Source organism: Crassostrea angulata, chromosome 6 (assembly GCF_025612915.1).
Source record: "Crassostrea angulata isolate pt1a10 chromosome 6, ASM2561291v2, whole genome shotgun sequence".
Lineage (NCBI taxonomy): Eukaryota > Metazoa > Mollusca > Bivalvia > Ostreida > Ostreidae > Magallana > Magallana angulata.
The window spans coordinates 43,240,822-43,308,089 of NC_069116.1; the positions used below are offsets into that span (position 1 = coordinate 43,240,822).

General features: G+C 36.1%; 2 protein-coding genes across 3 annotated transcripts; one reads left to right on the top strand and one right to left on the bottom strand.

Moving 5' to 3' along the window:
- Nucleotides 1-2,759: 2,759 nt before the first annotated feature.
- Nucleotides 2,760-5,059, top strand: LOC128190835 (5-hydroxytryptamine receptor 1B-like). The gene has a single exon (XM_052863047.1). The coding sequence runs from the start codon at nucleotides 3,656-3,658 to the stop codon at nucleotides 4,928-4,930; it is 1,275 nt and encodes a 424-aa protein (XP_052719007.1). The 5' UTR covers nucleotides 2,760-3,655; the 3' UTR covers nucleotides 4,931-5,059.
- An 11,844-nt stretch (nucleotides 5,060-16,903) lies between these two features.
- Nucleotides 16,904-56,536, bottom strand: LOC128190834 (uncharacterized). Of its 2 annotated transcripts, none has more exons than XM_052863046.1 (73): nucleotides 56,461-56,536; nucleotides 54,588-55,151; nucleotides 54,442-54,480; nucleotides 53,754-54,317; nucleotides 53,525-53,671; nucleotides 53,061-53,189; nucleotides 52,885-52,911; nucleotides 52,634-52,751; nucleotides 52,282-52,424; nucleotides 51,704-51,818; nucleotides 51,343-51,482; nucleotides 51,009-51,137; nucleotides 50,727-50,756; nucleotides 50,137-50,490; nucleotides 49,748-49,862; nucleotides 49,063-49,337; nucleotides 48,512-48,626; nucleotides 47,899-48,044; nucleotides 47,321-47,435; nucleotides 46,740-46,903; nucleotides 46,246-46,360; nucleotides 45,778-45,947; nucleotides 45,369-45,483; nucleotides 44,881-45,095; nucleotides 44,538-44,652; nucleotides 44,087-44,310; nucleotides 43,593-43,707; nucleotides 41,479-43,481; nucleotides 41,095-41,212; nucleotides 40,781-40,926; nucleotides 40,140-40,254; nucleotides 39,423-39,646; nucleotides 38,962-39,076; nucleotides 38,598-38,839; nucleotides 38,359-38,473; nucleotides 37,900-38,159; nucleotides 37,305-37,416; nucleotides 36,580-36,719; nucleotides 36,248-36,362; nucleotides 35,753-36,000; nucleotides 35,521-35,635; nucleotides 35,176-35,399; nucleotides 34,840-34,954; nucleotides 34,495-34,715; nucleotides 34,099-34,213; nucleotides 33,660-33,814; nucleotides 33,058-33,172; nucleotides 32,197-32,396; nucleotides 31,834-31,948; nucleotides 31,424-31,596; nucleotides 31,062-31,176; nucleotides 30,451-30,713; nucleotides 30,211-30,322; nucleotides 29,863-30,080; nucleotides 29,375-29,489; nucleotides 28,835-29,067; nucleotides 28,447-28,561; nucleotides 28,096-28,277; nucleotides 27,799-27,916; nucleotides 27,289-27,533; nucleotides 24,441-24,561; nucleotides 23,939-24,068; nucleotides 23,455-23,626; nucleotides 22,996-23,128; nucleotides 22,537-22,775; nucleotides 22,091-22,202; nucleotides 21,428-21,675; nucleotides 20,863-21,015; nucleotides 20,317-20,490; nucleotides 19,866-19,986; nucleotides 17,794-17,882; nucleotides 17,323-17,437; nucleotides 16,904-17,093 (listed from the first exon to the last, which is right to left on the bottom strand). In XM_052863046.1, exons 1-73 carry the CDS (start codon nucleotides 56,516-56,518, stop codon nucleotides 16,976-16,978), a joined length of 13,698 nt encoding a protein of 4,565 aa, XP_052719006.1. In that variant the 5' UTR covers nucleotides 56,519-56,536; the 3' UTR covers nucleotides 16,904-16,975. The 2 variants fall into 2 exon arrangements, with proteins under 2 accessions (XP_052719006.1, XP_052719005.1); XM_052863045.1 differs by lacking the exons at nucleotides 16,904-17,093; nucleotides 17,323-17,437; nucleotides 17,794-17,882 and adding exons at nucleotides 18,173-18,389; nucleotides 18,754-18,868; nucleotides 19,040-19,134.
- Between the last annotated feature and the right edge of the window lie 10,732 nt (nucleotides 56,537-67,268).

Genomic DNA, 67,268 nt, shown 5'->3' on the forward strand with positions numbered 1-67,268 from the left:
AAAAAATATAATTATTTAATTTATCTAAACTGTAGCAGAGGAAGGTCGTGAGTACCAATCAAACAGTCTTCTGTCACGTGTCAACTGTTACTATTCATAACCCATAAAATGGTTCAGTGATTAACGCTCTATAGTGGTAAAGTTTCCTTTTTTTTTTTTTATCTCACCCGATCAAATTTTATTTTTGAAATAGAAAGAATATATCATAATGATTATTCAATGCGCGATATCATGAGATTAAATTGCAGAAAAACAGACAATTTGAAGTAGAATTCTTAATCTTTGAGTCTGAGATCAGCGCGATAATTTATTGCACTAATCAATTCTTTAATTGACATCCACAGATGATATAGAGACCGTGTATATAGCGTACTAAATCCTTAAATGGTAAACGCTGTGAAAAAAAACTGCCTTTTATATCAACGCTTGTCCGACAACTGAACTTTTTATCAACCCACATGCCATTAATCAAATCGATACTTATACCCATGAGTTCTCCGACTCTTAAATTGTCTTGCGTGAGAGAAAAAGAGAACCCATTAGCTTTTGTGAACTATTGTCTCTCGGTGCATGAATTGACGAGACAATACATATATACACACAGTACAAAGCATGAAGGAATTCACTTCAATGGAGCTTCACATCCTCCTCAAACTGGGGGGGAGCGGGGGGTGAATTTTTGACCTTCAGAACCACTTTTCGGTCGAGACACACTGCCACACACTAATTATAGAATATACAGTTGACGCCAACTGAGAGGATCCTAGCGATGCAAACTGTATGACAAATACAGTAATACGTAGTATAAAGTGCATACATTGCAATAACCATGGAATGAAAATAAACCTGCCAATATTGAAGATCATTAAATTCACATCACACTTTAAATCAACGATTTTGGACGAGTATTCCACTCTTAGCGCACCTTATATTGACGTCAAAATGAAAATATTACGTAATTGAAATGTCTATAAAATTTAACCACTTATCTAACTATTTAATATATGTGTAACCGATAATATGTTGTTTTTTTTATAAATACGTAATACTGTTTTACCCTTGTGTGTCCGTCTGTCTGTCCGTCCGTCCGTCCACTATTTTTGTACCATGCGAACGTCACCTTCCTATTAAATGACGACTTTGTTTATTTTTAGCCTAAATTTTCAACAACAAAAATTTCGTCAAAGATTTCTCAGCAACTATTTATAGCAGATGCTTGAAACTTTGCTTATTTTGCATATTTAAATCAGAGCGGGGGTATCACTAGTAAGCATTGGCTCACAGATATCTTTTTTTTATTATTTTAACGCAGAAACTGCATATTTACAGTAAAACTCGCTTAGTACTCACACGGATCTCGAATATAGCAAAGTTTGTTTGAATTCCCGGAAAAAAATTCTTGTAAAATTTAACGACAATAACGAAATCGGATTTTTTTGGCGAACTGGTGAAAAAAATAACGAAAAACGCCTTTTACAAGACTCACTTTTAAGTTGTTTTTAAGTTGTTTTAAACGTTAGCAATACGAAATGGCATAATTGTTTGAATGAATTTATTTCCACCAAAATCTTTATGTACAATCCAAATAGGTTTCCAAAGAAGGTAAATTGTAAATTAACGTTTCTTCATCATTATTTGCATGAGTAATATAATCTAATCTACGAGTCTAAAAAAGAACAGACGATTTTTTTTTAAGAAATACAATATTATCTCAAGTTATAACATAGTGACTTAAAAACAATTTTAATCAAAGTAATGAGGTACTGTCGGGAGTTGATTTAATTGATTATTATCAATTTTAAAGTCAACGATATGTTATGCAAAATTTTTATAATATGAATTCTCGAACTTTTCCGACAAGAATTTCGAGAAAAACCTATATAAATCATGTTGTGTAATATTTAAAGATGGAATTAATTCCATCAAACTGTGTATCAGTAATCGAAATATTTCTTAAAATTGTACACGTCTGGATCCAAGCAATATTGAACTCTAGTCTCGTTCAACCAGACGCTCGGCTGTCTCCGTTAATCTCCGACTACCAAGAGAGACTCTCTGCTTATCGGAGATTTACGGAGACAGCCGAGCGTCTGGTTGAACTCTAGCGTAGGAATACAGGCAACTACAAAAAACAATTGAATTGTTCGTACTATATAAAATCTGACTATTTTCAAGGTATTTATAGATACATTTCTTTTGAAAAACAATGGTACAGCATACAGTAAACCGCATTTATCTATTATTTTCACGATCTACGTCTTGTCAACGGCGATGATTTGTGCTTAGGTCCAAACACTGTTTCACTTTCGGTTTGCCAGAGTAACTGCATAGGAAAATTGATTAAAATCAACTCCCAAAAAATACCATACACATATTCATCTTAAAATATTTTCTACGATTTTGTTTCTCTATTTAGCATCTTTTAAATGACAAATGACATCTATAGACATTAATTTATATAGCGAGCTGGCATCTCTCGCAGACAAGCAATAATATTCAATAAAAAATTCATTTTAAATAAATCGATCATTCAATATGAATTCCCGAAATCAGTTTTCCCCTCTAGCTTCCCACTAGCGATCATTGCAGAAAAAAATGTGTATTTTTCTGCAATGTCGTTACCTTCATAATCTGCATAAATTATGAACGAAACCTTTTTATTGTTTAAATAAACCCTACAAAAATAATACATTTCGTCTTTAGTACTTTCAAAATTTGCAATTTGACATGAAAACGAGATGAAAACTTTTTAACGGCCAAATGTTTTCCGTTACCACTTTTAAATGCTGTATAAACGAATCAAACTAAAGTCTTCATAATTGATATATGTTATTCCAATTTTTTAAGAGAGAGAGAGAGAGAGAGAGAGAGAGAGAGAGAGAGAGAGAGAGAGAGAGAGAGGCGTTTCCGCATATGGTCATTTTTACCAATCCTAGTTTAAACTCAGTATAATTACCAAACAGTGCATATAATGCTTTAATTATCCACATGTTCGTGTATGTTCTTATTTAACCTTCCACCGAAGAAAACGACTTAGAGTAAAGTGATCAAAGCGATCAGCGAGTGTTAATTGGGTGCAAGCAATCCCCTTGATATTTTATGTAAGAAAGTTGATCAAAATGTCTGCTGGCTGTGAGCAACTCCCAAGAAATGACGAGATATCCCTGCAACTGATACCATACCAGCTTCCGGGAGACAGGAAGAGAAATGATATCATTCATTGATATCCGCCCCCGCATATCCAAATCTCACCGGCTCACTCAAACCAGTCCGGACTGAGATCTAACATTTATTGCCTCTGAAGTCTGTCTAATCTTCTCGCCTTCTTCAGAATCGATTGGCTTAGTATTTTTGTCTCTGCTTTTAAACAACTTGGCCCGCCTTCCATGCCAATCGATAAAAAAAATTAATCCCACTCAGTCATGATTTCACTGTCATATCGTAGAAAAACGTTCGACGTTGCGACAGTGTGCATTCTCTCGAGACGGATGACGGAAGAATAGATGTGTTTGGGAACAAGAATGAATGGTTCTTTTACTCAACTTTTCTGTTAAAAGGCCGGAGATCGTAAATGACAAAACCATCATCCCGTCGTCTCAAAGAATATCATTCGTGAACCTAATTCTGAAACTGTGATCATTGCACAGCATACAACATGGAGAATAACGGAAATAATATGACGGCGGTATCACTTTCACTGTCCTCGGCATCTGTAGAGAAAATTATGTTCACTGGGAGTTCTTTGTTTCTCTTTATGACCGCCATTGTGAACTTCCTGGCCCATATTGTAATAGGTTCCATGCTTCTCAAGTCTCGTTCCTTTCGTCAGAGCCGTCATATATACATATTCAGCGTAGCTTTGGCCGACTTCCTCGGTGGAATGACGATACCTCTCTCCATATTAGAAACAATGAATTCCGGTTGGACTTTAGACCCTTATTTGTGCCCGGTTTTCTTGGTGACTAGACATTCGATGTTACTTGTTTCTCTTCTTAGCGTCTTGCTGTTTACCTTGGATAGGTGGTGGAGTATAACATTTCCACTGTCATACAGAGCGCGTCAAAGTCGGCACAAATCCATCATTGTCTTGATAATTGTGTGGATCTTTGCTGGAATTGTCCATGTACCTACAAGTTTTGTCTGGAACTCTCAGTATATGGACAATGGATACAAAATAAAGTTCTGTTTGTATCCCTACAATTTTGACCCCGTGTATGCAATGTCGTTAACAGTTATCGAATTCTCTTTGCCAATTTTCTTCCTCCTGGTTCTCAACGCTTCCATTTACGTCGTTTTGACCAGGCGCCGTAACGCCACTGAGCTTAGGAGGTCATTAAGTACAAATGAACGAGCGGTTCGTAGTCGAATAAACAATCAGTCTTCTTGTCTTCCAAATTGTAACTGTGCATCAAAAAGGTGTGATAACAAAGAACCTCGACCATTAAAACATGCCAAAAATCACAGTTCATCGGAGCTGCCAGCGCAAACAGCAACTGAAATTGTTCGGAATAGGAGCAGGTCCGTAGACGTTGGATCTACTGTCAGTTGTCAATACAGCTTTTCGCGAAAGGAGAGTGATAACTTAGTGAGAGATTTTCTGTTGCGCCAGGGTATGAGAGCCGTGTTTTCGGTTGGCATTCTTACGATGGTCGCCATCTTGTTCCGGTTGCCTTACGTCATTGCCTCATTGCTCGATGTGTTTTCTTTTCCGGTGCCTTCAGGTACATTGTTGTTTCTTCAAAACTTGACTGTGATAAACACAATGGTAAATCCTTTTTTATATAAACTGGGTAACAAGAGCATCAAGAAAACGCTTGAAATCTGCATAGCGTCAAAACTGGAAAAAACAGATAAACTTGGAATAAAATTAACAAGCATGTATAGTATTCTTGATCGAAATGGCAAAGTTTCTAATATTCTCAGAACATGAATGTAGATTTCCTAAAAAAAAAATCAAAGGAAACAATAATTTTTCTCTTGATCTCTGTTGGTATTAATTTGTTTTAGGCTACACAATGATGTCATTATGCATTTATATGGCTTATATTTGTAATTAAACTTTAACCAAGAAATGGGCTTGAATTTTTTTCAAGAATGTCAGTTGCATTACTGGCTAGACCAAATCTTTGATTACATTAATTATTTGTTTAGGTCTCCAGATATGTACGATGAAATGAAAATAGCGCTCGTTACGCAAATAAGTCGAAAGATTTGGAAAACTAATTAACTTAGAACTAATCCTTCATCTATTCCAACGAAACTCTAGGAAGACGTTCTGCTCCTAACGAACTTAGTGAATAATGAATCTGTGCATGCTGATCAAAATCTTACACAATCGGTACTTAGCTTAATGAAGGTTTTCTTGCTGAAACTACAGAATTTATATGGGTTAGCAGTGACGTGCAGTGAAATCATTAGAATGGTGTGACTGTTTTGTCTCGTGTAAATCCGAAAGCCGCTTTGCTGGCCAAAGAAAAGTCTGGGACAGAAAGGTTTCAGTCATGACGTCACCATCTGGATCTGCTTGTCATTCTAATCAGCCGCGAATACCGTACATTAACTGTTGTCAAGATATCGTCGATTTATCCTTAATTGGCACGGACACTCCGTTACAACCCAGACAAACAAGGGAGTCGACAATAGTGCCTATAATAAACTAAACGTATATATACAGCTTACATAATTATACGTTGTGTTTAAACACGTGTGCATATGAAATGCATTTTATATCTGTCGACCTTAAATATATATGTTGATAAAAACCCCTAAATTGGCAATTATTATGTGCTCAAACATTGTTTCCGCTGTAGTATACTCACTCGATAATGGAATCGGTCATTAAAAATCAAAATTATCTTTAAGAATTTGAATATAAATTCAATTGTTTATTCATCATGTATGACTGTCACTGATCATAATTAAAACTGGGTCATTAGAGAAATACTGACTTTAATTTTCTGCAATGCAGATTTGATTGGATGTACTGTTATTTCAGTTTTAAAAAAACTACCAAAACATTATGACCATGTATCTGTTTCAACAGGGAATCAATTTGACAGAATAATAATTCAGAAAGCGGGTTTGTTAAATATACTATAAATGGAATCTTTTTCACATCCAAGCTAGTGGAAACGGGTTATAAACGGTTTTAAAGATTTATATTGCAGCAGATTTTTTAAAAAGATGACACCAAACATAGATTAAAGCACGTCTTAGAGAATAAAATAAGACATACACTAATAAAGTTCATCTATCAGCTGTTTAATGATGAATTCATACTCCAAAAGACACGCTTCTGCTATTTCATTTTGGATCCATGTTATTTTAATTAATTAATGTGGGGTTTCTTTATATTCATCATGTTATATATCCAAGTTATTTAACTCAATTGTGTGTTCTCTTTTAACTATTCATGTTATACAGTATTTTTAAAAACTGTTTACAGATCTTTAACTCTGGCATTATATCACTGGCAACAGAAAATTGATGAATAGATGTAATTGCTATCTACAATGTATGTCATTTAATTGTATCAAGAAGTGAACTTTCGTGACATCCGTAACAGACAGGGCTTACGAAATCGTGTTATATCTACGACTTTTCTAAAATATAATAAAAAAGTCTCCTCTCTCTAGCTACAATTTAATGGAAGACTCAGTCAAAAGTTTCTCCGCTGAGAATAGTTTACAACTAATAACATTTTTTATGGCGAAAGAGATTAAAACTTTCGTAATGCTACACCGTTTTGTCTCTACCCTAAAGTGTATGTCTTTGAACATTAGCTTACTTTAGTCACGTTTATAAAGTCAGGTTTTGCGCTGAGATGCCCTTGGCACCGTCACACTTAATGCTTTTATATCTTTCATTCATATACCTACTGTGTTAGTATTCGAATATCTCACTCATATATGCTTGCAAACGTTTCCATCTTTTGTGAAGCTTTTCTTTTTTCTTTTTTTTATATTTTTGATTTCTTCATTTGCTATAAATGTATACCGCTTGACCAACTGTTCCAACGATTAAAGAAAGAAATGGATCTTCGTATTTGAAAAAAACATGAAATGCAACAGTCGCAAACGTTAATATACGTATAAGTCATCAAAGAGAGAACTTTACTGTTGATATCAACTTCTCTACATGAATTATTTAAACAAAAAGCTTAAACGTGATTTGATGTACTATCGATCAAGATGCCACACAGATTGAAGTGCCATTTCAAATTTGATCTTTGATACATCTCTATAGTAGGTCATTTCACGTATTTTTAACCGGTTCTCAGCAGTATTAAGGATGCACCCTGCTGCCATTTTATTCCAATATTAAGACAACCAAATTTTTTTAGGACGAAACATAAAAGAAAAAAAATTGAATGGATGTCAATGATTGTGATAATGTTTTATGCTTCCAGGTATATATGTCATGTTGAAAATTTTGAATTTACCGGGTGGCAGTAAATACAAAATTTACAACATGACAACTTGTAAATTTTGTATTTACTGCCACCCGGTAAATTCAAAATTTACAACATGACATATACGTAAAGTTTAAAAGGCCATGCAGTTTTGGAGGCAGTGGGTTAAAACTAGCGATAGAATTTTAATTTTCTCTGTTACTATCAAAGATTTCTCTCCAGTTTCAAACATAATTGATACACACTTATAAATATTGAATCACATTTTGTGCGTGATGCATAACAGCCCTTTTGCCTCCATTAACGGACAGCGTTCTTGGGAATCAATTGGATTAGCGCTGAGCTGGTAGGCCAGCAAGTGTTCCTTACAAACTAGACAGAATCACAAGTCAAATCCCCCGTCGGTGAATTTGTCGTAACAGATTTTATGCATTATGCAGAAAGGAGTCCACGAAAAGTCGATATATATGTGCGTGGCCTTAAATCCTGAGTGGTGTTTTAAAGTGCAGAATATTGTGTTTCCTGAATAATCTGGCTATCTAAATTGAGTGAATCTTCAAGCAATCTCGTATTTTAATGGAAAGTGTGAAAGCGCCAATATGAGTTCATATAATTATATAAGGAAGAGGGATGGTGATATAACGAAATTTTGTTTATGAGGAAGTCATACTAGTATTATATTATTACCTCATTCCTCATTAAGTAACATAATTTTACATAGATATAAAGAATTTTATTTTTAAAGAACTATATGCCTCAAACCAATTTCTTCTTTCTTGTTTCTATGCAACTTTCACTGTATAAAGGTTTTTGTCAAATATGACTCAGAGGATTACCAAAATAGGCCACCAGTTTACATGTATGTGCTGAAAATATAGAAAATAATTTTTCGACAGAACTATTTTCTTTTTTTATTTATTCAAAATTGACCTGTATAAATAAGTTGGTTGGGGGGGGGGGGGGGGCAGTCGTATTAAGTTCATACATTTTGAATTGAAACAAATACTCCTAATAAAAAAAACAGATACGATTTTTCAAATCAAAAGTGTAACTCATTCGAGACTGTATATATTCATTAATGTAGTTCGATGGAAATGAGTCTGTATGGGGTCGTTGCGTGTGCTTCCGATCGCATGGTTCGTCGTCTTGTCTGTCCGCCTCCTCTTCTTCCCACCCTTCCAATAAAAACTGGATTTATGACTATGTCTTATTCTTATAACGATGTTATGTCCTCTGCACGAAGAGTTATAATCTTTTTCCGTCTTATTTTTTTTTTAATATAAATAGGCATTGTGTGATTACATAAAAGGCCCATGGGCTATAAACTCTACCTGGGCAAAAATGTCTGTACCTACTGCTGAATACATGAAGTTCAAAACTTGTAAATAAAATAAGGTCTCTATCCTCTTGAGCATACTTTGTGTAACTTTTGTAAATTAATCCGCCTGACAAAAAATTGTTGTGACCATAGAAAATGAGGCATCAACATATTTCAATTATAACAATTTTAATTCAAATTAAAAGTAATATTAAGTATCAATTTAGAATTAAAAGGATATCATTGTTCAATACGTTATAATATATGTTATATCGCCGCGACATAAATTAACGTCTAGTTTAATATCACAAGAATAATTCAATGTATGAAATGACAATATTTATAACGGTTTCGTGTTAATTCGCGAAAGTTATGCGTTAAATCGCGAAAGTAACGCATTATATCGCGAAAGTTACGCGTTTATTTGCGAAACTTACACGTTATATCGCGAAAGTTTCGCGTTTATTTGCGAAACTTACGCGTTATATCGCGAATTTTTCGCGTTTATCGAAAACAATATTTTTTTAACCTTACAAAAATGAGCTCAATTGGCTTTCGCAAGATACGCTATCTGAAATTGATTTTGCGTTAAAAAAATCCCATTATTTTGTGTCAGTCAGCTGTCTGAAATGATAATGAACTACATGTACTTGTATACATACTACGCAGACCGACGACATACTTTAAAGCCGTTCAACTGATGGAACTTTCTGATCGTTTACAAATTTTTTAAAGTGTAATATAATCAGATATTGTAAGGATTAAAACATGTATTTATTTCTATTACACTGAAACTGATCTATAATAACATGCACGTTTTTGTTATAAATTACCTTGCTGACAATTTTTCATACACATGTATTCTTACTAGTACATGAATACGTGTTAAGTAATTTGGATACGATATTGTATTTTTAAAATTTACGTCATATTAAAAATCTCTTTTATCCTGCTTCATAAAACAGATGTAGAGTATTACTGCCTGGCAAATTCAGCCTAACATGTAGTACATGTATATGTCATTGTGATATCAAGATAGGGCAATTCCAAATGCCAATATGCGCGTTTAAAATGATTTCCAACGTGACTGTGTGCTGTTTAAAATCGCAAAAACGCGACGACATGTGTTGTTACAGCGCAACAGCGTGGTGCTTTTTGATAAAGCGCTGTTGAGCTTTTGCAAATGACTCTATCTGGACACCATAAGTTTATGTGGGGAAAACGTAAATTAAGCCTTAAAATCAATAAAAGTACATGTAATCGCCCCCTGCAATTTACGTCTACACCAGAATGCTTCATATATAAGTAGTTTGAGCTAAAATAGCCAGGCTGTTTAACTGAATAGAGTCACGGCTTCTGAAATTACACAAAAAATGTAATGTAAATAAAAGTAGCTTTGAACACAGGAGTGGATACTTATTAGACCGAACTGGCAAACTTGAGAATATATATTGCCCAGGTGAGCTATAAGGAACAAATGTCACAAAAGGGAGCGTTTTCCAGCTTGACTTACCTACTATATGTTTTAATTACAATATTTGCTACCAAGGGAAAAAGTGATTTCCTTTCTATCGCTGAAATTAACCCACATTTCTTTGGAAATACAATATATTGCATCCTTGACACGTCGCGCCAAAGGGAATAGGGCAACAGAAATTGATCTGGTTTACGAACAATATGGCAAAATCGTTTATTTCTTCGTCATATATCGGTTAAGGAGAACATTTCAATGCAGATCTCGATTTCATTCATCTTTCTTGTAATTGAAGAAAAAAAAAACAGTGTAAAAATGAAGTTATTGAAATAAATATTTATTCTCTATATTATATATATATATCTACATATACACACACGTTAATTTTTACAAGGCTTGCCGAGCCTGTTACAAGTAGCTAATTCTAGTGTTGTGCTGCCATCTTTCTTTCTTTGGTTTTTCAAACTAAAATGAAATTCCTGCTGAAGAGATATATAGGTTCCGTAGAAAAAACAAAGGGATGCAAAAACAAGATGGTACTTCTGTTAAAAAAAAAGTTTGGAAAAGATAAGAGAGAGAGAGAGAGAGAGAGAGAGAGAGAGAGAGAGAGAGAGAGAGAGAGAGAGAGAGAGAGAGAGAGAGAGAGGATTTATTCCAATACCATGGTCGACAACGGCACACTTACTTTCACTGAATTTCAAAGACAAAATTGTTTACGTATATCGATTTATGGCGATGTAAAAAAAAAAATCTGTCAATTGTGATAAATGGTAAGAGACAGGATTGCTTAGTCAGCATTGTAAAAAGCTCTTCTTTTGTAAGTACTAGTCTATTGATTCTACTCAGATAGGTCTTGCGGCGGTCGAAATGAAACCTATATGAATATCTCCATGCAGGAATGAGTTTGTGAAAAGATTCATTTATGATGAATAATAATCTTGTTTTTAAACTCATGGCTGTTTTAAAAATTGTTGACTTATTAGGTCTAGAGGAAGAGACAATGCTTGTTTATTTTCCGTGTCATAACACTTTAACAAGACATTGGACTTTCGGTACGACGTAACTATCTACATGTACTGTATTTCTTGCATCAAAAACGAGTAAAAAATGACGCTGCCTTTGAGTGAAATTTGTATAGTGCGTTGTCTTAGCTCAAAAGCTACACAAATCTTGTTGATTTCAAAGAGCTATGCCGTTTGACAAACTACAATGTACCGTAAGTTCAAGCTCTTTTGAAAATGGTTCTAATTAAGAGACAATGGAAAATGGGGATTGAAAACAACCGGGATTTGAATTTACGATGTGAGCCAACTGTTACATGTACCTATAGGCTAACTAATCAATACAAATTCGAATGTATTTACTGATAAATTTTTATTAGTGTAAGTATCACATGATCATTAATGGTGACTCCTTACACGTATATATATTTAGAGACGCGCCAAAAGTTGGGCCATTTGCTTGACTGAATAGTCGTAGGAGATTAAAAAATACAACAAGAAACATGAAAGTAAATGCTCTATTAAGAATAACGTACTAAGTCTTCCGCATCACGTGGTTTTACGATCAATATGGTGCTGGAATTAGTGTGCTTTTATGACTCACTTTATAATATTCCACTGTATAAAATTCTGTTGGAATATCGACGAATCCCTATTGTTTCGGGAATACACTATTAACGTAAATCTTCATAAAATCTTTTAAATCATCTGCTTAAAAAGCATAGTGAAACCAAGCTCTAAAGCCCCAGCCACCGAGCCATGCAAATCACAACTAATGCTGCTCACATAATAATATTTCTTATGTGTTAGGGGTCACCGCTTCAAGCTTTTGCTTAATGAAATCCGTTATTTTTCATTCGCATCTAAGAGAACTGGATGGTCGTAGCCATTTTTAGACTATGTTAACCTCCTGAAGTTGAAGAGCTTTGTATAGGAATATAGGAAAATTTTCAAATTCAAATTTAAAACTGATTTTTTCTTTACTAAATAATTATAGTTCCTGGTACAAAACTATATCATATTTAAAACTTTAATACAGATTTGATGGTTGATTTGTTAACCATCCAGCCTCCTTAAATTTAACCTAGACAAAAAAAGGAGTACGCTCCCATTCTATGCAATTATTGGTATTTTGCAAAAAGTTCTAAAGATTACATTACTTGCATGTTTATAATATTGATTTATGCACTCCTTTCTTCTAATCTTATTCAATCATTATTTAACTGATTCAAACACTCAAATACTTGAAATGTTGAGTACATCGTTGAGAAAAGATTTTCAAAAGAAATGTTTATAATTTTTTTTTTTTTAGTTTCTTATCCTAGCCTACCATGGGCATTTTACTAGCCTTATTCACCCATTCTCTTTTTATCCATCGCACTTTTTTTTACTTCCTTCTTTGAGAAGCTCAATATTGACATGTAATGAAAAACTTTAAAGGTTTCAAACTGATTGACTCTTTATGAATTTTCAGTCAAAGGCTTACAGCTAGCTTCTCTCGTAAGCGATCTTCACTAGTCCTTTGTTTACATGAAGGGGTTTCATGATATGTGGGATTCTTCGCCAATGTAATCCATCTGTTTGTGAGATCTTAAGGTGTTTTTTTCCAAATCGGCGCTAGAAATTAATGTATGGACAGCACCATCACTTCCAGCATGATGAAAGACGGATGGTCCAATATTTTACATAACGTGTCGGTCTTTTATTATTCAAATGTATATGCGGACAGGCCTCGGACCTTTAGTATTCAAATGAATATGTGGACAGGCCTCCGTCCTTTGTTATTCAAATGAATATGTGGACAGGCCTCCGTCCTTTGTTATTCAAATGAATATGTGGACAGGTCTCCGTCCTTTATTATTCAAATGAATATATGGACAGGTCTCCGTCCTTTATTATTCAAATGTATATGCGGACAGGCCTCGGACCTTTAGTATTCAAATGAATATGTGGACAGGCCTCCGTCCTTTGTTATTCAAATGAATATGTGGACAGGCCTCCGTCCTTTGTTATTCAAATGAATATGTGGACAGGCCTCCGTCCTTTATTATTCAAATGAATATATGGACAGGTCTCCGTCCTTTATTATTCAAATGAATATATGGACAGGTCTCCGTCCTTTATTATTCAAATGAATATATGGACAGGTTTATCTGTTTGTCTGTTTACTTGAGGTTGCATGGTTGGAAGATAGGCGAATAAGACTAGACAGCGCAAATGCTCATTGGTTCAATCGTAAAAATAGAATTTCAAATTATTTTTTTCCATAATTTTTTTTTTTTTAACTTTTAACATAGTCAAGAAAAACCCCCCAAAACTCTTATCGTTAAGTTTTGGTGGTATCGAACTCTCAACTTCAAAAGCCATGTTCTATAAGTTTACCTGAGATCTGATGCTCTAATAACCACTGAGCGATTGCAGGAACAACAATGCAACCATATTAAATGATATATGGGACACCTAAATACTGTGACGTACTTCGTAACAAAATAAAAAAAAACCCACTGAAGTTTATAAGTTTGTAAACATTTTCTTTCCAGAAATTGTTACCTAACAGCTTAGCACAATGGGAAAGAGCGCCCACAACAAATCTGTAAGTCATGGGTTCGAATCTCGTTGAGGCTTTTCTAATTTTTACCTTTCCAAAAACTTTAAAATGTATTTTTGGTTAAATATTATATATTGTAAAATTTGAAAATTCTAAATCGGTGAAAAATTTTGAATGTAAGTTAAATGATATGTGGGTCGTTGACAACGAGTTTACACACTTTCATCATTTTCCTAAAACTTTAAGTTGTTGGAATACAATGTAATATTTCTCATAAAGAGATTAATATGGTATAAAAATAACAATACCCACCCAGCCTTCGTAAGAAAAACACGTCATTTGGTCAAAACCTAATCGAGAGTCAAGTGTCCAGGTAGATTTTAATTAGTTTAAGAAGTAGTTTATTCATAAATATACACTGAAGTATAAAAATGAATCTGGACTGAACATCAGGCATAAAATAGCCCAATATATTAGTTCTCTCCATTAACAGTCCAGGTAGATGTCATTCGTAAGCCAACAAAATAAAAAATACCGTAACTTAACTTATGTCATCTTTGAAAAAGGGGAGTAAATCTTTGATGGGGCTAGCAAGTCTGGTAGATGACATTGACATACAAGTATATGATCCGCCGTTCACGCTTGGATGTCAAAACGAGACTTTATATACGGTATTTGAAAAAGTATGAACAAGACATCACTGGGATGGTGACCATCACAAAGGACCCCGCTTAAATAATGGAAATTAGGATGAAGAGTTTTAGGGAACTTTGCTTTAACATTAACCTCTGACTAATTAAGTTCAAGATCATTTAGCATCCTTTGTCCGACATGCCCTCAATTGGTGTAGTATAAAGCACATAAGACAAAGAAAATAGAATAAAGGGTAAAGACAACAGCTTTCGTTGAAGCTACATGACAATTAAAGTAGAAGCTTAATTTAAGGTCACTGAACATTCCTTACCTTCAAGCAGTCTTTTGGAAAAATCTAAGCAAACTTGAACCACGGAGAGAAAACTATAGCCCAAAACTTAAATTCAAAGATATCTACGTTGACCTTCACCTTTGACATAGAAATTTTAACTTGGTTTATTAAGGTCTATACAAACAACTGCTTGTTCTATAGCCCGGACAAAGATTTTACACAAAGGTCTGATTTATATTTGATCTTGACATTTGACCTATAAACTTTGTTCAATGTCACTGCGTTTTAATCAAAGGTATTTTGTTGGTGAAGTATGGTTAACATTGATTAACATTGGGACAAGGAAAGAAAGATAATATATGGTCTGGACAAGTATTTTACCCATAAGTCAGCTTTGTTTTAACCTAAGAGCCAGAAACTTGCTTAACGGTCACTGATCCAGTTTTCACCCAAAAACATTGGGTGGAGCGTGAGTCACATTGGGCCAAGGGGAGAGAGAATATGCTACGGACAAGGGATGTTGCACGGACGAACATTTGGATTGATCACAAAAGGGGCCGGTGGGCAGAGCTGGAGATCTAAATTACTTTGCGCAGAATATTATGGGATAATTATTGGATAATTCATACATATAACAAGGCAACCACTCATCCATACGCCATCATACTGACCAATCAACTGCTTGTCGTAAAATTTGGTCTATACGGAGCACATTGCATAGGCGTCGGAACCAGGGGGAGGGGGCTAGAGGGGGCTTAGCCCCCCCCCCCCCCCACTTTTTTCAAAGTTAGACCTAAACATAGCTAGCATCAGGGAGGGTTCGGCCCCCCCCCCCCCACTTTTTCTCGCAGGAAACAAAATTGTTCCTAAATTTACCTTAAAAAGATTGAAATATTCATAGTGATATTGAAAATTGGAGCAATAGGTATAATAGCCCCCCCCCCCCTCCCACGGATGAGGAATTTCATGATTTGGGAAATTTTATTTTGGCGGGTAAAATTGGAGGTATAATCATCGGTATAGTACCACCCCCACCCACAAGTTTTCTCATCCTTTCTTAGCATTTTTCTATCCTGACATGACATAAGAATTTTCAGTTTTCCATCATTCAAACACGTCTTCATGTTCATCCCAATCTTTTTTGACGATTAGTTGTCACTTGGTCGTTACATGTATACTCTCGCTCACAAATACTATCATTCATTTTGGTACAAGTATCACGCAACTAGCAGAAGAATGATCAGGGTTGTCAATGATAAAAGACCATAAAGTCTCTGCGAATTCATAAATGTAAATACACAAAAGTGCAGAGGGCTAGGCCATTTGTTGTTTAGTAATTGGTTTCTTCTATAGCTATGCGCAATGTATCACGTTAGAGCTCTCACAAAGCTTGGTTGATATTTGAATCGATACGTTACTTGAATGAATGGTTGTTGTGTTACACGAATGATGACCCTTTTTACAATTATTCCGAGATAATTTACGCCTAATCCTATTTTAATGCCAACAGGTCTTCGAATTATAGACCCCTGTTTGGCGTTCATTCAAGCTCGTTTAAGAATTCCTCTGTGGTAACCACATTCACCAACAGTAAGGATACTACTACCCCATCCCTTTTTTGGCAAGGACAAATTATCGGGAATGTTTGAATATTTGGTTATATTGATGAGAGGTTTATCTTTAAATTGTGACAAAAGTGTAAAGTGAGTGCATTAATTAGGATACGAATGGGATAGACAAGGAATTCACAAAAGACAAAATCCCTCCCCCCCCCCCCTAAAAAATAATTACCCCCCCCCCCGTAAAATAGAAATCAGAAAAGGCGAAGCGGGTATAAGATGTAGTATTAACAATAATTCCGGTGAGTATTTTTGGTAATAACATTTACTGTTAACCAACTACATGAATTATTCGCAACAACTTATTTTTCATGATCAAGCCTTATCCATACTCATGTTGTTATTTACAACCATAATTTCTTGCATGTGAATAAAAGTTGATTTTCAGTACCTGATTCTATCTAGCTTATGGACAAGTCTTTCAAAGGAGGAAAGAGAGGTAATTTATTTCCATTAAATACCAACGAGAATTAACCTGAACAAAGTGCTTGGTTACATCTTGTCTGGATACATGTATCCATTAACTAAACTGAATTTTTATATCAAGTATTAGGTACATTTATTATAAATATCCAACCTCTGAAATGATGAAACAAACACATAAAAGTACTGAGAGACAAATTTATTTGTAACAAAAATAAAGTTTTACATAAACAGGTAAAAAAAACTAAACTGGTGCCTAGACATCAGGATACCCTTGGATCTGTATGTAAGATGGGCAGATTGGTCTTCGGCAACATTTTCCTGCTGGAGGACTTTCCCAGTGGCAAACATCAGGAAGTTGCAGTTGTGGGCACCTGAAGTTTAAGACACAAGGTCATCATGGAGAGTAAATAAATGTTGTTACTTGAAAAAAAAATCATCTAATTCAAATATTTAACAGAATTTCTCATTCATTTATAATACATTGATATATATATGCATATAGAACAGCAAAGAACAATTTTAGGAGGATTTCTAATAAAAATGATGTTCATTTATAATTTTTTCAACAGTGCTACTCGTAAATCTTGACATGTTTCTTACATTTCACTGCATTGGTAGAATCCTCTAGCTGCGTCTGTGCATTTACAAGTTAGTTTGCAGTTTTCGCTCCAGGTCTGGTCTTGTCCATAAGCCACACCATTGTAATAACAAGCATCTGAAAGATGTTTTAAGGGTTTGTAAGGTGTTGGTATCTTTGTTAGTTTTGAAATATATGGAATTGAGTAAAGGTAGCTTTTGCCTAAAACCTATGTCCATATATCAGCCTTAAATTTACCATCCCACAAATTATAAAGCTTTTGAGCTTATAATCTTCTGATCTGTATCAAATCTTGATCAAGAAAAGCTGTATTAAAATAATTTTTGAAAATACTGCACATTCAAATCAGCTTTAATTTACTTTAAGGAAGCCTACATAAAATGATGACAACTTCTGATATAGGATGGAACTTAATATCATGGTACAAGCTAACAATTTTTAAAAAAAAATTGCTGCTGGTTTAAGTGACTTACTGGTCGCCACAACCTTGACAACAGGACAGCATTGGCCGGCAACCTGTACAACTTGCCATCCGCTGGGGAGATTTTCAAATTTAGGGCACCTGAAGGAAAAGAAGAAATTATTAATCTGAAATGTCACATATCCGTAATTACCATTTTATTACATTCCCAAGGCATTGGGACATTTTATTTAAGCAGTCAAGAAAAAATTGCATTTCAAGTTAAAACAAATCATCCAATGGTCTAATACATGAATATGATATAAAAAATGCTGTTTCGGTAATTGATGAAATCATTTGCAGGCATAATCACTTTTACACTCTTAATTAAAAAGAAATTGCACAAAAAATCAAAACTTCAAACACAAAGAATAAACAAAAGAAAACAGCAATATCAATAAAACACTTTATTGTCTAACAAATTTTACATGATTTAAAAAAAAAAAAAAAAGGTACGAAAAAAAAAGGTGCAACAATGGATGAATCTAATCCTGAGGATATCCAGAGATAACAATCGGAGGAGGACACTTGGGCTGTCGGCAACATTTGCCTGGTGCTGGGTCTTCCCAGTGACAATCGTAGCCAGGGGGGAATTCCATTGCAGGACATCTGTAACATTTTATGTATCATTGTTAATTTATATACCTTGTGTCCTCACATAGAGAAAAAGAAAGATCTTGGTTGCTTTCTCTTTTCTAAACCTTTTTATTAATCTTTGAAACACTTTAACTTGAACCCTAACAATACCATATATCCGCAGTTATGTACAATCACTTTTTTCTTTTTAATTTGCTTTTTTTATGCATGTTTTAAAAAATAATTATGCAAAGATTATACAGGCTATACGTTATTTTGTCCTTTTATTTTTCTTTGCCAAATGATTGTATTTTGTGGTCTGATCGAGTTGTAGAATAAAATACACTAATTTTAATACACAAAAAAATCTTCAGGTCCGATATAAAACCAAACTCGCCTTTCCCTGCACTGATAAAATCCTTGTTTGGCATCTGTACAAACACATGACAGTTTACAGCCATCGCTCCACGATTCATCTTGTCTGTAAGTGGAGCCTTTGTACTGGCACACATCTAAAGACCAAAACAAAGAAAGTATTATTTTCAATTTTTATGACAGACGCACTGAAATCTCAAAATATAATTCTGTTTATGTTTTTGGAAGGACTTATTTGAGCTTTTTCCCTGAAACTCTTAAAACATGGGAGAATTTTAATTTTTTTTCAATATGAGACTTCTCCTTACCATCAATATGCACATTAATGTCTAGAGTTGGGCAGCACTGTCCTGGCTTATCGACCAAAACCCAGCCCACTGGAAGGGAGTCATAGCGTGGACATCTACAACATTTGAATAAGCCTGCTGTCAAACATCTTTCATGTCTTAAACACCAGATAAAAAAAAAACAGAAAAAATCCAGGAAAAAGGAACACATTAACTGTTAACGCAAGAAAAAAAGCACATGTAAAGAGTACTTATCTGTGAAGCATACTCTTCCCCAACAAGCATTCCCTGATACAGCAGTCAAGCCGTAAGAAAGCATCGTCATTCAAAAGAGCCACAAAACAAACCGACACTTGTGCGAATTTTTCTTTTATGAATAGTGATGAAAAAAATGCAGAGTTTAGTCAAATGATTAATAAACAATTTAATGTTCAATGGTCTGTGCTGTAGCGTGAAGCAGCAGAAAGCAAAATGAGATTTTTATTCTTTTTAAAAAACGTAAATCATTTCAGGAATGATGGGATGTCAAAAATAAAACTCCATACCGCAAATTATATCATTCATATTAAACGTGAAATGTTTAAAAACCGGAATGACAGAAAGTGCGAATGTTAAATGTCCGAAGCAAAAATGTGATTATATTAATTCTTGATTTACGTGGACATCTAACATTCTTTTAACTTTGAGAATACGTCTCTTTGTATATATCTTTGGGCAGTGATTCACCATACACAGCAATCTAATCACTTGTCTGTTTTTCTTTCACATGGTATATATCAACTAAAGCATAAAAAAAGCCCCATTAGCCTTTCACTGGAATTTACACTGTAAAATGCAAGGTACTCACAATCGTAAGCATTTGGCGATTCCATCATTACAGGTACAGTTCTTAGCATCAGCACTGCAGCCATCTTGCCACCATTCTCCATGAGCATGAGTGACTCCATCCGAGTAGCGACAGGCCTTTGCTGTGAAAATCAAAACGACACAAAAAATGAATTTTTTTCTTAAACAGAGAGAGAGATAGAGAGAGAGAAAATATGAATGTGTAACAAATAAACATATGATATTTAATATTTATGATATTAAGCCACAGCTTAATTTGGCCCAACATTGAAAGAGTTACTTATTCTCTATACTGATAGGTTTATAGTATTAAAAATTCTAAAAAAAAAACTTCTTTATATCAGTAGCAAAGTTACAAAATATTAAGTCACTGTCTTCAGGCCTATTCTCTTAACAAAATCACCCTGATAGAACGTGAAGCTTTGAAAAAGATAAGTCTCGTTAAAACTTACGTGCAGCAGTAGTCATGGCTAAGCCACTTCCTCCGGCACACATGTTGCAGGTCTTCATACAGTTTCTCTGGGCCCACTGGGAGTAAGCAATAGAGGTACAGATCGAGATGTCCATCTGGGCACACACCTCTGGAGACTCGTCGTGACAGACAGATTGGGCGGTGGTGGAGCCACCTGAAGGACAGCGAATATTTTCAATGTTAACATTAGACTATGACACATTACTTTGTATCGATATATTGAAATCTCGTGTTTGACAAAGCAAGCAATTTAAGACAATCCAGCATTAATTTTGTTTATTTTTTGTTTTATATTGCCCCGAGTTTAACATATATTGTAACAAGCAATATGACTATTCAGCATTAAATTTTCTTATTTTTGTATTGCCCCCTTGTTTAACAATACAAGCAATGACAATTCCCATCAAAAACTCCTAATTTTTGTTTATAACCCCTTGTTCAACAAAACAAACAATAACAACCCAGGATTAAAGTTACTTTGCTTAAATCTGAAGCACAGGTTGAATAATTGATACCATGCACTTACAGTAGCTACAGAAAGCCTGGCAGTTTTTTCTTGCCCATGGTTCAAAGATGCCTGTGCAGGAGTCTTTGCCGTAATCTTGACAGTTGTCCAACATGTCGCGGCAGCCAATTGGTAGAGGCGTAGTGGTGGGTGGAGTGTGGGCACAGTCGTATTCTAACAAAGAGCAAAGTCATTTTCACTGTTATCCATTTAATCATAATGACATTTTTATGTCAATAAAAGTTTATAAAAACTGGTGTACTTGGTATATCCAGATAATGCTGGTATTTTAGCTTATAACTAAAAACAACAAATAAGTCAAATCATATTAATTTAGGAAATAATGACAAGTAAAATGTAATCTTTGATTTGTTGAGCGATGAATTAATTAAAAAAAAAATTATGTACATGTAGAGCACATCTAAGATTTGGAGGAAATTTTAAAAAATTTATAGTTTGATTCCCGAAGTGTGGCAAAATCGAATCAAGGTATGAACACAAGCACTTTCATTAATATTGTATCATGCACATAGCAAAAAAGGATAACCAGGAATCAAATAAAAAGTAAACCTAGACCAAAACATACCACAGAGATTGCAGTAGTTTGGACAGTTTCTCTTTGCCCAAGGAACGTATGGAGCAACACAGGCCTGCTGTCCGTAGGATTCACAGGTAGACAGGGTGTCTTTGCACCACTCGCAGGATGGTTTAGTGGGCTTAGGTGTGGTGGTGGTGCCAACAGGAACCACGTGGGGGCAGTTCAGTTTCTTGCAACAGTCACCAGGAACAGTGTCCAAAGTACAGAAAGATGGCAGTTCGGTGTAGACTGGACATCTGTGAACCCAAAAATTACTCAGAATTGTTGGAGAAGTGACAAGGCATGATACAATTTCTCCTGTATGCATGTACAGTACAACATGCTTATAGAGTAGTGACAGGGCCAAACAATTTTGACTCATTTTTTTTTTTTAAAATATTTCATGAATTCAATAATATACTGATATATTCCTTAAGATCACTTTAAAGTTCAACAATCCTCTGATGGAATTTGATATTATTTATTTAGCAGAAATGTCACAATAAAATACAAATTTTTTTTCCTTAGTTTTTTGGCAAGAAAAATATACATGTAAATTGTATGCTTCCCAAGTACATTTTGGTATTTGTAAGAATAATACATGTGTACACTACAAGTAATCTCTTTGTCATTAAAGACATATCTGACCTCAAATCTTATAACAAACTTTACCTAGGTGTGCAAGAGAACTGTCCAGTGGATGCGTCGTCACATCTACAGTCAAAGTCGCAACCGTCACTCCATGACTGACTCTGCTGGTACTGACGTCCCTTGTAGATACAGACTGTTAAAGACAGAGAGAGATTTAAGCTTACAGAACATTGCAGCTTCATAGAAAAATGAAGAGAAACTGTCAAAGTTTTTACATCTTGATATAATTAGAAGATGATGGTCATTCCCATAAAAAAAAATACAAGTTCCTGTTCGACATAAAAGAAAAAATTTACTATAAATGTATAACATTTGGTTGCATACTCTATAACACATTTTTGGCAGAAAACAGATTTAACTACCAATAAATGGAGTACCAGTACATCAAATCCACTCTAACTTTTTAAAAAATTAAATATTGTACAATCTAAATATTATAGTTTAAGATAGCTGATAAAATGTCATACCATTTCTGCTTCCAGACATGTTAGAGTATCCTCCCGATCCCATGGCGGCGTAGTTTGTGTCGGGTCTGAAATTGACATATCCTCCACTGAGGGAAGGTACGATGGGGAATGAAGTCTGGACCTTTGTGGGATCCACAACCTGGCCATTAGCGAGGGTACATCTGGGCTCAGAGCAACATTTTCCATCCACACGGACCATGTAGCAACGGCTAGACTCCAAGTTATTGTAGGTTGGGCATCTGATGTTTGAAAATACATATTCATACTTGTATTATATTCAAATGTTTGACAAAATTATTCAAAGATAACATTTTAAAAGTGAAATGTAAAATATTTGTAAGTCAAGGAAGATCATGTCTGATATGCAAATAATAAGTTTCATCTAGTCCTTCTCACAAGATTTAATTGTGGAAAGATTTCTATTAATTTTCTTTTGATAATTTTGTCTTAAAAACTTACGATGAAATGCATTCATAATATCCGGAAGATCCGTCCTTGCAGGTACATGTGTAGTCGCAGCCATCGTTCCATTGCTCTCCTTCATTGTAGATAAGGAACTGGTTACCATTCTTTGATGGGAAGATACACTGATCTGTTATAAAAAAAAACATATATAAATTTTTATCAATATTTTACTTTTCATGTACAAAATACAATTTTGCTGAGATGATTCCGGTTGGTTCAGTTATAAATTCTGTCAAGTCATTGAACGCACTTCACGGCATGTTTATCATTCTAATTTCTGAGATGGGTCAACCATTGAGAGAGAGAGAGAGAGAGAGAGAGAGAGAGAGAGAGAGAGAGAGAGAGAGAGAGAGAGAGAGAGAGGCTAGCAGTTGACAGATCAATTATCATAAAAAGGAGACAATTCATCAGGAAGCAAAAGGACCTCAGCTTGACACAATTTTTTGGACATACCTCTGACCATGGTGATCTGGCTCTGAGAGATGGGGAATCCCTGTCCAGGGAATGCTGGGACGGTGGTTGTCGGGGGGTTGGTTGGCATTGTGTAGACAACCTGTCCTGAGAGGCCACCGAAAGGTGCAGCGGTGATGAAACTTCCATCAGGCATGGTAGGGGCAGGTGTGATCTACCAAAACATCCATAAAATATAGTTTCATTTTTGTAAAGTACTGTACTTTGTGGGTGCAAATTCTTACATTTTGTATCCAAAATACATGTAGATACACTCTGGTTTTTCAAGGGAATTTTTATACATGTTTAATTTTTTTTAATTTATTACTATAAAGAAAAAACAAAAGAATTTTTTTTTTGGGGCACCAAATTGTTTGCAGATGAGATGAAACTGCAAATATTTGCAGAAAAAGGGCACCTTCAAAAATACAACATGGAGAAGTTCATTTAAATTTTCTCCCACAACTGAGAGGCGAAATGTGCATACCTGTACTTCTGATGGTGGAACATAAGAGCCATTGGTTCCAGGAATATCACAGCTGAGTTTGGGACAGCATTGTCCAGGTATGGCGACCTTTCTACAGTATGTGGGGAGGGTGGGTGGATAAACAGGGCATCTGAGGAAAAAAATCATCCAAACCATTCACATCAGATACTGGTATTGTCACAGATCAACAATATGGTTTTTTATTTTTTTCATGTTAAGAGTGATGCAAAATTGACTAATTTCTATCAAAAACATTTTATTTCTCACAAGATTCCCTGTCTGTATCTATAGACTATATACTAGTAATTGAATTAATGTGAGATATTACAACATACTTTCCTTAATTTCAGAAGATCTTTTTCTCATAGGAGACAATTTGCTAAAGTAATTTAACTATTTTACTTAATTGCTAAGGTATTGTATAAACTGAAAGGTCAAAAGAAAAAATATTCAAAACAACTGCCTAAATATGCAAGAAAAGAAAAATCTAAACTGTGCTTACTTGGATACACATTTGTATTCACCCATCTTGGCATTAACACAGGTGCACACGTAGTCGCAGCCATCTTGCCATGACTCTCCTTCCCTATGTTGGACGCCCTTGTATATACAAGCACTGTAACCTATAGAAGAGTAGGGAAGCAAATGTTAAGACAGACAAAGAGCTACATTTTAAAAGGAGTTGAACAGAAAATTCTTGGTATCTATGTTTTCAATTTATAATGTAATTTTCATACTCTGCACTGCAAACGAAACAAGAGGCCCATGGGCCACATCGCTCACCTGAGGAACAATAGGTATGATAAAGTCAGCTTAATGGAGTCATAATAAAAACAATCTGGACAATGTACAATAATACATGTAGATCCTGTATAAATAAAATCCATTTTCCCCCCTTGGAACTGGGATAGCCCCGATTACTGCCAATATTTACAAGAGCAGACTTTAATTACCGCTCCTGCACATGTATAGGGACTCAATGTTACGCAGGCAGGGATGTCCGCACACCTACGCAACTCAACAGGTACCAACGTTAACGCAAGCAGGAATGACCACACACTTGCGCCAACAGCTCAACTTAACACAAGCAAGTATGACCGCACGCTAGTATTAATGCGATACAGGGCAGGAAAGAGCGCACACTCTGTGTCATAGGTTAGAAAAGACGAAGATTAGATAGAGCAGGGATGTCCACACACTCAATCTATCTGTAACTGTTCAAGTTTAACCCCAAACAGTCGGACATTGTAGTGCAAGAGACACTGTCCCTATATATGTGCCGGCCTAAAATAATTCATAGTATCTAAAAATTGGAAATCAAAAATAAACTATCTAATCCGGCCTAACCCAAAACTACTTATGCAGAACAACTTATATACATTGAATATTTATTATTGTATAAAAATAATCATCACAATAATTGGTTAACAGTGGATGCATTAATTAAAATAATCAAGAATCAATAAATCAAGGGCAATAACTCAATACAGTAATACAAAAAGATTTTAATGAAAAAATAGCTGCCTGCCTCAATTTTATAGTCATATCACATGTTGAGTATTGCAGTTTTCAAAAAGATCCTTTTCAATTGTTTATATATGGGATATTTAGCTGCATCAAACTCTGAACCTTCTTGTGAGGCTGAAGAATTGTCCTGGAGCCAAAGTGTTAATAATTATAAAGAATCATCTTGCTGATCCGTTTCTAAGAAGAAGATTTTTAAAGATTTGCTCTATATATTCCTATGTAAAACTTTAACACCCTCCCCCCCCCCCAATATGGCCTCACCCTACCCCCAGGGATCATGATTTTCACAACTTTCAATCTACACTACCTGAGGATAATTCCACACAAGTTTCAGCTTTCCTGGCTTATTAATTTCTGAGATGAAGATTTTTAAAGATTTACTCTATATATTCCTATGTAAAACTTCAACCCCCCCCCCCCCCATTGTGCCCCACCCTACCCCCAGGGATCATGATTCACAACTTTGAATCTACACTGCCTGAGGATGCTTCCACAAAAGTTTCAGCTTTCCTGGCTGAATAGTTTCTGAGAAGAAGATTTTTAAAGATTTACTCTATATATTTCTATGTAAAATTTTAACACCCCCCCCCCCAATGTGGCCTCACCCTACCCCCAGGGATCATGATTCACAACTTTGAATCTACACTACCTGAGGATGCTTCCACATAAGTTTCAGCTTTCCTGGCTGATTAATTTTTGAGAAGATGATTTTTAAAGATTTACTCTATATTTTCCTATGTAAAACTTCGACCCCCCATTGTGGCCCCACCCTACCCCCAGGGGTCATGATTTTCACAACTTTGAATCTACACTACCTGAGGATGCTTCCACACAAGTTTCAGCTTTCCTGGCTGTTTAGTTTCTGAGAAGAAGATTTTTAAAGATTTACTCTATATATTCCTATGTAAAACTTCAACCCCCATTGTGGCCCCACCCTACCCCCGGGGGTCATGAATTTCACAACTTTGAATCTACCTTACCTGAGGATGCTTCCACACAAGTTTCAGCTTTCCTGGCTGTTTAGTTTCTGAGAAGAAGATTTTTAAAGATTTACTCTATATATTCCTATGTTAAAACTTCAACCCCCATTGTGGCCCCACCCTACCCCCGGGGGTCATGAATTTCACAACTTTGAATCTACACTACCTGAGGATGCTTCCACACAAGTTTCAGCTTTCCTGGCTGTTTAGTTTCTGAGAAGAAGATTTTTAAAGATTTACTCTATATATTCCTATGTAAAACTTCGACCCCCCATTGTGGCCCCACCCTACCCCCGGGGGTCATGAATTTCACAACTTTGAATCTACCTTACCTGAGGATGTTTCCACACAAGTTTCAGCTTTCCTGGCTTTCTGGTTCTTAAGAAGATTTTTGAAAATTTCTCGAAATTTTTCATTAATTTCTAATTATCTCCCCTTGAAAACGGGTGTGGCCCTTAATTTTCACAACTTTGAATCCCCTTTGCCTAAGGATGATTTGTGCCAAGTTTGGTTGAAATTGGCCAAGTAGTTCTTGAGAAGATGTTGAAAATGTGAAAAGTTTACAGACAGACAGACGGACGAACAGACGGACAGACAGACGACAGACAAAATGTGATCAGAATAGCTCACTTGAGCTTTCAGCTCAGGTGAGCTAAAAACTAATTGTCGATCTAGCTAAATAATTGAAAAAAAAGAGATTCAATGTTTTACTTAAAAGGGTCTGTATTTCATAACTTTTCCAGCTGAAATTATATTGTGAAATGAGTTCTCAAATGATTATCGAGATCTTTTTTAAAAATCTCCATAACAACATGATAATAGTCGAAGAATGATTAGACTGACCTCCTGATGCAGTGAATGGATTGTTGGAGCCTGGTTTGATCTCGTTAGAGCCGTAGATGGTGTTGTGAGAACCAATAGGGACCACATTGAATGCGTTGGGTGCGGGTGTGGAGGATCCAACCATGTTGTTGTAGATGGGTTGGTAATTGATGGGTCCACTCTGACATTTTGGAACCCTGCAGCATGAGTCAGCGGGGTCGGCCACAAGGGTGCAGTAAGATGGCAGGCCAGAGTATACTCTGCATCTGCTCAACGGAAAACAAAACGTATCAGCGATTCCGAAAATGCTCACAAAATCCAAGCAAACAGATACAAATACAAAGAATGGACAAGCATCTTTTTAAGGTGCCTAGAAATTGTGTTCTTTGCATATCAATACACTGAGTTTATCTAAAACTGAGGAAGTACATAATTATGTACTCAAACATGATAGATCCTCATTGCATAGAGGACAAGACCAGGTTAGATCCTCACCACATAGAGGATGGACCAACAGATTTACACCCGTACCTAGCATCACATCTGTAGTTGTTCTGCTTGGCATCCACGCAGACACATCTGTAATTGCAGCCATCGTCCCAGGTAGCTCCTTGTACGTGGACGGTGTTATCGGTGTAACGGCACATATCTGGTGGACAGAGATTGACAAAATCAGAAAACTTTATCTGGGTAAAATAACTATTGGTCAGCTTTTGTTGCACAAATTGCATGGAGGCAAAAAATTCTACCAATCTGACAGTTTGCAAATCAATCCAATGATATTTCTCCTACACATGAAATGGTATTTTGATGATGACAATGTAATACCTTGTGGTCGGGTGACCTCTGGGGGTACTGTTTGGTAGGTGACGGTCACTGGTATGATGGTCGTACTGGGCTGGGGTTTGGGGGTGGTCTTACTCTCGTCACACTTGGCTCTCTGGCAGCAGGCATTGTTGGGGTCTTGTTCGTAGGTACAATACCATGGCAGGTTATAGTATTGTGGGCAACTGCAAAGTTCAGGATTTAAAGTGAGCACTTGATATGAATAATAAAATAATAATCTCCATTTATTTAAATAAATAAAGCCTAACATGCGAAAAAATCATAATTTTTATAGCAATATACTATAATCTAAGGGGCTACAGTTCTGTTGAAAACATGATTAAAATGGCTTACGTGTAAGTGCACTTGTACTGTCCTCTACGAGCATCCAAACATTCACATGTCAGCTTGCAGCCATCTTGCCATCTGTCATTCTGATGGTAGATTTTGCCTTTGTACACACATGCTCCTGAAATGAGAAAAACAAACTGGGATTGAAATCTCGCGTAATGTCACACTGTCAGGAAGAATCTTGTTCTTAAATGCAAAACAAGCTACACTGAATTTACCCAAGACCTGCTATTTGTTTTTTTAAAAGAAGATATTTTACACTGCATAAACTGACTGATAATCTGTCAATAATAACCAACACTTGTATTATCAGCATAGAAATGTCTTACTATATGTACATGTATGTCAGAGAAAGCAGGTCTATAAGCTGTGTTGTTGATAACCAACTTACCACCAGTGCCGTTGATGAGAGTGTTGAGAGGGTTGTTGGGCCCGATGTTGGTCTGGCCTCCGAAGCCTGGGTTCTGGACTGGGTTGGCATAAAAGACTGGGCGGGGGGTGGTGCTTCCTGTGAATCCAGGTGGCATGGTTGGGGCAATGTTGCAATCGGGTACCACGCAGCATGGATCGTTCTTATCGGCGACCAATCGGCAGGTGTCTGGGATCTGGTTGAACTCTGGGCATCTGTTATTGTTGGTAAGTGGTGAAATATGTTACAGAAAAATATTTTCCTCAAATCTACATTCAGTTTCACTACAAATGAACTGTGAAAGCTAATTTGATACATGTATTCCCCTTTGCAAATGTTGGTTCCAAAGCAACAATAATTTCACTCCCATTGAACTGTACTAGCTAATTTGATATTTCCCTTTTGCAAATGTTGATTATAATTACTTCTCACAATCACAATCATTTTATTATTATCATATATTTATAATGACACATTTTTTTCTTTGATAATTTGATAAAAAAAAAAAAACCTGTAACAAACCTAGATCTGCAGCTGTAGAGATTGTTTGTGACATCATCACAGGTACAGATTTTGTCACAGCCATCTTGCCAGGTCTGTCCTTGTCTGTAGTACACACCTTTGTACACACAGAATCCTAAACACATCAAACAAAATGCATTACTTTCCAGCTTCAAGTTAATTAATCTATTGGTTACTTGCCATAGATAACCAAACTTCTATAAATATATAAAATTCAGCATTTGAAAAATCATCCCCCCCCAATAAATCAAAATAACCTCATATTTAGAAAGATTTCATTACTTTAAGCGAAAGCAAATGAATTGTTTACTGGCCATTGAAAAATCATAACCCTATAAAATTCAGCATCTGGAAAATTGTTCATTAAAAAATCACACTAATTCTTACATCCTATCACATCCCCACCTTTTACTGACTTTGAATTTTACAAGACTTTGAAGTATACAAGACTGTGGAGTACACAAAACTTTCAAGTATACAATACTGACCGTTGACTGGGGCTGGAGTGTTGCTTCCAGAGATGGGTGATGGCTGGTTAGGGTTGACATACATGGGGGTGGTGGGGGGCATGGTCTGGTACTGTGGGGGAATGCTGGCCAGTGGTGTTGGGTTCTTGGGATTTCCACAATATGGCACTCCGCAGCACTGGTCATTTGGATCTTGAACCAGTACGCAGTAGTTTGGAAGGTTGGGGAATTTCTGGCATCTGCAATGCAAAAAAAATGTAAGGGATAAATAAACTTGAGCAAATGTAAATACTTTTCCACAAAAAGACCCCACTAGCTTTTCCCTCTTCCTTATTTTTCAATAATGACCAAGTGATCAAATGCCTTTACCTCTCTGTGCATCTGTAACGGCCTGTCATGTCGTCCATACATTCGCAGTTGTATTCGCAACCATCAGCCCATCTATCTCCCTTCCTGTGAATTGTTCCCTTATAATAGCATCCTAAAAACAATAGAAAGAGTACCATATATTTATCTTAACTCATTATTATATTGAAAAATAGAAATCATCCATATTATGGAATAACCCCTTGATTACTTTTTTCAAAATGCTAATTCAAATATATGTACCTTTTCTTGGAGTGGGTGTGACATTAGATCCACTGGTAGCTGGTTGAGGTTTACCATTGACCATAATGGTTGGCAGGGGTTCTGGTGGTGGAGTACCGTTTCCTGTGATGGTACCGAAAGCTGGCTGTGGGGGCTTGACTAATCCAGGAGTTGGGGTGGCTCCAGGTTGAACCACTGGGCAGTTGGGGGCCTTACAACATGTGGGGTCAGCAGGATCTGGAACCAGGGTACAGCCATCGGGCACTCGTGGGTAGACATTACATCTGTCAATCAAATTAAAAACAAGATTGTAACTTTTTAAAACCATGAAATGGCATTGTACTTAAAAAAACCCCCAAAAAACAGGGAATGGGGTTGGGCAGCAGAATAAATGACCTCTAAACAATTGCTAGTGCACTTTTCATATATGTCGAAAAAAATCTAATTAGAAATTTCTAATATATAAAGAGAAAAATTTCTTTATTTGGACATACATGTAAATATATCATTAATTGAAAGTTTTAGATTTACCAAAAGACCTTGGCAAAAATCATTCTGGTAGTTCAGAAATTCAATATTTGAAGAATGCATTTTGACAACATTTTTATCAAACAAATCATAGGATATGGAACCTCTGTCTACAGCTGTAGTATCCGGTTTTGGCGTCCACACAGACACATTTCTTGTCGCAGCCATCGAACCATTCCTGTCCCTGTCTGTAAGCCTGTCCGTTGTACACACAGATCTCTGTATCACAAAAAAAATTTAGAACAGCTATCATTACCATACTTTACAAAGGAAGTTTAGAGAAAAACAAAATTTTGGAGAAAATTTGGTGATTTTGTTATAATTCTCTCTGGTTTCTGATAATTCTCTCATATGATTGTATTAATCTCGAAATCTTGTATCCTTAAAATAACAAAGCATATGTACTTCAAAAGTAAGGTTCTCAAAGTTTTAGATTCACGAGGCCATATCTAAAACCTGAACTTACCGAGAGGAGGGGGAGCTGTGTATGGGTTTGGCATGCCTGGGCTGGGAGTCACCTGTCCTGGTTTGGTGGGGGCGGCGGTTGCCTGGATGGGACAGTACACAGACTGGCAGCAGGCATCGTTGGGGTCCTGGGTCATAGTACAGTAAGAAGGTACCTGTGGGTGCCTTGCACACCTGTTACAATGTAGAGAGAAAATATTTAGAGGTTGCTCATCAAAGACTAGAAATTGGTTTCGTCACATGATAAATGCACCTTGCTGAAATTCACCAGTTGTCGAAATAGGGTATCACATAAAAATGCACTTTTGAAAACAGCACAGTAAAAAAAAAGTGTAAACTGTATCAAAATTAAGGAATTTTATTTTTTCTTTAAAAAGGGTTATAAAAAACCCAAAAAAACTTAAAGATTACCTCTCTGTACACTTGTATCTTCCTGCTTGTTGGTCGATACATTCACACTGGAACTGGCAGCCATCCTGCCAGGTCTGTCCCTGTGAGTAAGCCTTGCCTTGGTACACACACATCACTGCAAAACAAGATTTCATAAAACTTCTCTGGTGCAACTTCTCCTTCAATGCATCTTATGTATAAATGATTAAAAATTTTGCAATGCTTATTCCTTACTGAGGTTTCTCCACCAAAAGTTTTCATCATCAAATCAAATTTATTAGAAGAGAAATATCAAAAACAAAGTATAATGTTAGCCAGTTTTATGGTTCAAAGGTACAGCATGGAGCTATAAATGGTTAACACAAAAATAAATCCGGAACTTACTCTTGCCATAAATCTGAGGAATGCTAGGCTGTCCGGGCTCTGGTTTCTGGGGGTTGCCCATGAAGGTTCCCTTGTTGCCAGTGACCACTGTGAAGGGGTTGGTGGAGTTGACATCGATACAGATCGGGGCCTGGCAACACTGGTCATTGGGGTCAGTCACGAGCCTGCAGCCTGGCTTGGGTGCTGGGTAGCTTGGGCATCTGTAACACAAAGACATCTCTCATTAGTTCAGACATTGGAAGGAGAATATAATATGTATATGCTTTCCATAAGAAATCAGACATAAGAAGGTTACGGTAAAAAAAATCTTGTTTTATTTTTGGGCTTGGTCTGGCACCCAAAAATTCATCTTCTTTCGTAAACCATGGATGGTTTGATCAATATTCGTTGAATACCAATTTTTGTGGAGTTTTTTGTCAAGTTGATCCACGAAATTAAATGTTCATTGAAGTGCAATTTTTATTATCAATTTGTATTAATAGGGTCATTGGCCCCAAATTTACGTATCCTTGAAACTGTGATTTTCACTTTATCCACGAAAATTGAAACCCTTCAATATTAATGAAACCACAGTATACAAGTTTTTTTGAAAAACATTTTTAGTTATTGTGAAAAACATTTTTAGTTATTGTGAAAAACATTTTTAGTTATTGTGAAAAACATTTTTAGTTATTGTGAAAAACATTTTTAGTTATTGTGAAAAACATTTTTAGTTATTGTGAAAAACATTTTTAGTTATTGTGAAAAACATTTTTAGTTATTGTGAAAAACATTTTTAGTTATTGTTTTGTCTTACTGTACAGGGTGAACTACAAAATCAAGATCCCAACATCACGCCAAATTAAAATATGAAACACAAACCTCTCATCACAGTTGATCTGACTGTTCATAGCATCATCACATCTACAGATCTTCTCACAGCCAACCTTCCAGCTCTCTCCCTGCTTGTAGGGTACTCCATTGTACACACAGAATGCTGCATGGAGAAGTAGAAATACATGTAGATTGGGAAAGATACATTCCATGACTGAGATATCCACACAATATGTTCACACATTTGATTCATGAAATCAAAGTGGAAAAGGTATTTGGTTTGATTGCTCAGTACATCATTTTGGGCAAAACTGCTACCCAAATATCTTTCTAATATACATTCCATAAAAATTTATATACACTTAAAAACTGATAAAATTTCCTTTCATTCCTCTTAAAATAAATTCTTATGACCCCTAATTATGCTTAAAAATAAGTGAATAAAAATGATTGCATTAACAAATACTATTGTTTTTCGCATGAAAGAATTTTTTAGTCTAGACCTCATGCAGTTATTCAGCTACATGTATATCTTTTATTGCAAAATATTCAAACAATGAATGGAAATCTCTGGGCATCAGGAAAATTTCCTATTCATCATAGTTTGCACATAACCTAGATTTTTTTAGGTGACATAGTTTGCACCTTACCTGGCATTGGTGGGGGATGGGCAGTGGGGGCGAGAGTGGACCCTGGTCCAGCTGTGGGTGGGATGATGGCTGGACAATCAGGGAGAGGACAGCATGGGTCGTCGGGGTTGTACTTCAGTTTGCAGGTCAGTGGAACCTGGTTCAGGTTGGGGCACCTGTTCAACAGATAAATTATCAAATATTGATTATAAATATTTTTTTTTCTAAATCTAGACCCCCCTTCCAAAAATAAGAACATTAATAGATAAGAATCAGTTTACTACAATTTTGTGAAAACAAGTATTCTTAGTGTTTGGATGCAAAAAAAAAAGGATGGTTTAACTCAACCAATTACAAGTAAATGTTTTAATGCAAAAAACCAAAAAACAAAACAAAAACAAACCCAAACAAATAAAGGACATTTACAATTACCAGCAGTGACACATATTCAGATACTGACCTTTCTGTGCACATGTATCTTCCAGTCATTGAGTCAACACACTCACACAGATAGTCACAACCATCTTGCCATTTCTGACCCTGTTGGTACATCTGTCCCTTGTACACACACATATCTAAAATAAACACAAAATAATTTCACTATGTATAATAGTACTCTCCTTTACAAAACACAGCTCTGCATTCAGATTTTTAACTGCAACCCCCCCCCCCCCCCCCCCCCAATAAAGTTGATAAAAAGAGCAATTATACCATACAAAAGGGACACTTTTTCTACACTGGCATGTATCACTTCACAAGCTTACATTCATATTTCTAATCCAATCATTGTTGTTTAGAAGAGAGATAAAATAGTACATGATTCCCCCCCCCCCCCCCAAATTTGTTGACCACCTACGTGGAACAGGTGTGGAAGGTTCGGGAGTTCCAAAGATGATTGGTCCGTTGGGATTGATGACAATCTTGAATGGTGTGGTCTGGGCAGGAGTTGGGGACTGTGTTCCTATGATGACTGGGGGCACAGTGTTACCCTGAGGACACTGAGGCACCTTGCAGCATTCAGGATCCTGGGGATCAGGCACCATAAGACACTGAGAGCCAGCCTCATACTGAGGACATCTATATGAGGAAAAGGACCAGGGAGGTTTATAAAATTTAGAAGGCAAAATAACACAATTTTAGTTGCAGTGCTTTCATTATATTGCAGAATATTTTTTTTTGGTTCAAACAGTGAAGTAATTACCTTTGGGTGCATGTATAGTGTCCAGTTCTTCCATTATCACAGACACATTTCTGGTCACAACCAACATACCATGCCTGTCCTTGAGTGTAGGTCCTTCCATTATATACGCAAACATCTGTTAATAAACAGAATTCTGGTGAAAATATATCCATATTTATACCAATGCTGTTGCACAAAAAAATCCTTGCCAAAGATTGTTTTTGTTATTTCCATATTCCTACCCTGACCCATAAAACTTTTTCAGTCAATCTACAGGTCTAAAATTTGAACCCTGCAGAAACAGTGTTAATTGAATAGATTACAGATTGAAACAGGGGTTAATGGAAGGACTCTGACCTCCGGGCTGTGGAATGGGGATGACTGGAGCTGTGGTAATCTGCTGTGGTGGTACCAAGGTTGAGCCTGGGTTTGGTACAAGAGTGACACCCACGGGAGTGGTGTTCTCTGGTGGTACTGGGGTGGTGGGTGGGGTTGGGGGTGGACAGTACTGTACTTTGCAGCAGTTGTCTGTCTGGCTTGGTATCATGAAGCAGCTAGGCTGAACAGGGAAGGATGGGCACCTGTAAAAGCACATCAGAATCAAAAACCACTTTTTGCTAAGAATGTTTTTGATGGCCCTTCCTTAAAGCACATTTGAATAAACTTTAAAATCAGAATGTTAAAGGTAGATGACATTGTTACCTCTCGGTACACTTGTAGCGGCCTGTGGCTTGATCGATACATTCGCAGTTGTAGTCACATCCATCTTGCCAAGTCTGACCATTGGTGTATTGTTGTCCCTTGTAGACACAGAATGCTGCAATGGATCAGGTTATGCACTGTTATACAATACCTGTATTTTGAATCAATTCCTGAATTATCACTTTTCTGTAATGTTTTTTCCCCTTTTATCAATTATTTTCTCAACACTTACTTGGTTTGGGTGAAGGATTGTAAGGATTCTGTGTGGTAGGATTGTATCCCACAATCTCTCCTTTAGGCAGTGGTGTAACGTAAGGATTGTAGGGTGTGGTAGGCTGGTTAGGATTGGGGGTGGTGGTTGGGTACTGAGGGTTGTAGGGTGTGGGTCTTGGGGTGCTGCAGACTGGCACCAGGCAGCATGGATCGTTGGGGTCAGCAGTCTTGGTACATCCTGCAGGTAAGTTAGGATACTGAGGGCACCTGGAAGTATAAACAATGGACACTTAACAACACTGTAAATGCACCTTACCAATCTTTAAGCTAATGAAATTGCCATGTACACATAAAAGAAGTGAAATTTCAATAATGCCTGATTTCTAAATTCATATTAATTGCACATCAGTGTATCTAGTCTTGGCTTGACAGCTTGTAGTTATCAAAAACATAATTCTAAATACCATAAAACTTGTCTTCTGAATGAGAATTTTCTTTACTTATATACACTTACCTGTCAAAGCAGTTGTAAATGTTGTTGTCAGCATCATCACATCTGCAAGTGGTGGAGCAGCCATCTTGCCAGGTCTGGCCCTGGGTATATGGGACTCCCTTGTACACACAGAAAGCTACAAGTACAATGCAAACATTGTCATACAGAAGTCTTTGGTTGGCAAGGGTAAAAATCTATAGAATTGGTAATGAATGGATCCACATAAATGATGGCAAGTGCTTTGTGAAACTTTTGACAGTGGTTGCATGTTCATTTACTGAGTGGTTTGGTGGGTGGGGCATTGAAAAAAGAAATTTTTGAATTTTTTGACAGTGACATTGATAGTCACTTACTTGGTGGTTTGGTGGGTGGGGGTGTTGGCTGTCCGGGGGCAGGGGTTGTGGTCTGACGACACACGGCCACCTTACAGCAGTAGTCGCTGGGGTCAGTCTCCAGGGTACATCCCGCAGACAGGCGAGGAACTGTTGGGCATCTGTAAGATCAAAGCTTAGCATCAGAATCTGTATGCATTATTCAAATTTTTACACATTTTTCAGAATATTGGGACCAAAAAATTTATCTATCTACATGTAAAATAGGAATGATCTACGTTAGTTATTATGTTAATGTGCATGTAAATCAATTTTCAGATACGCCCAAAATCTTAAAATGTGATATTTTCTAAATGAAAAAAAGAATAATTTAAAAACATAACATTGAACTGTAAATGAAAAAGGTGAAAAATATTCTTGTCTTAGCTGAGAAATTCCCATGTCAGGTGCCAAATCAACAGACATACTGTACATCCATTTTTTTCGGTGTGTGTCACAAAATTTGCAAAACAGGAGAAAATGTGTACTAATTTTGAATTGCCTTAGTCATTATTTTGCAATTCAAATTTTTTTTACCAAACATTATTGGATATAATTTCTGCATATTGAATATTTTGCAATTTAAAAGTGATCGTGAAAAAAGTGAAAATAAGACCACCGCGAAAAAATACCAGACAAACAGTTTGCATTTTTGTCAATTAAAAATCGGTATTGCTTAAATACTTGGTATATAGAAGTCCTCTCACCTCTCGGTACATTTGTACAATCCCATGTGTCCATCCTCACAGATACAGTTGTACTTGCATCCATCTTGCCACTGCTCACCTGTCCTGTAAGCCAGTCCATTGTAGATACAGACTGAAAAAAAATAAATTATTACTTCTTGCACAACATAAAATTAATGTGTTCAAAAATGTTGACCAGTTCAATGGTACTACAAAGCTTTCTAAAAATTTAACTGCAAAGCTTTCTAAAAATATAACTCTTGACCCCTTAAAGCCAGTTTCTAACACATTGGTCAAACTGACAAATACAAATCGACAGACTTTATCTTAAATTTGATATAGTAAATAAACATAAATTTTGTTCAACTTTTTTTATTTCATTTCTCTCCCTCCTCCCTCCCTTTCTTTGTACCTATAAATTAGTTTAAATGTTTACAAATCAAAATTTTGTGAATGAGTAAAATCATATCTGATATTCGCTTCATTTCCTATTCAGTATTTCTAAACCATGCACACAAACTTTCCAAACACTGAAATTCAGATTCCTCATCCTCCATACACCAACCTCCCATTTCTAAACCTTTTTAGTAGGTAATAGTATACAGGATAATCTCACCATCTGGTTTAGGAGTGCTAGGCTGAGGAGAAGGAGTAGGCTGCTGAGGTGGCAGGAATGGGTTGACTGTGGTAGGTTGGGTAGGAGGCAGTGTATCGGTGATTCCGAATCCTGTGAAGGATCCAGGCTGTCCCTTGATGGTGACAGGCTGGTTTGGTCCAGGTGTGGGCGTTTCACAGTGAGGCACCTGGCAACAGGTGGGGTCGTTTGGATCAGGGATCAATGTGCAAGAGGAAGGCAAGTTGTCGTAAGTGTTGCATCTGGAAAAAGAAAAACAAATTGTCTTAAATATTATATACCGGTATTCTATCTTTCTATTTCACTTACTTTTTAGAATTATGAATGAAAAAGGTCAAATTTGTAACATTTTAAACTAGTAATAAAAATTCTGTAGAGAAATGAATAAAAGCATGTCAGTTACATTTATAACCTTTGTGGCCTCGTAATTAATATACCAACCTCTGACTACATCTGTAGTAGCCAGTCTTTCCATCTTCACACACGCACACTCTGGCGCATCCGTCATACCAAGTTTGTCCTTGGCTGTAGGTCTTACCATTCATAATACAGATGTCTAAAAGAGAGAGAGAGATATATATCACCACCAATAAAGAAACACACTCTCAAGAGGTGACTTATTTAGAAAAATTTTGAATTCAATTTTACAGCTTGATGAAAAATCAACTGGATGCACTTACTCTTAGGTGTTGGCATAGGGGTGTAGTCTGGGGTGGTTTGGTATGGGTTGGGTACCGGTGTGTTGTTAGGTTGTGGGGCGAAGGTGATGCTGCCAGTGATTGGGGGTTTGGTTCCTGTGATCAGATTGAATGAGGGGGCGGGGGTAGGTTGTCTGCACTGCATCATCTTACAGCATGGATCTGCAGGGTCAGAGACGATCTGGCAGTTGGGTGGTGGGACGACGCCATCCATGGACGGGCATCTACAGAAAGGAAAACAGAATTCATTGACTTCAAAAATGGCACAAAAAGACCAGTTGGTAAAATCGTTGCTCAAAATTCCTGGCCTGTGACTGAACTGAAAATAATATTTAGATTTTTGCACCTGTCCTTGCATCTGTATCTGCCAGTTTGCATGTCCAAACATTCACAGGTGTAGAAGCAGCCATCTTTCCAGGTCTGTCCAGCATTGTAAGAGACTCCCTTGTACAAACATCCATCTGTTCAAACCAGAAAAAATGTTTCTGATAGAGCTTTAATATACTGTGGGTTCATTAACACTTAATGAACATCACTTTTTATGAATTTCATTGAATGAAATCAACTGTTCATTGAAATAAGAAATTCCAGTTTCAATTGATAGGCGTATAATCATCTACATGCACAGATTTACATGTCCCTGAAATTGAGGATTTGACAAAATTAATGTAAGATTGCCGCCATTGTAAATATTGATACCAAAGACTTTCAGGTTTGATAGAAAACAAAGAATCTTTAAGAAAAAATTGTTCACCATATGTTTAAATCAAATATTGAAACTGTTTCACAAGAGGAAAATTCCCTTACGTCCTCCATTGGGTCCAGATCCATAGTTAATAGCTGTTGGCATGGGCAGAGTGTATGGGGTAGGGGATGGTGTGGGCATTGGGACCTCGCCAGGTTTGGGTGAAGGTGTGGGGGCCACAGTTGGGGGTTTCATCAGCTCTGGGTGGCAGACTGGTTTCTTGCAGCAAGAGTCATCAGGATCTGCCTCCATGGAGCATCCCTCAGTCAGCTGGTATTGTGGACATCTGTTCCAGAAACCAATGTTATTCTCAAAACACTAGAAACTTCATTAAATACTGTGGTTTCATCAATATTCGTTGAATACAAATTTTCACGGATTTCGTTGTTAAGTTTATCCATGAAAATATTGAATCCATTGAAGTGCAATTGCTACTTACATTTTGTATTAATAGGATTCATTTGCCACGAATTTACGTATCCTTGAAACTGTGTTTTTCACTTTAACCACGAAAACTGATACCCTTGAATTTTAAGGAAACCACAGTACCTAAGATTTTCCACTTAACATATTTTTTTTTTTTTTTTTTGGGGGGGGGGGGGGTGGTTTGTTATACATGTAGTACTTTTATGCTGTTTTTTTTTTGGGGGGGGGGGGGGGGGTGGGGTGGGAAGGGGGTGTCTGAAAATGGTAAAACATTCTAAGTTAGCTATAAATAAAATAAAATTAAATAAAATTTAACTGGCATCCAATGCATTAATAAAATTGGTCACATTTACCTGTCGTCACATCGGTAGAATCCTGTTGTTCCATTCTCACAGATACAGACCAGGTCACAGCCATCCTTCCAGGACTCTCCTTGTTTGAAGGACACGCCCTTGTACATACAGACAGCTGTCAAAACAATTAATAACATATCAGCACTTCCATCAAATCCACCAAGAAAACAAGTGTACAGAACCATTTTTGGGACCCCCCCCCCCCATCAGTCTCTATATCAATAACATATCAGCATCTCACCATCCAAGATTGATCAAGAAAACTCTAATTTGAAGAGAAAAAAAAAATATGTTCTATTCTCGATCTGACCACTTTTGGCTATATCCAGTCTCTGATTGGAGAAGATTAGCATAGTCTTAAAAGTACACTAAAACAGGTTTATAGCAAAGCCCCAGAGGATCTATTCATTATATATCAAATCTTATATCAAATTAGTTTAAAATACATTTTGAATAGTAGGAGTAATGAAACTGAATTTGCTGTGCTCATGCATTTGTAAAAAGTGTGTATCTGTTACCATGTTTTACTGTAATGCTTCGAAACATTTGATTGGCTTACCTGGTTTTACTGTAATGCTATGAAGCATTTGATTGGCTTATCTGGTTTTACTGTAATGCTATTAAGGATTTGATTGGCTCACCTGGAGATCCGTTAATGGTGGTGGGTGTTGGGGCCTTGATGACAATGGGGGACACGTTAGGGGGACAGTAAGGCTTCTTACAGCAGGGATTGTTAATGTCCTGGACCAGTTGACAGCCTGGGTTCAAATCTGTGATTCGTGGGCATCTATGGGCCACAAAAGTCATGATATCATATTTATCCATGACCAAACATGTAAAATAATACAACTCAAAAATGGACTAAACTTGAAAGAATAATCATAGATACAAATATTTTGGCCTTTTAAATCGTAAGTCAAGTCGAACATTTTTAGGCTTTAGAAGGATGTCTTACTTCTCAGTACATTTGTAGACTCCAGTCATTTGATTTTCACATACACAGTCGTAGTCGCAACCATCCTGCCATCTTTGTCCTTGGGTGTAGGATTTACCCTTGTAGATACAAGTGTTGGCTAAAATGGAAAAGCATCATTTATCTTCAAACAAAAGGATTAGTTCTGTGAAAAAGAATGGAGTTCTGTCATAAAAAAAAATAACCAAAATTAAAAATGCAGCAAGGATATTGCCATAAATATATGATGTTTAAATACATTTTGTAATTGGCAAATTATTATTAAAATCCTAGTATAAAACATACATACTGCATAAGGGCTGCTTAATTACATGAATATGCTACCATTTTAAGCTCTAAACAGAAATGGAGAGAGAAATTACTTACGGACATAGATTGGTTGTGGTGATGGGGTTGGTTGAGGTGTTGTGAACTGTGGTGGAATAGAGAACCCTGGTGGGTAAGTTCCCTGTGGGTAGGGGGTGTATGGCACTGTCACACCTGGTGGGTATGTTCCTGAGGGGAATGGTGTCAAGTATGGTGGATAGGTTCTTCCTGGAATCAAATAAGGCTGGTTTGGATTATTATCTGTGTATCCTGGTGGATAGGTACCACTTGGATATGGTACTGGTGGGGGCACAGTGCCTGGTGGATAGGTTCCACTTGGATAAGGTGTTTGATTTGGTGGATAAGTCTGGTATGGCTTGAATGTCATTGGTGGTACACCACCAGTGAAATAGCTGGATGATGGTTTGATTGGTGGGAATGTGCCACCTGGATAGGGAGTGTATGTTGGATAGGTCAGATTTGGTGGATAAGTTGGTCCACCTGGATACGGTGTGGCTCCTGGTGGATAAACAGTACCGCCATTGTAATGAGGATAGTTGGTGACCAGATAGAATGGAGTATATCCAGTTGGGAATGTTCCTCCAGGATATGGTGTCACAGGTGGGACAGTTTGGCGAGGTGGATAAGTGCCACCAGGATATGGTGTAACATTGGTTGGATAGGTCTGTCCTGGAATGAATGGGCTTTGTGTGGTAGGTTGTGGTTTAAAGGTGAATCCTGGTGGATAGGTTCCTCCAACAAAGGGTGTTCCCATTGGGACAGTGCCAACTGGATAGGTGCCATATGGATAAGGTGTCTGATTGGTTGGATATGTGCCACCTGGTCTGAATGTTGATGGTCTGTAATATGGAGGTGGTGTGTAGCTTGGTGGATATGTTCCGCCAACGAAAGGTGTGTATGGAGGCACAGTGACACGGGTTGGGTAGGTTCCACTTGGATATGGGGTCTCATTAGTTGGGTAGGTCTGCCCTGGCACAAAAGTTGGTGGTGTCTGTCCTGGTCGGAAAGTGAAAGAGGGTGGATATGTTCCACCAATGAAGGGAGTGTACTGTACTGGAACAGTGCCTGTAGGGAAAGTTCCACCTGGGTAGGGTGTCTCTCTGGATGGATAGGGTGCTCCAGGGACCAGAATAGGAGCCTGTGGTTTGGGTGTGGGTGTTTGCCTTGGTGTGTATCCTGGAGGATAGGTTCCACCAACAAATGGAGTTGGAGGTGGTACAGTTCCAGTTGGGTAGGTTCCACCAACGTATGGAGTCTTGTTGGTTGGGTAGGTCTGGTAGGGCCTAAATGTGGGCTGAGTGAAGTAAGGTTCAAAGGTCTGACTGGGTGGATAAGTGCCGCCGACAAATGGAGTGTAGGTCCGTGGGGGTACAGTTCCAGTTGGATAGGTTCCGCCGACAAATGGTGTCTGTCTTGGTGGATAGGTGCCACCTGGGATCAGTGGAGCATTTGTAAAGTACACCACAACAGGGCTGTAAGGAACTTGGGTTGTCACTGGACTGAAACCTGGAGGATAGGTTCCTCCACCTGGATAGATGGTTGGCAGAGGGTAAGTTACCCTTGTTGGGTATGTTCCACTTGGATATGGAGTCATATTTGTTGGGTATGTCTGCCCTGGTCTGAATGTTGGAATCATTGAAGGATTGGGCGTGTAGTTCACTGGATAGGTTGCTCCTGGGTATGGTGTGTAGGTTACTGGAGGAACAGTGGGAACTGTGCCGGGTGGGTAAGTGCCCCCTGGGTAAGGTGTGCCTGTGGGATAAGGTCTTCCAGGGATCAGGATTGCTGGAGTGGGTCTTGGTGTGTAGACTGGACCACCGGTAAATCCATTATAGTTAGGATTTGGAACAAAGGGTGAAGGTTGTGGGGTGTAGATGGGTCTCAGAGTGGGGCTAGGAGTGGCTTTTCCTCCCTGAATGACCAATGGAGGAGCAGTGTTGTAGTTTCCTGTGGTGGGGCATTCTGGGATCTTGCAACAAAGAGGATCTTTGGGATCAGCAATCAGAGTACACTCTGGGGGTGGAGCCTGGAATGTTGGGCACCTGTCAAAAGACAAAACCTTTTAGTAACTTTTTCCACACCAGCAAAAAAGGTAGGTCAAACTAAATAATGATAAAATCTCAACCTCTATTGATTCTCATGGAGAGACGTACCTTTGGTTGCATCTGTACACGCCAGTGACACAGTCCTCACAGATACAGGAGAAGTCACATCCATCATACCACTGCTGTCCTTGGAGATATTGTTGTCCTTTGTACTCACAAGTACCTATCAACCCGAATGAACGCACATTATCACTCGTCTTCTCTTCTCATTTTTAGACAAATTACACGTACATGTATTGGAAATTTTTCTTTTGGATGGAAATAATTTATAAAATAAATAATAATTATACACTGTGTTTAGGAACATTTTGGTCATAGTTTCATTTTTGCCCCCATTTACTTTCAAAGACTTTGCATGAAATTAAAACGAAGCAAATTGAAAACTTTAGTTACTTACTGAAGTAAATTTGATTTACATAATGGAAAGGGGAATCTTTTACAATAACCCTATGTGTAAATCAAACGGAGCAAAAACTACTGTATATACAGTATATATACATGTAAACAGCTCTTATTGAGTCCCATTATTTTGAATGACTTACATCTAGACTCTGGAGTTGGCTGTGGTGTAGGATTGTATGTCGGCTGTGGGTTGGGGTTGGGGTTAGGGTTAGGGTTGGGGTTGGGGTTAGGTTGTCCTGGAGCAGGGGTCTGAGTTGGGTTGGGGGCAGGTGTTGGCTCAGCACATTCCACAATGTCACAACAGGGGTTGGCAGGGTCCTTGTGAAGTCTGCAGTTTTCAGGTAGATCCATGTATCTTGGGCATCTGTAAGGCAGGGTTGAATTAAAGAAAAATGATCGCATTTATCATGAAATGCAAATATGAATCAAATAAAATTGGCTATAATAGTACCAGAATGTAATTTCTTTATTACACAATTACACAATGAAGAAGAGAATTTTTTTTTTTCAAAAGATACATTGCTTCAAATTCAGATGTGTATACAGGAACAGTGGTGGTATTATTTTTTTAATTACTACATAGCAACTTACTTGGGATCACATTTGTATCTTCCATGCTCTGCATCATAGCAAGTACATGCGTAATCACATCCATCGTCCCATTTCTGGCCTTGCATGTAGGTCACACTTTTGTACACACAGAAACCTATCAGAATTGGTAAAAAAAAAAATCAGTATCAAATAGAAATTCAATTTTCAAAAAAGAAACTAAAAAACTTCAAATTTCTGTAAATGTACACATATAAATCTGTCTTACAAGAGATAAATACAGGGAGAAATCAGTGGTTGAATTGTCTTTGATATCGATATCATTACCAAGGCATGGCCAAACAAATTCTCAACAAACAAGGAGACCAAAAAGTTGATAACGTACCAACTGGTTTTGGTGATGGGGCTGGCTGTCCAGGCACTGGGCTAGGTGTGGGCAGATTGACCTTTCCTGTGAAGGGTATGGGCTGAATAGTGGGCACTGGGTTAGTCTGACCGGGGGCTGGTGTGGGCTGTGGGCAGACTTCCACCAGACAGCAGGAGTCCCTAGGATCAGTCTTCATCGTGCAGCCTGGGGTAACACTGGTGACTGTTGGGCACCTAAAGAATAAATAAAAATACTCAGTTTTGATAGATTTTTAAGAAGCAAATATCCCTTTTTTTTTCTTTAAAGTTTATATCATTCTGTTTATGCTCTGAAAAGTGAGATCATAAAATGAGCAAATTTAACTCCAAAGTTCCTTGAAAAGGGACTCAATTAATGTTTAATCTATATTGTATTAAAGTTCAGAGGGTAGAATTCATTATCATGGTCTCCTGAGCTAAACAATTTGACAACACTTATCAGACCTTACAGTCTTCCTTCCGACTCACCTCTGGTTACAGGTGTAGATTCCACGGCTCGAGTCGTCACAGCGACATTTGTAGCTGCAGCCATCTTCCCAGGTCTGTCCCTGGAGATACTGGGCATTTTTGTACACACAGTATTCTGAAATTGTCAAAAGAACAAAATATGTACATTCTTAGTACACAGAGTATTCTGAAAATCGTCAAAAGAGAGAAATATTTACATCCTTTGTACATACAGTATTCTAAACATTGTTGTAAGAGAGAACCACCGCACCTCATTGTAAAAATTTGCCAAAAGTTTATCATTTTCAATTCTTTGTACTGCAAGCTATTAATTTTACATTCTAATTTTTTTCCATCTCAATAATCATTCAAAACTTTTGTGAATGCAAATTTCCTTGCTTTTGAAGTTGGATGGCCATGGATGACTTACGTTGTTTTGGTGGGAGGGTCTGAGGCAGAGCAGGGTTTGGCGTAGTTGTTCCGGTTCCCTGAATTACACCAGGGTGAGCAGAGATGGTACAATCTGGTTTCTTACAGCAGGGGTTGGCAAAGTCGTTGACCATACGGCAAACATCTGGGAGATTGGTGTACACTGGACATCTGTTATACAGCAAAAATCACATGTGATGCTTATGATATTCAATATTTCACAAAATGTATTCAAAAGATCATAAGTTTAAAAAAAAACACCCAGCTCTGGGTATATAATTCTCATTATTCGTATGATTATTCTTAAATTTTCATTACATGACTGAATCAACTTACAAGGAAAGCAAAAAAAATTATTAAACATCAAGTTTACACGTACATGTAGATCATTGCTTAAAAGTGGAATAAAAGTCCTTCTTCAGAGGATTTCTAGCATTTTTCCCAATTCAAAGATGGATAAGAATCTTACCTGTCCACACACTCATAGTGGCCTCGGAGGGCGTCGGTACAAGTGCAGGTAAAGTCGCAGCCATCTTCCCATCTCTCTCCGGCCTGGTATTGTACTCCCTTGTAGGTGCACATGCCTTGAAAAAAATAATCAGTTCATGATCAGAAAGTAAAATCATCATTTTCCAATGAAATCTCCTCTTTCATTTTTCTATATCACTGGATTTATTGTAAGGGGGCTATAGACATGTCATGGCTATTTTATGATAATATCAGTCTTCTTTAAAAGAAGATTGAAGATTTGTGTGAAGATTTAGGAAAATATCAATATATTTACACTGAAATGTAAGGGGTATTTCTTTACTATCAAAATAATAGTTTGTAGCAATAAAAAGCATGTCTAAAAGTTAAATCTGATAAAAAAATTTGTTGATCATCATGCCTCCTTAAAGACAAAACATTTCAAAATTCTGGATGATCATAATATTTACAAGAATGCAAAAACTTTGGGCTTACCTGGTGTTCCAACCATCTGTCCTTGGTAGGTCTTTGGTGGGATGGGGTGGGGTTCTGGATTGTTGGGGTTGACTGGGGTACAGTCGGGGATTCTGCAGCAGGTGGGGTCCCGAGGGTCAGTGATGTAGTTACACCCTGGCTCAGCATTCAAAATCTCTGGACATCTGCAATATACAACCACTTAATGCAATGTGTGAGTAGAAATCATCTCAAATTCCTACAGGAGGACAACCAACTGCAAGAAAGTCTCTGAATCAACCCAAAGAAAATTTTTTTTATCCAAGAAATAATATATTTAGTATCCACTTTCAGTGATTTAAGACAACAGGTTTTGGAGCAAGATCAGTCATTAACTACCACTTTGAACTCCCTTAAGTCCCGAACCACCTCCAAATCATGCGATAATTAATTACTTAACCCATCAGAAACATCATACCCTCAGTGGTATAAAGTGAAAAAGAAAATAAATAGGATTCCCTCTTTCAAACTTTTGCCAAATACTTGTTTATAAATAAACTTTAAGGATAATATTTTTTTCTTGCAATCTAACAATCAAAATACAAGTATTCTATGAGACTGACCTGCTCAAGCATCTGTAGACGCCCTTTTCAGCATCCTCACAGGTACACTTGTAGCTGCAGCCATCGTACCAGGACTGCCCTTGTTGGTATTGTTTGCCATTGTACACACAGAAATCTATCAGAAATATTCATAGTAGTTGGTGAATCATGTTATTTTCAATGGACATGCAATTTCAATTCAAATCTCTCAATTTGAAGAAATGGCCACTGCAGAATCATAACAAATTACGGAGGACTGGTTCAATTATTTTGAGTTATACCTCTCACTCCTCAAATTAACATAATCAACAAATCATAATCAATATTCATAGCTTATAAAAGCAAATCAATGAATTTCAAATCATATTTGAATGAAACAGTAATAAATTTTCAATCCATGAAAAATTGGACCCTGTATTAGTTAATGATGTCACATATTGAGTTTTTTTTTTTCATATTTTTTTCAGTGAGAAAATTTTTTTTGTTTTTATAAATATTTTCATACATCTGCACGAACTGTATTGAAACAGATTTGTGAAACAAATTCTGTGGCAAAAATAACCCTGCATACAGTAACCTGGACCCAATTTTTAACTTACTTCCTTGTACGGAGGGTGTGGTTCTTTCTCCCTCAATCTGTGGATTGTGGGGGATGAATTTACACTCAGGAACTTGGCAGCAGGGGTTCTGTGGGTCCTGTGTAAGCCTACAGTAGGGCTGTGGCACATAGTCAAAAGTTCGGCACCTGAAATATACATCAATGATAAATTAAATAAAAAGGTCGGCCAATGGAATATTCGACAATGATATATTAAATAAATATTCTGCATCTGAAATACACATTAATAGTACAGTGCTAATAGAGGGCTACTGGTAAACTCAATTAAAAACCAGAATAAATCATTAAATTGTTTACTTCCAAAGTACACTGTAAAACAGTGTTTTTTTTAAATGCTGATGTTCAATTTAAAGAAAAAATTATGACAAAATTCAATTTGAAGAAAGAAAAGAAATATAAAGAGGTCATTACTCAGGTGGTGTAAATATAGAAATAGAATGCAATCACTGATTTAGCACGTTTTTGAATCAACAAACCCGTCAAGTTGAACTAAGGGTAATTATAGCAATAAAATTACATGTAATAGGGGTATAGACACTCCAGTATACACAGTTTGTGGTTAAGGGAGAATAGGGAGGGTCGTGGGAACTCACTTGTCGATACATTTGTAGTGGCCGCGGAGTCCATCATCACAGACGCAATTGTAGTCGCATCCATCCTCCCATGTTTGTCCGGCGTCATATCTCTGGTTCTTGTACATACAGAAACCTGAAACCAAATCGAAATGCATAAGTGACCATTCATTCCAGGCATGGATTGAGGGATTCTAAGCCTAGCTTTGGAGCCTTTGAACTTGGATGAACATACTTTTAATCTCACATTTACTTTTCGACTATATACATTCTTGCGATAGAAATAAGACTTTGAGATCAAAACTGAGCTTCTTTAAGTTTACTATCACCAAAGCCAGCTACTCAAATCTAAAATCCAGCTAAAGAACCAAGACAGAAAATATGAATTCAGCTAACAGAGATCAAGAGCTTTGTGGATCCAAAATAGGCACAACGAACGAAGCCAAACAATACCCCAAATTATCATTAACAAATTTTCAACTTTTCATAACAGAAAGAGAGCTACAGCTGTTTAATATATGTATTTCCATTATTTACTTCAATTTCCTTTTTTACATGCAAATTAATTTTACCTTGTCTGACATTAGTTGGGGCTGTTGGTGCAACTGGTTGCATTCCGGTGGTGTTGAGAATGACCCAGGGTCCATCGGGGTACACTGTGGGGTACAATGTTGGGACAGGGGGCTTTACAATTCCAACGTAAGAAGTAGCCTGGTTATAAGAAGGCACTGGAACTGGGATCTGGCCTGTTGCGACATCAAATCCACATTTGGGGACCATACAGCAGGGGTCGTTGGTGTCTGTGATCATGACACATGTTGAGGCAAGATTCTGGTAAGATGGACACCTGTATGAAATAGACAACAGCGTCACTTTAATTAGCATAAATTAACCCTCTCTAAGATGAAATAAACCGTATCTATGCACGATAACAATCGCAAAGCATTAAATGCTTGATTTTTTTGTCTGATTCACAGTTTCTCATTATCGAGCACTCTTTACTTTGAAAGATTAACTCTCTTATTGATATACATTCGACTTTTTTAACAATGTAGCATGAAAGACTCTTAATCTTTATTTGATAAACTCCAACACCAAATTAAATGCTTCTCCTTTTGCTGCACCTAACACCTTATTCATTAATTTCTAAAAAAAATTCTGTTATAAAATGTTTTTTTTTTTTAAAGTACCAGTATATTATTGGTTTAAACTTTTGAATTGCTAAATGAGAGATTTTTACCTGTTCATAAAACTTACTTTTCACGGCATCTGTAGTCACCAGTGGCTGCATTCAGACAAGTGCATGTGTACTTGCACCCATCATCCCACATTTGACCCTGGTTGTATAGCTGACCATTGTACAGACAGCCCTCTGCAAAAGTAGAAATAATTTTCTTTTAAATTTTAGAAAAAACAATATATAGACAAGATATATTTTAAGGAAAAAAATTGATGAAAGAATTTTCTCAATAGAATAAATATAACCTAACAAAAGCTCACAGATGAATGAAGATACAGAATTAAAAATGGCATTACAAAATATATTTTAGTTCTTTAATTACCTTGATGATTTTTCTTAGTTTATGTTTTAAAAAAATTATCATTACATCTTGAATATTTCTGCTAAGTAGACAGAATTCACATACTCAAAGTTGGAGCCAGGAATCCAGTTCCTCCTGATCCGATCTGGGTCTGTCCGTAAGGTGGGTTCTGGACATGGTTGTCTGGGGGGTAGAGCACATTGATCAATCCTCCGTTTCCGATGGAGTTGATGTTCTCGCTGGAGGTGTAGAAAACTCCTGACTGACAGTTGACGACAGGGCAGCACTCTCCTCTCTTGTTGATCACGTTACATCCGGCGGGCAGGTTGTTGTAGGAGGGGCAGGCATCGTTACACCTGTAGTAACCATAGTGAGCGTTCTCACAGGTACACCTGGTACTGCAGTCAGGCTCCCAGGACTGTCCCTGAAGGTAGGTCTTACCCTTGTATATGCAAACATCTGCAAGGAAAAGATAAAATTCACGGTCAAAAACAGATTCTTTTATTGGTTTGTATCCAAAATAATGGTAAAAAACTAAAATTATTTACGGGGAAATTGAATTATTTTTTACTTGATTATTGTTTATACCATGGTATTCAATGCTTATGCATCTATCTAATAATTTATAAGTCGTTTAAAAATCCATGAAATATGCCCTCAAAATTTTAAATAATTTTACAGCATAGGATATTTACCTCCGGCTGCTGGTTGAATCACAGTGTTCTCTGGAATATAATAAAAATTGAATGTTGTAAATAATCTTATCATATTAAAGGAATTTTTTCTATAAACATACATATAATTTCTTTCCAAAGTGCTTTCACCAAAACTATTACATATAAGTTAGATTTCATATAGAATCACTGAAGAATGCATTGAAAATGCTTTCTGTTTTCTTTTTCTGTATCTATGTGTATTTGGTCAAAATATTTTTGTCAAGAGAGATCATTTAATTAAATTCAAAATTTAAAACTTACGACAGATGCCGCAGTATTTTCGGCAGTTGTTTGAGGCCCACTGGCCGTAAGTGGTGCAGACTGATTTTCCATAAACTTTGCAGTTTGTGGCGACATCTACACAGGGCTGAGGTGCTACCACATTCTGAGCTGTAGAAATTACCCAAGTTTAATTCATATTCACAATTCATGTTTCCTGTTGGGTGATTTGATTATTATTTTTTATTCAATTTCTTTACCCTGCCCTTATACGAGTTGTTAGTATTTTCTCACACCCTTAGTGCAGAGGAACTGTACTAAGTGTTCATAATCTTTCTGAAAAATATACTTATCAAGACCATCTTTATATACAGACCTGTTCCTTCACCACTGGTGAACCCATATCCTGTGTAGCTACCCTGCTGTTGATCAAATTCACAAGATGGGGTCTGGCAACAGGATCCTGGGGTCTTTTGCAGATGACAAGCCGCAGGAAGAATTGAATAGGTGGGGCACCTATGGAATTAAAACCAAATGATTTTTTAAGATCTCTAGATTCATTCAAATTCATTACGTAATAATACAATATTAAGCTTCCAATGAAGCTCCAACATCTTATTGCTGCCTAACTCCCATCTGACAAATTATTTCTCCCCTCCCTTGATCCCCCCATCCTTTTTTGACATTGTGATACAAAAAAACCCTTAAAACATTGAAATTTTTAAAGGGAACCTTACAGTTGTTCACATGAGTAGAGTCCCTTGGAGGCATCAATGCAAGTACATTGGTACTGGCATCCATCTTTCCAGGTCTGGCCTTGGAAGTACATCTTGGATTTGTAAGAGCATGTGGCTGAAATATTGAAAAAAAATCAATCAAATAGGGAAGTTTATAAAATCTTTAGTCCATGTCATTTGGTTTATTTGATTTGGGGGCTTTTCAGTGTTTTAATTAAAGAGATAGAATGTGACAGCAGATTTTTCTTCTTTGGAATTTTCTAATTCAGCTAGTAGTGTTGTATGAAATAGGAAATCTTATCTTGCACAGGTAAATAAATATACTAATATATTAATTATAAGGCCAAAATTGTTCAAATGATTTCCTAATATGTGGCAGGCAGACAGGTTTTCTAATTTTTTATTTTCATTTGCAAGACTTGCAAAGGGAATTACCGGTATAAACTATATTTTCATATCTAACCATTAAAGTTGTTCCCCTTTTCAATATGGCATTAAAAAAATTAATCAATTGTGTCTGTATCCGAGATCCAACATATTTATTATGTTTTTGGCCTTAACAGTCGGAGTGTACTTACGGATGCCGGTGGCTGTGGTTGCCATGGCAGTGTTGTTGAAATGGCTGACAGATGGGTTAAAGTTGCACACTGGTTGCAGACAGCATTCACCATCCTTCTTGACCAGAGTACACATGGATGGAAGGTTGTAGTACAGTGGACATCTAAAATTACAACAATGACAGGTTTGCATTTTCTTGGTCATCTATATTTTACCAGCAATATTGATTGTGCAAGACTGCGATCATACTCCAAAATAATTATTATTTTCTTTCTGTTTTATTATCATTATTAAAAAGAAAACAAACAAAAAAACCATCAAAATGTTTAAAAATATTAGACAATTGATTATCGAAGATTCTGTTTTCCTAACCTGTTGTAACATTGGTAGTCTCCCTTGTTTCCATCTCTACACACACATTCGTAGTCACAACCATCAAGCCATTTTTCACCTGTTTGGTACATCTTGCCTTTGTAGTTACACATTCCATCTGTAAACACAGCAACAAAATCATGATTGTCCACAGTTCATATAAATTAGAGCAACATTATTCAGTACATTTAATTACAACAGTTCAAAAACCCAGTAAATGAAAATTTTGATGGAAAATTAATCAAACTTACAGAATCCATTGGAACTGGCAGAAGTGCCTGCATTGTCAAAAGAGAAGCAGAGAAAATGATTTAAAGAAGCTGAAAACTGTGCAATAACATAATAAAATTAATAAAATAATGAATTGACTGTATATTAAACTACAAGTATTATATGATAAAGATATATAGTTGTAATGACTACAAACCACAGAATCCACAGAAGAGTTTGCAGTTATCCTGAGCCCAGCTTCCGTGAGATGTGCAGACATCTTTGCCATAGCTCTCACAGTTTGTCAGTTTGTTGGTGCATTTGGGGAAATTCATGATGTATTGGTCTACAAACAAAAAATGGAGATGATATATGTATACAACTTTGATCGTGACTTATGTTTACGATTTTACATCCTACAAATGTAACCACTGGCATTGAATATTTTTTCTATTTTGTTATGTCAGAGTATTCGATAAGAAAATCATAGTGATTCATCAGTGCTGTATCTTGTTCATTACTTGCAATCCATTTTGTAATTTTCCGCCAAATTACCGGAAGTCTTTGTAAAAAACTAAATTTAGCATCAGAAACGTATAGACTGTTAATATCCGAATTTCGAATTATATTTGCTAAAATAATCAAAGCAAAACAAATACCAATCTAGAGAATTGTACTTACATGAACAAAGCCCACATGATTTTTTACAGTTGGCCTCGGCCCATTTGGGATAGTCTCTACACACGTTGCTTCCATATTCATTACAGTTGGTGATTTTGTCAGAGCAAGTAGCAGTGGCAGAAGATCCGAAGTTGTATGTTGATGAAACTGTACAAAGATATTTTTTAGATAAAAAAAAAGTTTGAACAATTAAAATCATAACATAATTTATTTCAAGTAAGGCACTTACCACCGCATGCCTGGTTGAGGATGTTAGATGCTTGTTGCTCAAGTTGGTCGAAATTGCTGACGGTAATAACGTGATTTCCGGCAGGTTGGTTGGCGATGGACTGAACCTCTTGCTGGTTAATGTTGTTTCCAACAGCTACGACATTGATTCCAATTCCGGCTTGTCTTGCTATATTTGCAGCATCGATAGCGGCTTGGCTGTCAACAGTTCCACCATTGGTGAGCAAAATTGCAATTCTGGGAACATTGCTTCTAGCTCCACTGGTTGCAGAGAACATTTCATCGGTGGTAAATTTGATCGCATCGGCTGTGTTTGTTCCTCCACTGGTCATATGCAGATTCTCTACGGCGTGCAGAACGTCACCTCGATTACCGTAAAGTTTGAGGGGGAAGCCCATCATTGGGTAGCTGCTGTATTGCATGACACCAACTTGAACCTTATTGTGGCCTATGTCCATATTTGTGATGATGTTTTTCAGAGCGTTTTGGGTTTTCTGGAAGTTTTCGCTTCCAACGCTCGTGGAAGAGTCTACCATGAAGACAACATCGGCATTGTGGAGACATCCTACAAAGGAAACATGTTTTAAATTAACAATAGTTCTTTCACTTATAAAGAGGGCCTGTGGGAAAGTGATTTTTTTTTTAATTACCGTGGTTTTGATTATTATTTCAAAGGGTGATAAACTTGCCTGTTGGAGCTGGAAGAGTAGATGTATCTGGTGGCAGCTCTACAAAATAAAACCATATTTGTTGTCAAAAAGGTTTCAAGACCTTAGCATGCAGTTCATCTAACACCGTTCGGGAAAAAAATCAAGATTAATTTTTCTCGACCCACCGTTACAGATTTTGGTTGCAAGCATGTCAGACAGGCTGTTCAAGGTCTCGTAGTTATCGGCAAACATGGAGTATCTGAGGTCGGGGTTGCTGGAGACGGAAGTCAGCTCATCTACGTCAACGCCGCTGCCGACACCGACGGTGTAGATGACGGCGTTGTTGTCTTTCGCCGTCTGGGCCTGCAGCTTGGTGATGGCCTTAGTGGTGGAAGGCCCGTCAGTCAGCAGGACAGCAATGTGCGGCACATCCCCTCTAGCTCCATGCGACGGACTGAAGCTTTGCTGCGACATGAACTTAATGGCATCAGCAGTATCGGTGTTACCCGGGAAATACTGAATGCCACTGATCGCATGCAAAACGTCGTTTTTGCGCATGTAATCATTGAGGTAGAACTTGTTGTGAACTCCGGAACTGAACGTGAGGGCACTAACGTGAACCTGGTCCTGTCCTACGTTTAATTTGTTTGTTACATCCTTAAGGAAGTCTAATTGTTTGTTAAAGTTTAATTGTCCTACAGAGTCCGAAGAGTCTATCATGAATGTTACATCTGCCCTTGTATTGCACCCTGAAATGGAAGGTCACGTAATTATTGTAAAGGTATTATTGGATAACAAGACTATTCAATTAGATAAACATGCTTATATGATATAAAACTTTGTTAATATAAGACATATATGCATAGACGGATGATTTCTTCTCGTATTTTATCAAATGAAAATAAGTTAACTTATAAAAAAACGTTAAAGAAGACTGGAAGTGCAATTTTTTTCTCCATATGAACTGCAGAGTGTGATTTGTTAAAAAATTTAAGTACATGAACGCTGGTATATTTTCTATGCAATCCATTGCTGTATATGAATTGAAACAGAGAAGGGCTTAAACTAACTCCTTGTAGAATTCTTTATTTGTTTAAAAAAATATTTCTCAGTGGATCATAAAACCCATTCTAAATAATTTTGAATATGTTCTTATCTGTTCACTAATAAAAATATTTGCCGACATTGGAAAATAGAACACAATTGTCTTATCAATTCTTATTTTGGGATCGTCGTTTGGAAGGTCTGAGAATTGTCATCTGTTCAAGAGACGACGTTAACTTTTGATAAATATAGCGAATTCAAAGGGTTGCCATTCCATTAATAATATACCAATGTATTTCCATAAACTTTCAAAAGAATGAACTCGAAGGGTGTGTATCCTAAAACTTTCAAAACCATTTTTAAGCACTCAAATTCAACATAAAGTGTTGTTTGGTGCTAATGTTAAATTTAAAACCGGTTGAGAATTCTATCAATCCATTAAGTAAACTAGACTTATTCCTCGAATATGATTTGATTTTGTCTAACTTCTTAATGGACATCATCAGACAAACTGGTTCTGTGTTTTTAGAAGAGTTAAACTGGGTTGGTCAAACTAATCTTCAAGCTATAATTTTTACAGATGATATTTCAGTAAGTTCGTAAGCAAAATTCTTTTGCAATCAAATTTAGATGATATTACACAAGTCTGCGTAAAATCAAATAGCAGATCCATAGTAAATATATGTTATCCAATTTCTCAATAGTATTCCAATTTAAAATTTCATGATACTGGTTTGTATTTACATGTTTACATAAAAATATCACAATTCTAAATGAATAACAAAATGTTATAATCAATGTTTACTATTTTTAGGTTTCTAATAATTACGTAAGATAAAAGAAAAATATTTAATACCGATGAAAAAAGAATATCAAGTTTGTAATTAATAACGTAAAATAATAGAGAATTTATTGGAGATTTTAACAATTCAAAAATAGTTGTAATAAGGATAGTCAATTGAATTGTTTACAAAATTAAAGATTGTTACATAATTAGTATTTATAATTTTTTACCTGTCGAAAGCGCCGCCGCGCCGTAGACGGCGACTAACCAAAGAATGACTGTAATCATCCTTTAGTTGAACGAAACGAAATAGTGAATCTGGAATCGGGCGATCATTATATACTGCACCTCATGAATGGGCGCCAAATGTTAGGCCAAGCCAACGTAATCACCAGGCCAGGCAATCCTCGGTGTCAGATTTTCACCTACATCGAGGTACCAACCATTTTTATGGATCGGAAAAGTTTCAAAACTGGAGTTGAGTTTACAGTGTTGTTAGAAAATTAATGAATTTGCATAAATTGGATGTGTATTTATGATTTCTGTGCGTGTTATGAAATTTATTGTGAAAAATTAAGTTTGCTTGGCCTTAGTCTCTGATAAGGTTTGGAGTGCCCACGTCGGGTCACCGGCTCTGAAAGGTGAGCCAATCAGATCTTCCATTTTGGTAAAACTCTTCCCAAAATAGAATGAATGGTCGAAATACTACCTGTTAATTTTAAGGAATCGTTAAATAAGTACGGCACCCGGTAAACAGATTTCTGATTCGCACGCAGATAATATGAATTTTGGCTTTCCGTTTCCTTAACGTTATGAAATTTTTTGTTTAACTTGAAAGAGGATGGTTAATTTATTCTCTGTACACAATATACATATTTGATATAAGAATTTCTTTAGAAACGTGAAGGCCAAGGCGTGTATATCTGGAATCAAGGTATGTTTCGCCAATATCGTAAAGATTAAATCCCAGAACTGTATTCACGCGAAAAACTTACGAAACATTTTTCATTACTTTTATAACATCATTATAATCTACGAACTGTCCCCAAACATTTTGCATTTTGCTTTACGTGATTCCCCTGTGTTTATTTTATGTAATTGATTATTGAATAGAGGTAACGCATGCAAACTCCCGTTATTTTAACTACATTGTATATTGACAGGTTTTTGAAACAATTTGTAGTAAATTGTAACCACATTGTAGGAATATATTCATTGCTGTGCGGTTGGTTTTGTTCTGTTCAGGATCGTATGCAAAAAAAAAGAACAAAAAAAAAAACAAAAAAAAAACAAAAACAAAAAAACAAAACAAACAAACAAAAACCATCCAGACCCTCCCCCAAAACCCCCATTTTTTATTTAAAATTAATTGAACTGAAAGCCAACGCAATTGCATTTGTTACATTAAAGTTTTTAAAATTCAGAGAATTTTAAACTTGTTTAAATTGTTTTATTCCTGAAGCACATTTAACCATGTTTGATACTAATGATTTTTTTATACCTTTATTAAGGTTTTATTTCATAAGTACAGTTTTTCTAGCCCGGTTATAATATATGATACCCCTATATACCCCCGGTTTAAAAATTGATTTTTTGTTCTGCAACACCATTATGTGTTTATGACCCTTTTATGCCCCAATTCCATTCAATATTGTTGGTACTTGAAGCATTAATAGTAATTACTAGTAATCGATAGCTAGTTATCGTTTGAAATGTGATACATAAATATAAATTAGATAATACTTTCAGTAATTTTGAACCATAAGGCCTTGTACATGTACCTCTACGGAGTCAGTCATTGCGGCTCCTTATTACGCCTCAGCATCTGCCAAATTTTTAAAGTAAACTTTAAAGATGAATATTTAATATTTCGATACTTTTTTAATAAGTATTATATAGATATAAACTCGTGCATACGACATGTTACCGTTTCCAAATCTTATTCAATACATAAGTTTAAACCCGTGAAAACGCTTAATTAACGGATAAATAAAGGAAAGGCAGAAAATTGTTCTAAAGCTGGATAAAATATTTTGATTGGTTTGGTTGATTTAAACTAATTTATTGTTATATAATTACAATCAGATTGGACACAAGTTCTCAAACTTCAGTAGCCCTCTCCTTATACACTAACTGCATGACAAACAAATGTTTCACATGCAAATAAAACCTCATACATATGTATATAAATTTTTATACAAAGAACGCATGCATTTATGGCGAAGTTTAGTGTGAATTAAATTTTGAATCCTGTCTCAAAGAAAAATATTGTAGTGATGGTTTTTTTTTTTGCGATTGAAATAGTATCGTTAGAGGTGATGGCATGAGTGAAGGTATTGAATTAAATAAGCTCTGTTATATTCAGAGGTATAGAGAATTTTTTATCATGATCTTTAAAGCTATGCAAACTGACATTGTTTTGTAAATAACAACTAGCAAGGACTATAGAAAAAAATCAAAATTAAAATGTAAACTTTCCTATAATGACTAGCCATTTTGTATGTGTGACACATTAAAAAGTAAATAAATAAATAAGCGAAATACATAAATTAATTAACGTTTATTTTTCACATGATATATTCTTTATAGCAAAATTCAAATAAAATTCAGATATTAAAATAAAATGCATTCTTTAGTGTTTCCTATGGTTATGAAAGTAGCGGGCATTGCAGAACAAATACTGAGCATAACCCGCACAAATTAATACATTTTTTTTTCAGGAACGATCGATTTTTATACTCATAGCCCATATGAAACACCACATTTTAATGTTTATATTTACACAACTCTCTCAATCTTTACTTTTTCCACTTTTTTCAGTTGTATCTGAAAAATCGAGCAGAAGTACGTAAATTGTCGTTATTATCGACCAACTCGTTTCTTAGAGGGAACAGCCATTATTTCCATACATGTAAAATTTTAAAACTCGTACGCACCAACCCTTGCGGTCCGTGGAATTGATGTTTTCAATGCATGTACCTAAAGTTTTGATTGCTCGAGTAACTATCCATGCCAAAGTCATTGTAAAAAATATCAATAAACGTTAAAAATGTTGTATTTTATATATATAGGTATTTGAGTAATACGTTATTATATGCTTAAAATGCATTTAAAACCAATTATTAAAAGTTAAAAGAATGAGCATAATCTAAAAATGTTTAGAACTGGATCGTGTAAATTTCAGTCTTGTACATTTCTGTATAAATCAAATAAATGATTTTTATAAGAAATAGAAGGGATAATACGCAATAGTTAGAATAAATAATTAAAGAATAGGGAATCATTCTTTGAGTATTATAAGGTGAATAAATACGGTGTGAAAAAATCTAATAAAGCCCGCGTTTTTAGATAAAAAATCACAAAAATTATCGTGTAGTACAATAAAAACGAGGTTTCTTCTTATCAGTATGGGCTGAAATTTAGGAAATATCATCGCATGTATATATTAGAAACCAATAAGACGTGTTTGCTATTGTTCATTATTTAGTCAAACTTCCATAAAAATTAATATTGTTAGATAATGCCTGTTTTGAAAGAACAAACTTCACGTACTGCAAACCTATTTGTTTGGCTGTTCCGCTAATGTTGAGTCCAACTCTTCTATAAAGAGTATTCTGAAGTACAGAATTCTAAAGAAAGACTAGACTTTGACCCGTGCGTGCAAATTAATATAATGCGTGCGTATCGGACATTTACGAAATAGGTACATCGGTAAGCCTACAATAATGCTATTAATTTCACTACACTTTGTTTAGTTTGAATCATCTAACCGTATCTCGGGAAAGGCCCTCACCACAGTTAGAATGCCTCCCTTATACTCGTAATGTAGCAGAAAACAGAATTTTGGAGAAAGTTAATGAAGTTGCCTTGAAAATAACAGTCAAATTCATCACATCAAACCTTTTTGAGACTGCAAATACCTTTCAACTAAAAATTTTAATCCATAGAATGGAAGAATTCAACACCTTTTCACCAAAGTACACGTATTTTCTTTGTAAAACTAGGTCCGTATGACATTATTCAATTTTTACGATAAAACATATTTTATCTAATCTTCACTCTCCTAACAAATATTATGTAACTTTTTTGCATGTAATCAAATATTTTTTTGTCATCACGTAGACAAAAGTAAGCACTTAGTTGAAATGTATATTTGTTATTTTATACTTTCTCTCATAAGAAATTATTAATATATATGAACAGAATTTATAGCAAAAGTCCACTGAAAATTTACCCGTATTTGTATTATCATTTCTGAGTTTATTCATGCAGATGTGATATTGTGGAAACATAAACTAAAGATCCCGTTAACGTAAATGTATTGCGCAAGCGCAAGATTGTAAAATCCAAAAAAATCCAGGTGATTTCCGGGATTTTTTGATGATTTTTTGTTGATTATTTATTAGCGAAGCTTAACTGAGAAAAAATAAAACCAAATTGGTAATCTTCAAGTACCAATGATATTTAAAATATATAAAACAAAAGACAGTATTCTTCCGATTTCTCGGCATTAAAGACCAAAAATTCGAGTCTATTATTTTAATATAGTAGTATAGATGTAAATATACTAGTAAACGGTACATTGCTTCTTTGGTGGCTCATTTGGGCTTTCAACTTCAATCATAAAGGAAAAAATGAACAAAATTCAAATTCACAGGTTATATAAATTTTATATAAAGTTTTTTGGGACAAGTCATTTGCTTCATTGATTAAAGGCACCAGTGGTTTTTTTTTCTGTTTGCATTCTTGAACTAGTTGCCCATTCGCATCTACATGTAATGTCTTAACTGTCTTGAAGGATCGACAATTTAGGAAAAGGTCAAAGCAGATAAGTTTGTCAGCAAGCACTTCCTACACCTATATACCGATGATAACTTTTCGTCGCACATAGTAATGCTATAACACAGTGTTTGTTTTTTGTAAATATTGTTACGCATCAATATAGAATCTGCCCACATTCAAAAGTATATTGAAAAAAAATGAACTACGTTATATAACTGCGTATTTAATATATATGTCACTGCAAAGATATCGATGCCTCACATATTTTTTTCCAAGCATGCTCAATAATATTAAGCATTATTTATTATATTTTAAACCCAGAAATATTGTACAAAAGGTTTAATTATATAACAACGGGCATATTTATTTTTAAAGATATTGAAAACGCATCAACGTTTAGAAACATGCCTGTAACAGATCATTCAATGCGATATACAGTAAAAACCTACATTTCAGCTTCAAACTGTGGAACGTCTAAAGAACAAACTGTTATTGTCCTTAGAGAAGACGAATATAAATTTGTGGAAAAAACATAGCAAGAGCGCAACTTTAACAAGAAAATGTTCACAGTCTTTCCGCAGAACAACAGTTTCCGAATGTAAAATCGACACTTTTTTGTATTTATACTTGTTAAAAGTTCGTTGGATCAATTTCCAAACGCTCACTGCTGAATCAATCAATCATTTGATTTTATTTACAATTATTTATTTACATCTACCAAACATGGTGCCCTCTATTTCTTACAGAAACTTATCGTTAATTCAAAGCTCAATACCAAGCACGAATCACCAAAGAAAGCAATTTATTGTTTAAAATATAATACAATAACACTGTCGATTGCGCTTGAATCTTAATGATATTCCGAGTAGAACCAACCTCAAAATGCAAACCAAAAAAAAAAAACAACAATAAAACAATATTTGAATAAAGAGTAAATCCTAAACAAACAGTAAATTTCTCAAACGGGTTTCAACAATTTATTGGAGGTTTGTTTTGCCAGTATAAGTGATTTGGTCTGTATCATACATATGCACTTAACCCTGTTTTTACTAACTCGGCATATTGTTAATTTATGGGCGCTTCAAATTGTCATTACTGTGAATTTTGAATAAGTTTCGTAATTTGTTTATTCGTAGACTACTCACTGCTTTTTTGATTTTTGATAGAGTAGAAAATACTCATTGAATTTAAAGCGATGTCTAATATATCTGGGATTTAAAAAAAACAACGGACAATGAATATTTATGGTAAATACAAATTTTTGCTCCGGACCAGATTATTTTTACTCCAAACTCTATATCCGAATTTTTCGTTTCCCGTTTTGTTTATGTTATTTATTTTTTAAAAAATTGTTTACAATTTTAAACTAAACATTTTATAGACAAGTTTTATGATTTTACTAAAACATAGTAAAAACTTGTAACGGAAACGGAATGCTTAAAAAAATACACTATCAGTCAATTGCGAGTGCTTCCAAGAGTTTGGTGTATAAACAAACCCTTGAGACCTATTGCCCTTGAAAGGTCACGAAAGATAAATCATATTCACCATTTACACACCTACAAAATGGTCTCATTATATCATTGACAACTACACATTTTGCGTATATTGATGAGATAGCAATTTAGGGTTCTCCATTGGAAACAATTAGACGCAATAGTCAGTGTTACCATGTCATTAAAAAGCTTTGAGTTTAAATTCAGTATTTAACACAGGCACTTGGGGCACCCCCACCTCTCTCTCTCTCTCTCTCTCTCTCTCTCTCTCTCTCTCTCTCTCTTTCTCTCTCTCTCTGGGGGGGGGGGGGGCTTGCCTAAAATGTGTCTGTGTCTTATAAGTGCAAGTAAGACGACCATCAAGATGTTCTGAAAGCTGTTAAGGGATTTAATAAGCTACTTTTTTTTATCGAGAAGACACTAACTGATCCTCATTTTGAGTGACATTTGTCTAACTCCAGATGTCCTTCATCAAAATAAAATTATTTTAGGACTTTGCAGAAAACAAAATCTTCTTATCCAGGTGTTGTTATACATGACATTACATGTATGTGTAAATTTTTGTATTGAATATTCTGGATCTTTTGAATGCTACATGTATATTTACTGGAAAGTACTGTTGCGTTAAATATTGTATTGTATTGTAGTTCTATTTTATAAAACCTAGAAAAATTACAACATAAGTCACAATTTGCATGAGCGTTTGAAGAACTGTCAATGTTCTTAACTTAGTACTTCTAATTCTCACCAGTATGTTCAGATTGTGTTGTAAAACCAATAATCCCAGATTAAAGGTTTCACAGAGGCTCGGTTGTCTGTCTTATTAGTTTGCGATGACAAAACATACCAAAATTAAATATTATTAACCGAAATTGTGAATATAATCAATTCAAATCCATTCAATTCAATTCTTTATTAACTCAATACCAGTCAATTAATCAAAGTTCATATTAGTTTTGAGAGTTGTAATTTGAATCCCGATAGACTCGAGAATTTTCTATTATTGATAACAATAAGCATTCTGATTATTTAGCAAAAATAAAACTGTCCAGGCTTGGCCGCTACTAAGGTGTAGGCATTATCGCATGTTTGATAACGACATTTTCTGGATATAATTACTTATTTATAGCAGCTACACAGAGCCATAAGTAGATAAATATCAGTTGACCTAATCATATACAGTTGTATGTTACTCCCCCTCCATTTTCTGGTTATTTCGGATTGAGTTCGGTGATACAAGTATAGGGTCTTGTAGGAAAGGAAATAAATTCCGACTCAGGTTGCCTTGAATTTAATTTTGGTTTAATTGAAATCTCTTATGGCATATGTCAATTGGGTTAATGCAAATTTTTTGGGCCGCGCGAATTTTGATTAATTTGTTAATATAACTTCATGTTTCATTATTAGTTACCTCTTTCTTATCAATATATAATTATACATGTACACTGGTAAACTAAAAAGGATCTATGGGTATGTGATAAATCCCACTGTTTCTGAATTGATTATTATCGATTATATCAAGTTATTTTGTTAATGCACCGTACAGGAAAAAAAACAACAATTAAAAATCTGGAAAAACTAGATGTGCCGTAATGCCACGAATGCCCCCGCAGGTAACCAACATTTCAAATACATGAACCAAAGGATCTAACGCGAATAACAATAAAATTGACCTACATGTACATGTAATGGGGAGATGGATTTCCCGGAAAAAATCAATTTTGAAAATCAAAGTTTTTTGGTTATTTTCTATCGTACATATTTCTATTGTTTTAATTTGCATTTAGTACACATCATATTGCTCTTGTAATTCTATTATAAGTCTTTAAAACTGGCTAAAAAAGCATTTTCTCAGTAAAATGGTATATTTCTGTGTGGTCTTTGCAATTGGGTCTAGATATCCTTCAGGCCCGGCCTGTCCCTAAAAAAAATCTGAGAAATTTAGAGACGTTTTGTTCAAAGGAATAAATTAAGATAGACTGTTTTAGGGGCACCCCGACCCGGGGTTGAATTTTGCAAAAAAAAAAAGAAGAAAAAAAAAAAAAAAAAAAACCGACAAAAATTTACTGATTTCTATCATAGTGGTTTATATTTACGTCAGCATGAGCAGCTTGAGGATAGCCCAGTAGGTTAAACCGCTGACTATGGTATACTTTATTTGTACTGGTTCGATTCCATCTGTGGGCATAGTTTTTCTTTTTTAAAATTATCGGTTTGTATAAACACCATTTTATTTTCATTTTTATACAGGATTGTGCATTTTGTACCTTCCTTTAATGCCCGTTTGCTCTTCCAGTTGAAGACATTTATAACAAAGTATGTACGGAACTGAGAGCACTCAGCCGTAACTATACATTATAGTGGAAGCACGCTTTGTTTGAGTACAAGAATCATTCACTCTGTGTACTTGAAACAGGTGCGACGAAAAAAAAATCATGCCCAAGAAAGATTTTGCGTTTGCCTTTCCAGAAAGATCATCTATAGGAAATGGTACAATTGTGAGAGAAGCAAAGTAGATGTAGTTCGTTCTTTGCAAAAACGTGTGCATTGGTGACATTTTAAGCCAAAAATGCTGTAGGAAGGTTAAAGAAATTTGGATGGGTCAGTTAGACAATTGACAACAAGCATTGCTAATTTTTTGTAATGAATAACTGACAATATTCTATAATCTGAGCTGTAGGGCTCAGTATCTTCTTTCAGTATCGATACAACTTCTTAAATTTATGGTGTTCCGATGGGGCCACTTCGACCTTCGCGCTTTCGCCTTTAGGTCGAAGATGCGAGAGTGCGAAGTTGCGAAGGCGAAAGTGCGAGAATGCGACGGCGAAGGAGCGAAAGTGCGAAGATGCGACGGCGAAGCGCGAAGTTGCGATGGCGAAAGTGCGAAGGCGAAGGAGCGATACTACTATCGCTCCTTCGCCTTCGCAACTTTGCACACTCGCCTTCGCAACTTCGCACTTTCGCCGTCGCCTTTTATAATAGCATTCAGAAAGTCTCAGTCGATTACATAGAATTTGATGCAGGCACCGTACTCGCCAATGTTTTCCGATTAATCCATGATATCATTGGTACGCATGCACTAGGCCATTGTGCTTACAATGAATATTTATAAATATTTTAATGTGTATGTGACATATATGTTTACCAGTGCTGGTTATGCATAATCATTACACTCCACATAAAATGTAATGTCCGCCATAATGTATACATATGCACTTCCAGACTCCTGTCACTTACCAGCTGTCTGTTTACCGTGGATCAAACACAATATTATTCTAATTTCATTATGCGACACTCCTTGCTCATGTATGGATCTAGAGGGGGAGAGGGCCCCCCAGGAAAATTCAATATTAATAACTTCACACATGCAGTAAAGGGAGAGAGAGGGTCCGGATCCCATCCCCCGGAAAATTTAATTTTATCAATTATATATAATTATATAATTAAAAATCTCCAAAATATGCCACACACCCCCACCCCGGCAAATTTAATTATCCATCGACCCCCCCCCCAAGAAAAAGTTATGGATCTGCGCAGGCAGGCTGTTGAAAATAAGTTCTAAAAAGTTCATTGTCTGCCTCAGATGTCCTTTTGTACAGCTAAAATTGTCTTTAAGCGATAGAGAGCTCCACAATTATAAAAAGGCGAAGGCGAAAGTGCGAAGATGCGAGGGCGAGAATGCGAAGTTGCGATGGCGAAGGTGCGATAATGGTATCGCTTCTTCGCCTTCGCAACTTCGCACTTTCGCCTTCGCATCTTCGCGCTTCGCCGTCGCATCTTCGCACTTTCGCTCCTTCGCCGTCGCACCTTCGCACTTTCGCCGTCGCAACTTCGCACTCTCGCACCTCGACCTAAAGGCGAAAGTGCGAAGGTCGAAGTGGCCCCATCGGAACACCATATAAATTTCTTTCTTTTATAATTTGCGTTTTTACACCAATGACAATTTTTCGAAATTAAATGTATCATCTCCAAAGAAATTAGTTGTAAAAAGGATGTATGTACACTAAGGGGATTAGCAACTTCTTTGCCACTTCAGAAAATATCATGCACGTTTTGAAAAAAAAAATGCAAATTTAGCGGTATCCTCCCACATTAAGGACTGCATCGCGTAAAGCATCCGTACCAACGAGAGACATTAAAATAAGAACTTACTTGTCAATTGTTGTGGAAAAAATAAGATCAAATGACAAAAAATCTTGTAAAAACATTGCTACTGATTAAAGCATGTGTTCCTCTTGCTAACATCTTTTTCATAAATTCTGAATTATCATGTTCAAAACTGAATGAGATATAAGGATAATAAATACCAGATTTTACCGTCATTGGGGACACGGCATATATGTTAGAATTACATCATCGTATTAATGACTCTCTACGGGAATGAAATAAAATAAAATATTCATTATTATTTTTTATAGGATATTGTGTTAATGTTTCAATAGAATAAGAAAAAAATTGCATAAAACGATCTTTAAAATCGCGTCACCCGAGAATTTTGATAATAGACGCATATAGCGTACACGTATTGTATTATAGAAAGTAAAATAAAAATAAAATTTAAAGATAATAAAGAAAAAAAAAAGAAGTGTCCATTACTCATACTGCTTGGACAACGACTGTGAAACTTTTTTCAATCAGTATCTATTATGAGAACTAGAACCCAGGAGATAACTGTGTATGGCCTAAAATCAAGCAGTGGAACGGAAATAGATATGCTTTCTGTAAAGACAGAAACCAATACCGACCCTTTTAGGTCAATT

What these genes read in the sequence shown, in the direction of transcription:
- LOC128190835 (XM_052863047.1), top strand. Translation starts at nt 3,656, where the DNA reads ATGGAGAATAACGGAAATAATATGACGGCGGTATCACTTTCACTGTCC.
- LOC128190834 (XM_052863045.1), bottom strand. Translation starts at nt 56,518, where the DNA reads ATGATTACAGTCATTCTTTGGTTAGTCGCCGTCTACGGCGCGGCGGCG. An exon ending in CACTATGAGTGTGTGGACAG is followed by an intron (nt 45,948 to 46,245) that starts GTAAGATTCTTA and finishes GCTGTATAACAG; the next exon opens with ATGTCCAGTGTACACCAATC. An exon ending in TACTACAGATGTAGTCAGAG is followed by an intron (nt 38,160 to 38,358) that starts GTTGGTATATTA and finishes TTCTTTTTCCAG; the next exon opens with ATGCAACACTTACGACAACT.